The sequence below is a fragment of the Quercus robur genome, chromosome 2 (genome assembly GCF_932294415.1).
Source record: "Quercus robur chromosome 2, dhQueRobu3.1, whole genome shotgun sequence".
NCBI lineage: Eukaryota > Viridiplantae > Streptophyta > Magnoliopsida > Fagales > Fagaceae > Quercus > Quercus robur.
In genome coordinates this window covers 33,104,507-33,161,711 of record NC_065535.1, presented here as the reverse complement: position 1 = coordinate 33,161,711, position 57,205 = coordinate 33,104,507, and the positions used below count along the sequence as shown (strand labels likewise).

General features: G+C 35.2%; 3 protein-coding genes and 1 non-coding gene across 4 annotated transcripts; 3 read left to right on the top strand and 1 right to left on the bottom strand.

The window, feature by feature from the left end:
- Positions 1-19,472: 19,472 nt before the first annotated feature.
- Positions 19,473-19,580, top strand: LOC126716217 (small nucleolar RNA Z279/snoR105/snoR108). The gene has a single exon (XR_007652035.1). It is a non-coding gene; the product is annotated as a small nucleolar RNA Z279/snoR105/snoR108 (small nucleolar RNA).
- Positions 19,581-23,291: 3,711 nt separating this feature from the next.
- On the bottom strand, positions 23,292-30,186 carry LOC126713410 (calcium-dependent protein kinase 1-like). Its single transcript, XM_050413163.1, has 8 exons — positions 29,356-30,186; positions 27,762-27,905; positions 27,322-27,474; positions 26,234-26,349; positions 25,679-25,846; positions 24,542-24,669; positions 24,328-24,427; positions 23,292-23,862 (listed from the first exon to the last, which is right to left on the bottom strand). Exons 1-8 carry the CDS (start codon positions 30,038-30,040, stop codon positions 23,779-23,781), a joined length of 1,578 nt encoding a protein of 525 aa, XP_050269120.1. The 5' UTR covers positions 30,041-30,186; the 3' UTR covers positions 23,292-23,778.
- Positions 30,187-30,957: 771 nt separating this feature from the next.
- Positions 30,958-32,371, top strand: LOC126713409 (uncharacterized). Its single transcript, XM_050413162.1, has 2 exons — positions 30,958-31,381; positions 32,159-32,371. The coding sequence occupies exons 1-2, from the start codon at positions 31,047-31,049 to the stop codon at positions 32,298-32,300; spliced, it is 477 nt and encodes a 158-aa protein (XP_050269119.1). The 5' UTR covers positions 30,958-31,046; the 3' UTR covers positions 32,301-32,371.
- A 399-nt stretch (positions 32,372-32,770) lies between these two features.
- On the top strand, positions 32,771-34,855 carry LOC126713408 (zinc finger BED domain-containing protein RICESLEEPER 1-like). The gene is made up of 3 exons (XM_050413161.1): positions 32,771-34,296; positions 34,399-34,495; positions 34,609-34,855. The coding sequence occupies exons 1-2, from the start codon at positions 33,546-33,548 to the stop codon at positions 34,482-34,484; spliced, it is 837 nt and encodes a 278-aa protein (XP_050269118.1). The 5' UTR covers positions 32,771-33,545; the 3' UTR covers positions 34,485-34,495; positions 34,609-34,855.
- The last annotated feature ends 22,350 nt before the right edge of the window (positions 34,856-57,205 follow it).

The window sequence follows — 57,205 nt, the reverse complement described above, 5'->3', positions numbered from 1 at the left end:
AACCCGAAGAAACCTGACCGAATCGAGATATGACCAAGTCTCAGTCTCACGATCTTCTCTTCGCCGATGTCTACCCTCCACCGATGCCGCTCATCGTCAATCTCTGCCTCTTCGTCGTTGATCTGTGCTCTTCGTCATCGACGTTCGCTCTTCGTCCTCAACGTCCCTAGCTCGCCTTCGCCTCCATCTCTCAGATTCGTCTTCGCCTCTTTGAAATTTTCATCTCTTAGGTTTGGTTATCTATGATATTGTTTTTGTTCTTTGGATTTGTGGATCTGTTCTTTGGGTTAGTAGATCTTCTCTTTGGGTTTGTAGATCTGTTGATTTTGTTCTTCAAGAATCGAAGTTCAGTGTTTGATCTCTGTATTTCGGTCGAAATCAAAGCCGACCGCCGCCCACCCGAGCCCGATCCGACTCGACCGGTGGCTTTTGGCGGTCGGCGGCGGGTCTGGAACTTCTCCACCCGTTCAGATCAGGCCAGTTGCGGGTTGGGCACAAACCCGACCCGGACCAACCCGTGGACAGCCCTAGGTTCAACAATGGAAGATATAGAACAGCAAAAGGTTTTATAGGAAGAAGAGAGGGAATGATATGAAAGGTAAGAAGACAAGGGGTGAGAAGTACCTGATTGGAGAACAAAAGCAGTGGGAGATGAAACAACCATGTTACAATGGTAATCTTGAAGATAGGTAGGCCTTTTATGAGCTTTGGTGGACTGTCTAATGGGAATAGGATCAACAAGAGGCTCTAGAGGCTTAACAGGAACATCATGCAGAAAATCATCATCAAGCTCATGATGGATTTGAAGAATGGTGTCTTCTAGATTAGAAGAAACAGAAGTTGGAATAGTAGAATGAGAAGAAGGAGAAATAATATCATCAAAGGGAAGAGAAGAAGTACAAGGCAAAGGAACATAAGATTCAATAGGTGGAGTGGAATTAGAAATGGAAGTTTTGTAAGGAAAAATAGATTCATGAAAGGTGACATCCCTTGAAATGAGGATAGAATGAGAAGACAAATCAAAAACTTTTTACCTTCTAGACCTAGGATCAAACTTAGTTCTAGTTACTGCAATAGTGGATGCAAAACACTCACAACCAATGACCCCTAAATGGTCATACTAATGTGGTTTTTGAAACAAGAGTTCAAAAGGAGTCTTATTATTCAATAAGGGAGATGGTAACCTATTAATCAAATAGGCTGCAGTTAAAACACACTCCCCCCAAAATTGAATACGAACATTGGACTGAAATTGCAAAGCCCTAGCAATAGAAAGGAGATGTTGATGCTTTCTCTCCACAATAGAATTCTGTTATGGAGTGTACACACATGTTTGTTGATGTATGATACCATTAGAGCTAAAGAAGTTAGGCATAAGAAACTCTAAAGCATTGTCAGTCCTGATTTGTTTGATTTTGACATTAAATTGAGTGGTAACCATGGCATGAAAAGAAATAATAAGAGATTGAACAGCATACTTGGTTTTCATCAAATAAACCCAAGTTGCTCTAGTGGCATCATCAACAATGGTCAAAAAATATTTGCAACCATCTAAGGTAGGTGTGGAGTAAGGTCCCCAAACATCCATATGTAAAAGATCAAAAGCTGAACTACTCATGTGATTATTAAAAGGAAATGGCAAACATTTTTGTTCAGAAGACATACATCACAAGTATTATTACATGAATTCTGTAAGAAAGGAAAAACATGGGACAAAGATTGTAATCTATAATTTGAGGGGTGACCTAATCTATAGTGCCAAAGAGATGAAAGATTACAATTAGAAGTAGTAGCAGCTAAAACAAAATTGAAAGCTAAATTAAGCTTGTGGATGGTCAAAAAGTCAGCTAGAGTAGTTGGAGATGTCTACTGAAGATTACCAGATTGTAACAAGTATAATCCATCAACTTGTTGACCCACTCCAATCGTTCTCCAAGAGGCAAGATCCTAAGCAAAACAAAGAGTAGAGAGAAAAAGGCAGCAAGCTTGTGTTTTAATAAGGGTAAAGGTGTTGATAGATAAAAGATTAAAGGTAAAGGGAGGCACACACAAAACATTAGTAAGAGTGAGAGATGATGAAAAAACAATAGTGCCCATGTGTGACTAAAGCAGTTTCCCCATTAGGCAGTTCAACAATGGCATTAGTAATAGAGTAATAGCAGATAACACACTCACTGAACACATAATGTGGTCAGTAGCTCCAATATTTATGACCCAAGTATCTAAATTAAAAGCTCTTTTATTCACTACCTTGGCAGAGAAAACAGAATGAGAAAAGTTGATACATGTCATGGTGTTAGAAGACACTACATTGGTTACATTTGTTAGAGGTGTTTCTCTTCCTTGTACTGTAGAAACAAGTGGAGAAGAAGGAGCAATCAAAGCAAGAAGCTACTGACATTGCTCAAGAGTAAAAACTGAGTTGCCAGTGCTTGTTGCCTGTGTATGAGGGACGCAGACCAAATGAGCCATTGCAGTCTTATTCTTGAACTTGAACCCAGGTGGGAAACCATGTAACCTATAACATTTATCTGTTGTGTGACCACTTTTTTCACAATGAGTACAAACTGGTTTCTCTTTACCCTTACCACTAGGACCATTACCAGCAAGATTATTACCAAGATTTGCATTGACACTTGGCATCTTAGCAACTAGAGCAGTAGAATCAACCATAACAATAGTTGGATTGGTGACTGATCTTTGTGTTTCTTCTTGAATTAACAAAGAGTAAACCTTACTAAGGGATGGAATTGGATCCATAAGCAAAACTTGGGTCCTGATTTGGGAGAATGATTCATTCAATCCCATTAAGAATTTCATTACTGACTCTCTTGCTTGCAAATCATTAAGTCGTTAGTTTATATTACATATACATTTGCCACAAGTGCAAGAAGGAAAAGGACTTAGATTCTGTAATTAATCCCAAAGTGCCTTTAATTGAGTAAAGAAATCTGTGATAGTCACCTCACCTTGATGAAGCTCAGAATACTCCTTTTGAAGATTGAAGACCCTTGGTCCATTTGTTTGAGCAAACCTATTCCTCAGATCATTCTAAATCTCTAAAGTAGTGTCTTCATAAATAATGCTTGATTGAAGCTTAGGTGAGACTAAATTGGTTAACCAAGTGCCAACCATGTTGTCACATCTGATCCAAGCTTGCACAGCTGAGGGAGAAAACACTAATGGCGAAGAGAGCGTAAGTGTACCATCAATGAAACCCAATTTATTCTTGGTAAGCAAAGCTTTCCTCACAGCTCGAGCTCATGCTGAGTAGTTTTCTCCTCTAGTCAGGGCAAGAACTATGCTTGGACTCTCTACGTGGTGCAAGAATAGGGGATCATCTATTGGTGAATCCTGCGAAGAAGAAGCAGGCACACTCTCTGATGTAGAGCCACACTCTCTGATGTAGAGCCATTTGTAGTAGCAGTGGAAACTATTATTAACAAGAAGAAAAGAGTTTTCTTAGGAAGAAGATAAAAATTTTCTCGAGAAAATTGTGAGAAAGTGCAAAACCCTAAGAAAAATTGGGAAATTGCTCTGATACCATATCAGAAAACAGGGAAAAGAACTTCCTCAATTGTATATTCAACCAAAAGAAAAATGTACACATTAAATACAATCAGAGTAGCTTAAGAATTGACTAACAACTCTACACCTGTGAATCCACATAGTAACTACTATTCTCACGTGTCTTAACTAACTTCTAGAACTGATAAATACACACTAAAACTACATACAACTTTAACATCTTAAGCTACTTGTTGTTTAACTCTTGCTTGTCTTTTCTTTCTTCAATTCTGCAGTTTTGCCTTGTTGCTGATTCTGTCAAGCCTTTATGCTTCTCATGCTCACCATGCTTTACATTCTGATAAGACAGAGAGTTAACATGAGCAGTCGAGACCAACTGCCAGGGAACAACAATAATCCTGACCAAAGCGAGATAAAGAAACTCAAACAAATCAATGAGAAACAAGAAAAGCGAATCCAAGCACTAGAAGCAAAAGCTCTTCAGCTCACCAACTTATACTTTGTGTTCCAAGGCGTCATTCTCTCAACAAGTGCCACAGCCAGGTCTATCAAATGTCATCATTGGTGGATTCCCTTTGTCCTCTCCTTGCTTGCCGCCATTCCCAACCTCTTTGCATTTTACTTCACTATCGAAAAAATTTTGAGTTGCATAGAACATTTTGACCAAAACTTGGTAGACCTTGATGTCGTGAGATCAAATGAAGGGGTGACGATGGCTGAAGTCGTACAAGTCCCGCCTGGAGGGCAGCTTAACCGAGAAGGAGTTCAACTATTCAGAGCCAAGCCAGACCCGTGTAAAAAGTGGTGGCGCCGGGTTTTGGCTTATGCAAGCATTGGCTTGTCTTTAGGCTTCAGTGGAGTTGTGCTTTATGGTTGCCATGCACTTCTTTGTTAAAAGAGGAGCAATGAATGATTAATGTTAAATATATGCTTCAACTTTGTTAGTACTGAATACGGAATTTGGTGACAAACAAAAGAATGTATTAAGGTCTATATGGTACTCCTTTTCGGCTATTGCTTTCCATCTTTCTAAATAATGTTGCTATTTTCACATTTCTTTGTAACTGTAATAAAGGATTTTCTATTGAAGTTATGTAGCAAAGGTTATGCGTGGCTTCTTCAATCTAGCGTTGAAATTTACCACTAGGCTGCTCCTACAAGAATTTTGGTCTTTTGCGACCAATGTTTTAGCGACGACCAAAAAGTCGTCACTATTAGGCATACATTAGCGATGAAAATATATGGTCATCGCTAATGAGTGTATTGTAGCAACGACACTAAGGTAGTCACTAATAAGTCATCGCTAACGCCATGGAGGGAATTTTATTTACTTTTGGAAAAATGGAGGGAAACTTTTAGCAATGACAATAAATTTTGTTGTGACGACATTTATGTCGCTAAAATAAGGTTTATTTTAATGACAACATCTATCATTGCTAATAATCATCTTTAGTGACGACCTTATATTTCGTCACAGATATGTGGCCAAAAATATATAGTAAATATACTATATATATGCTTTATTTATTAGTGATGACACATTGGTGGTCGCTATTAGAATGCTATTAGCGATGACATAACATGTCGTCGCAAATATATCTACCCAAATATAATGGAGGGTAAAATTTTCACTCTCAAAAAGTGGTGGGAATTATTGGAGGGAAGCAGATTTTATATTAGCAATGAATTAGGTCGTCGCTATAAGGGATCTTTTAATGAAGACAAAGATTGTCGTCACTAATATGTGGCCAAAACAATTTTGATATAATATGATTTTTTTTTTATCAAATCCTCCAAATGCTTTTTAAAATATTAAAAATGACATAAATTCCTTTAAAATGTTTGAAATGATTAAAATACCATTAACCTCATCAAAATGAACAAAATACCCCTAAACTTATATAATGACCAAAATAAACTTGAAGCCTCCAAAGTAATTTAAAACTTTCAAATCCATTCAAAAAAAAAAAAAAAAAGAAGAAGAAAATATGAGACAACGGAGGGCTTGTTGCTTCAATATACTCTCAAATCATAATGTTACCCATTTGAAACTTGAAATCGATCAAATAATAAAAATAGAGAAAGTTCTGATTCCACTCAAAATACTGACTAATTCTCATAGTTATCAAAATGTGAATCGTATCGGGAATCAATTTTTTATTTTTCTGTATCATGTGTCATAAGAAAGGTATTAGTCAATATTTACCAAACTAATAAATTCATTATAAATATATGAAAGGTATATTCATTATAAATTCACAATATATTCAACTAACCAATTCAGTCATCAATTATGTAATGATATTTACCAAAAGTAAGTAAATAAATCAAATTAAAATATATTTATAACATACATATTCAAATTAATTAAAATAATACGTGATATATGAGCCAAAATAATAAATTATTTCATCATTTTGCCTAATCAATTTTATCTAAGTCAATGTTAACAAAATGTTCATCATCTTTCGAAATTATTTCTTTATTAACATTTTCTAACAACTATTCCAATACCCAATAATCCACTGAAAACCTTCCTACTAAACCTAATTTCACAAAGTCTAGTGGTCTCGAGATCATCTATTAAGTTTGATCGGGTTTGACCAAATTTAACTAAACTTTAACTGTGCCTTTCTCTAAATCTTACAGTTTGATTGTGACCATAATTTACTAAATTAACATTTCATTACACTCTTCAAGTCCAACGGTTAGATTTCAAATTTAAATATGGCGTGAGATGGATTTGTGTTGTGTATCTATATGGCTATGTTCTCTTAATTTGACCATTGAATTGGTCTCAAATTTCACCAACACCAATATGTCACCATACCCTTCAATCCTAATGATCAAGATTTGAATATAAATTTCACCAAGTCCAATGATCAAAGGACCATCTATTAAGTTTAATTGGGTTTGACCAACTTTAACTAAACTTTGACCGCCTCTTTCTCTAAATCCAGCCATTTAATTGTGAATATAATTTACTAGAATTAATCTTTCATTACAATCTTCAAATCCAACGGTTAGATTTCAAATTTAAGGATGACGCGTGATGGATATATGTTGTGTACCTGTATAATTATATTCTCTCAATCTGACTATCAAATTGTTCTCAAATTTCACCAACACCAATATGTCACCATACTATTCAATCCTAATGATCAAGTTTTGAATATGAATTTCACCAAGTCCAGTGGTCTCGGGACCATCTATTAAGTTTGACCGGGTTTGACCAACTTTAACTAAACTTTGACCGCATATTTCTCTAAATCCAACCGTTTGATTGTGACCATAATTTACTAGAATTAACCTTTCATTGCACTCTTTGAATCCAACAATTAGATTTGAAATCTAAGGATGGCACGTGATGGACATGTGTTGTGTACCTGTATAGCTACGTTCTCTCAATCTGACCATCTAATTGTTCTCAAATTTCACCAATTCAATATGTCACCATACTATTCAATCCCAATGATCAAGATTCGAATATGAATTTCAATAAGTCCAGTTGTCTCAGGACCATCTATTAAGTTTGATCGGGTTTGACCAACTTTAACTAAACTTTGACCACACATTTCTCTAAATCCAACCGTTTGATTGTGACCATAATTTACTAAAATTAACCTTTCATTGCACTCTTCGAATCCAACAGTTAGATTTGAAATCTAAGGATGACACGTGATGGATATATGTTGTGTACCTGTATGACTATGTTCTCTCAATCTGACTATTAAATTATTCTCAAATTTCACCAACACCAATATGTCACCATACTATTCAATCCTAATGATCAATATTCGAATATGAATTTCACTAAGTCCAGTAGTCTTGAGACCATCTAATAAGTTTGACCGGGTTTGACCAACTTTAACTAAACTTTGACCACACATTTCTCTAAATCCAATCGTTTGATTGTGACCATAATTTACTAGAATTAACCTTTCATTGCACTCTTCGAATCTAACGGTTAGATTTCAAATCTAAGAATGGCATGTGATGGATATATGTTGTGTACGTGTATGACTATGTTCTCTCAATCTGACCATCCAATTGTTCTCAAATTTCATCAACACCAATATGTCACCATACTCTTCAATCCTAATAATCAAGATTCGAATATGAATTTCACCAAGTCCAGTGGTCTTGGGACCATCTATTAAGTTTGATCGGGTTTGACAAACTTTAACTAAACTTTGACCACGCCTTTCTTTAAATCCTACCGTTTGATTGTGACCATAATTTACTAAAATTAACATTTCATTGCACTCTTCATGATTAAGTTTCACTTAAAATATATGTGAGTTGCTTTTCATGTATTGCATTTTTCTCTTAGCATTTGAAAGTACACTTGTACTGCAAACCTGTGGTATAAAGTAAACCATGAACCTGCCCCTAATCTTTCCAACGAAGAATATTCACCCCGCCCTGCCTTCCCTTAATGTAGCATTTTGAATAGTAAAGTTAAAAATTAGAACCTTCTTGAATTAATCTTTTTGGAGGGAAAAAATGAATCATTTAAAAAAAGAAAAGAAAATCTGAGTATATTTTTAGCTTTTGAGGTATATTTTTGACCATTTATCATTTTCACTTTATTGTTAAATTCCCAAAGTGGGACTCTCAATTTGGAGAGGGAGTATAAAAATCTGCATAGACCCATTATCTCATTTTTCTAAAAATTAAAATCTTTTTAAGTTAATGCTTGAGATAGTTTTTTTGTGGAAGGGTCAGAGGTAACCCATGTGCTTAATTTTATACACCTTTTGGTTATAACTCTTTATCTTATACTTGTTTTGAAGGTTATGTTGAAAGTACCAGTGGTGGTTCGTCTTGAAGGCACAAACGTGATCTGAAAAAAGCACGACTTCACTCTTTTGTTCAACTTGTAAGTCCAAGGCGTTTACCAGACACTATGTGAAAGAAACAAAGTTTTTATTTTTATTTTTTATAGAAGAAGAAACTAAACTCAAAGTCTGACACTTCAACTTTGGGGAGTGTCAAAGTTCACATCTTTCCTGGTTGTGTTAAATTGAGGCACTTTTGATGATCTCTCTTCATTTTACCTTCTGGTATTCCTTAATTTTGGTAAACAAGTTGTGGGTATCTTTGAAAATCAGCAACTATTTCATGGTTTAGTTGTGGGTCTCTGTGTCTTAGAGTTTCATGGGTTTTGAATGATTTTTGGAGTTTTTGTGTGTTTTGGGTGTAACTGATTGGTGAATTGTAAAAAGGGTCTTAATTTAATTTGAGTTATGGAGTACTTTTTAAAAGGAGGCTAGTTTGGAAATACTGAGAAAATTGGATATGGAATTTTAGCGGTTACTTTTCTTTTCTTTTTCTTCTTTGTCTTGTTCCTTGTTGGCTCTTGTTTTGTGTTTTGTTCATTGCAACAAGTTTTAGCTTGATTGCATATCTTCATGAGGAATTCGTTATCATTTGATTAGTATTTGAGTGAATAGATTGGAGCTTTTATTATGTATGTGATATTAAACTTGGGTATTATTTTCCCTTATTAGTAGTTATTGATTGAGCAGTTGTTATGCTTCTATGAGTATTTGTGATTGAAATTTTTTTATGTGCATAGGATTGTGCTTTGTTATTACCCAACAGGTACCCATGTAAAATTTAGAATGTAAATTTTAGAGAAAAATTTAAAAAAAAATGTAAAATATTATTAGCGACGACAATGTCATCGCTAATATTTTATCATATCATTAGTAACGACAAACAATATCATCGCTAATATGCAATTTTTAGTGATGACATGTTTGTCGTCACTTATATATCGTTATCTGTGACGACAACAAGCGTTGTCGCTAGTAATAATATATCAATGACCACAAACATGTCATCATTAATAATAATCTACTAGCGACGAAGAAAAAATTTGTCACTACTAATGAGATAGTAGCGACGACATTTCGTCTTGGGATCTCGAGTTATTTATGACTATTAGCGACAACTTTGTTGTCGTTAATAGTATTGTATTTGCGACGACATTAATATCATCGCTAAAAAACTTTTTTGTAACCAAATTCGTTTAACGAAAGTTAGCGACGACATTTTTCGTCGCCAATATAATTAGCAACGATATTTAAAGCATTAGCAACGACTATATGCCGTTGCTAAAGACCAAATATCTTGTAGTGATCAGCATGTATATGAATGAAATAATATGCAAGGTTCAGTTTAGATACCGGATTTGGGATCCTTAGACTTGAGTTTTTTTTACCCTTAAATGCTTATTGAACTCGTAATATTTAAAGGGTTAATACACTGACAAAACTCTAAAAGACCTTAAATTAAATAGAACGTTGAAGAATAGTAGGTTGAAATTTAACTGACAGTGAACTTCTATCTATTTTTGTTTTACAACTTAGGGATAATAAGTTTGATAAACTTGATACGAATGTAACCAACTACTTACCTCGGCCAAACCCCTCCACACGCAACTCAACATGAACATGTTCAGAATGATCAAGCTGGACTATAGCTTGGCAAGGCTTGAGGTCGGTCAACCTAAACAGGGGTGTTAAAAAGACAAGCCCAATACTCTTTGAACTTATAGCCTACTCTTTTACTCACATATGATTTTAGTACCATATAAAAAGCCATAATTTTTACCACAACCATCTTATAAAGTAGATTGTGATTAGCTGATTGTCACTTTTACATAGACTCATTATTTTTTCTCCACTATTCACACCCTGCTACATCACAGTTGTGGCAAAAAGTTGTGAAAATTTTTGTGGTATTGACTTTCTCTTTTCTTATACATTACTCATATATGTCTGTCTATATAAAAGTAGTTTTTTTTACAGTTTTAGGCATGGTTCAATATACGTAGAGTTTTTTCTCAAATATTCTAATAGTGGGAGTTATATATATATATATATATATATATATATATATATATATATATATATATATGTGGGGCCCAAAATCTGTGGTCCCAGCCCACCTTGTATTAAGGGCCCGAAGCCCAGGCCGAGGAGCCCTACTACCAAGAACGTATGATGAAAGTCCTTTAAAGGCCCAAGGATGTGGCCGAGGACGACCTCACGCTCAACACCTCACAAAACGCCTGAAGTAAAGGACAAACTCAGTATAAAAGCATTACAGGGGAGAAAGCTGCCCACACCATAATGTGGAGCCCAACACCTGGAAAGCCCATACTCCAGACCCTGCTATTCAACTCTCCCCAACCACCCCCAACCACTCTGACGCATGGATTGATAGAACGAGTACTTACCCCCCAAAAAAAGGAAAAACTGACACGTAGGTGAAGAATGAGAAGTAAATACTAGTATAAAAGGGAAAGAGAGCTGAGACAAGAAGGGGGGGGGGGGGGATCCTACAAAAAGGGGAAGAATGGTGAGAATGAGATGCTCCTCGGACTAAGTCCGAGGAGTCAAACCTTTCAAACTACATTGATGTAAGGCTTATCTATACAGGCCAAACCTACCTTCGTATGGGCTTCCATGAAAATCATGACCAAACCGCCGCCCAACGACCAAGGTCCAGCCTTTCTATCCCACTCTCTACGAATTATATTGTTCGGGCCTTTTTACATACGAGTCCAACGTCATTCTTGGGTTGTTAAAAATTGTGTCCCTACAATTGGCGTCGTCTGTGGGAAGGCTTGCGCGTTGGCGCAGGTGGCGGTAGGGTAAAGTCTCTATAAAGCAGAGGTCCGTGAAGTTTCCTCTGTTTCCAGCGACATGCAGTTGTTGCTTCGACATAAACTCCCGCTAGGGGCTACGCCTTGCAGTGCCAATGGCACAGGCAGCTCTAGGGGCTTCCAAAATCAAGCTAACTCTCCCCACCTTGGTCGAGGGGCTAACCTTCGAAAAATAAATAAATAAATAAATAAATAAAACACACACAAGTTTTGGACAGAACCAAGACCTTGTATGGTCCTCGGACTCAAGCCTATGGGGAAACCAACTACTTAAAAGAAAAAATACAAGTTTTGGACAGAACCAAGGCCTTGCATGGTCCTCGGACTCAAGCCTATGGGGAAACCAACTACTTAGAAGAAAAACTACAAGTTTTGGACAGAACCAAGGCCTTGCATGGTCCTCGGACCCAAGCCTATGGGGAAACCAACTACTTACAAGAAAAAATACAAGTTTTGGACAGAACCAAGGCCTTGTATGGTCCTCGGACTCAAGCCTATGGGGAAACCAACTACTTACAAGAAAAAATACAAGTTTTGGACAGAACCAATGCCCTGTATGGTCCTCGGACTCAAGCCTATGGGGAAACCAACTACTTACAAGAAAAAATACAAGTTTTGGACAGAACCAATGCCTTGTATGGTCCTCGGACTCAAGCCTATGGGGAAACCAACTACTTAAAAGAAAAAATATAAGTTTTGGATAGAACCAAGGCCTTGCATGGTCCTCGGACTCAAGCCTATGGGGAAACCAACTACTTAGAAGAAAAACTACAAGTTTTGGACAGAATCAAGGCCTTGTATGGTCCTCGGACTCAAGCCTATGGGGAAACCAACTACTTAAAAGAAAAAATACAAGTTTTGGACAGAACCAAGGCCTTGCATGGTCCTCGGACTCAAGCCTATGGGGAAGTCAACTACCTAGAAGAGGCAACACGGGGTTTGGACACAACCTGGACGTTATATGGTCCTTAGAATCTACCCTAGGGAAGAGTTCCCCATTGATAGTTGGGCTAATCCCTAAACTGCATGGATTCCCCAGTCTACCCTCGGATCCTCAACAACAAGGGGATTGATGCAATACAGGGCAATATGTTGTCAAAAACACAGTTAAAGTCCCTCACAGCTCGGCTACTCTCTCGGATGAATTATTTAGAGTTTATCGTTCTCGGACGATTGCCTTGCACGCATTACGAAGCGCTCAGCCGTTATCTCGGTTAGTTTCAGGAGTTTAATTTACTGGGAATTACCATCACTATACTTGATAATGTCAATAAGTTCAAATTAGTAGGAATTTGTTTCAAAGTTTTTCCTGCCCTAAGCATCATTAAAGGAAAATGCACATTTAATATTCATGCACAAAGTAGTTGTTACAGAAAAGAAAAGTATTTAAGAGCAAGAAATTCCATTTCTTATTAAGACAAAGGAACAGTACAGTGTACAATGAAAGAGCTTAAATAAGCTCATACTGAAACTAACTACACAAGCGAAAAGAAAAGATACAAGGGAATGAAGAAAAAGCCGAAGAAGAGATGCAGAGAAGAGACGTGCTGCCGCTCCAAAATTTCCTCTAAGGAAGCCATTCCTCAATACTTTTACATGCCTATAACTCAGGCAGCAAAAGAGCCCAACTGGGGGCTTGCACCGTTGAAGAAAAGGTGCAGAGAGCCCGGCTCCGGGCTAGCGCTGCTGAAGAAAAGGTGCAGGGAACCCATCTTGCGGCTAGCACCGTTGAAGAAAAGGTGCTGGGAGCTGGAAGTTGATGAGCCTCCACGTAATCACGCCTGCGATAAAGCAGACGACGCTAATGGCGGAAAACCTTGCTTCTGACGCACCAAGAATCTGGTGCGACCAGTACCTGCTTCGGATTTTGACTGAAAGAGGGAGAAATACCATTTCCCCCTTGTCAAAACGGAGGAATGTTTTGAATCTGTGCCTCCCTTGTCCGGACCACATCACCTTGAGTCTCGGAAGGATTCGGTGCCTCTGAAGCGGATGAAGACCCTTCATCCCCACCCACGCCTCAAACATATTGCTCTGAGGCAGAATGGCACTGGAAATGGAGAGCGTGGGTATGACGAAAGGGTTATGATTCTGAAGGAAGCAGAAGGGTTTATATGCAAGGGGAGTGACTCCCTATCCTATTTATACAGAGAGCAAACCGGTGGCATTTAATCCATGCAAGTTTCCAAGGAATGCTACGGACAAGGCAGACTTGGCTCAATTTCCAACCTCATCCGCAACCGTAGGATCTGAAGATCCTCGTGAAGGCGCGCCTCGAATACTGGACCATCAAAGGACTCCGCGTGAGTGAATAAAGCAATGCCTCTTAATTTGACACGTCTCACATGTAAGTGGGAAAACCCAAATATTAGTAGAAGTGCAGAATTTGAGTAAGCCATGATGTGGGCCCTATCTCACCAAAACCCTCCTCCCCAACAACAAGGCCGGGCAGTAGGATTTTGAGGGGCTATTGTGGGGCCCAAAATCTGTGGTCCCAGCCCACCTTGTATTAAGGGCCCGAAGCCCAGGCAGAGGAGCCCTACTACCAAGGACGTATGATGAAAGTCCTTTAAAGGCCCAAGGATGTGGCCGAGGACGACCTCACGCTCAACACCTCACAAAACGCCTGAAGTAAAGGAAAAACTCAGTATAAAAGCATTACAGGGGAGAAAGCTGCCCACACCATAATGTGGAGCCCAGCACCTGGCAAGCCCATACTCCAGACCCTGCTATTCAACTCTCCCCAACCACCCCCAACCACTCTGACGCATGGATTGATAGGACGAGTACTTACCCCAAAAAAAAAAGAAAAACTAACACGTAGGTGAAGAACGGGAAGTAAATACTAGTATAAAAGGGAAAGAGAGCTGAGACAATAAGGGGGGGGGGGGATCCTACAAAAAGGGGAAGAATGGTGAGAATGAGATGCTCCTCGGACTAAGTCCGAGGAGTCAAACCTTTCAAACTACATTGATGTAAGGCTTATCTATACAGGCCAAACCTACTTTCGTATGGGCTTCCATGAAAATTATGACCAAATCGCCGCCCAACGACCAAGGTCCAGCCTTTCTATCCCACTCTCTACGAATTATATTGTTCGGGCCTTTTTACATACGAGTCCAACGTCATTCTTGGGTCGTTAAAAATTGTGTCCCTACAATATATATATATATATATATATATATATATATATATATATATATATATATTATACCTCACAATTATTATACAACACGAATTCAGGATAACAATCATTCATAATGTGCTTCATTAATATGAACCAAATTCCATGTTGCGATCAAGATACACACTAATTATCAAAGAATAATCAACATCTTTGCAAGTATTCATTGTCTACATCAGACTTACAATCAAATGTTTCATCAAACTTATATTCTAAGAAGAAAAAATTCTTAAACAAATTTTAGTTTATATGTGCCAATGCGGGATTCCTCCTTCATCTAGAGTTTCATATGCAAGACGTACGGTTGTCCACATGCTTTAAGAAAAGAAAGCTTTAAATTAAAATTATTAAAATCAAGGAATTAATAATTTTCTATTTTAGAAAATCTGAAAACTTAGAAATAAAATTCTTCCTATGACAAGTTTGTTTCCTATGTCATGTTACTATTGGCATTGTTTTATTTATTTTTTGTTTTCCCTCTATTTTCTTCCATTCATACTGTGGAATTTGAAGACTCTCTCAACTTGTGCCAGCCTGGTGAACAAGTCGCTATGCATGCCCAACCAGTTGCTAAGTAATTTTAATGTCGACGTCCATTAGTTTAGTCTAGCCATGCATCATGGTGTTCACTTATCCAAAAAAACAAAAACAATAATGAACTTTTGCATACTTAGGCTGTGTTGACCTTTGAATTAGTCACAACGATAACGAGGTTCATGTTTGCTTCCCACGACTTGGCTAGGTCAATCTATGAATATCTAGTTTTGCTGTTTGCTACTAGGAAAATTGCAGGAAGGAGTTTTAGTAAAAACCAAACATTTAATAATGGCTAAATTTGTAGAGATCTAGATACACAATGTGGTTTCGTGGTATTGCCAAGTTATTTTCTCATAAGAAAAACCTAGGAAGGGGTGTGCATATGAACATGTTCTTGAAGATGCTATCAAAATGATAACGATGGAAAGAATTCAAGCATGTTAGAAGACAAGAAAACAATGTAGCACTAGACCATGCATGCTCTAGCTCACCAAACTCAGCACATTGAGAGTGCCACTAGTGCAAGGTTTTCAGACCCGGACCGTTCATTGAACCGTAAAAGAGAGAGGTTCAAGGTTTTTGAGGTCCAACCGAGGTCGAACCGGGGTCGAACCGTGATGACGTCATAATTAATTTAATAATTATTTTAATATAAATAAATATATTAAATTAGTATAAATAGAAAATTTAACTAAAATAATCCAATTAAATATAAATATCTATATTTCAAATATAGATTTTCATACCATAACTTTTACAATACAAATAAGAAATATCAAATTATAAGCAAATTTAAATATAATATCTATCTATTTATTTATTTATATATTGATTAGTTAAACTTGTAATAATAATAATAATAATTATATAAGAATTAGAAAGACACTAAAAAAAAATAAAATAAATTATTTAATAATTTTAAATTGAAATAATTATTTAATAAATATTATATACTTAATTGTAAATATCAATTAAAATTAGAGCAATAATAGTACTATAACATTTTATATAAATTTTGTCACAATTTGCCACGTGACGAGATATGAGTGGTAGAAATGTAGAACCATAATTTTTTTTTCATTATTTACACTTTGCCATGTGTCAAATTATAGCAAAAAATTGTGTAAAATATTGTGATGCTACATTACTCTTCAAAGAATAATGTTAAAGATACAAATTATTTTATTAAAAATTTTACAAACTATTGATGTGTTGAGTGATTATTAGTAAATAAAAATATGATATTAATGATGAGTCTAGATGAAACCCAATAATAATCAGTGTAAGAGCAATACCCCTCTTAAAAATATTTAAAATATTTAATACACCAAACAATGCATGTCACATCATGCTGGGAAGCTGAAAAAAAAATCTGAATCTAATGGCTGAAATTTGTTTGCTTTTATTAAAAAAATTAAAACTATTCATCAATCCAATGCTAGCCACGTGAGAGAATGCTTGTCACACTCACATCATGCTGGCAGCTGAAAAAAATCTCAATCTAATGGTTGAAAATCTTTTGCTTTTATTAAAAATATAAAACCTTTCATCATTCCAATGCATGTCACGTGAGAGACCTAGGAATTCAAAACACAAAAAGGAGTAACAAAGTAACACAACAAAGAAAGAAAACACATTACAGAGGGATCTCCATCAACGGAAAAAAAAAAAAAAAAAAGAGAGAAGAAGAAAGAGGGATCTCCATCAACGGAAAAAAAAAAAGAGAGAAGAAGAAGCAGTAGCAGCAGACGACGAAGGTGTGATCGGCGACTGTGTTGACAATCTACTGGCTGCTGCTTCAACTGGGCGCAGACCCTATTTCGTTGTGTTCTTCTTCTTCCTTTTTTTTTTTTTTTTTTTGAGGAACTTGTCTTCTTCTTCTCTGGTTTTTTTTTTTTTCCTTATAAATCTCTTTGTTCAAGATCTGAAATTATCAAATCTCCTTTCGATCTTTGTTCTTCTTCGTGCTCTTTCATTTCTTCTAGATCTGATCCTAACTTCATACCGGTGTATTGGCCAAAATTCACCGGAAAAGCTGAAACAAGAAGAAACCGTTCGGACCTCAAAAACCGGTGACGGTTCACAAAACCGGACGATCGGACCGCGGTCCGTGCGGGTCCCTGCTTTTTTGGCATGGAACGGTTCTTCACCCTAAACAGACCGTAAAGCTCAACGGTTCGAGGTTTTTCCGGTCGGACCGTACGGTCCGGTCCGGATTTCAAAACCTTGCACTAGTGTGGCTTGAGGAAATCCTACAGTGCATTGTAAAATTAACATAATTCACAGAATCACATTGATATTACTGACCTCATGAAATAAAACTCTTGCTTCCCAGGTTCTTAAAAAAAAATGGTGATTTCACTCAAGGTTATTTTACATCCAAAAATTATCTCTCTTTTAATTTTAATTTTTTGGAATAATTACATAATAATTAAATTATAATGTTCGACATTAAGTCTTAGAACCCGCAAAAGTTTGATTGAATAATCACATAAAGGGTTTTCTAGTGTGAAATTGAGTTTTAAATTACAGTGGAAATCCTCAGTAAGTCTCTATTATCTAAAATTAAGAGAAACCCACAAAAGTTACATTTAAAACTTAATTTCACACCTAGAAAACCCTTTCTGTGAAGTGTAAGAGTATTTTAGTACAAAAAAATTCATGAAAAAAATAATATGTTCGTTAAATTGTATTCATCATCTATTAAGATTATCTTATCATTTTACGATTTTTTGGTGTAAAGATTCACATGAAAGAATTTTCAGGCTCTATTTGGTAAGAATGATATAAAAGTAAGAGGATAGAAAGAAAAAAAAATTATTATTTTGTGCTTGGTCGGATAGAAAGCAAAGAAACACTTAGAAAATGAGTGTCACTTTTCTTTGTTTAATAGAGAATATTATAATTACTATCATATCAATTTGTATAAGAAATAAACATTCATAGGTATATTTCACTTGTTCATTAATTATTTTGTGATATTTCTTTGAAAACTCATATTTTTTATTTAAATTATATTATTATCTCCAATAAATTAATCACCTATTTATATGATTTAAATTTTCAGTTTAATTGCACTTCCTAATTCATGATTAATAATATAGCAAGTATTCCTTTCTCAAAAAAAAAAAAAAAAAGTGTTAAGCTGCAGCCAAAAAAAAAAAAATCCAATAGTAGAAGAAATATAATTAACTATGTAGGGCAGAAGACTTTTATATCCTCCTTGGTGCATATTGCAATTTCTGCTCACTTTTCCACCCATGTTTGGTGGAATGAATGAGTCAGTACTGTAGGCCCGTATGAATGAGGACACTCAACTCCATATCTCCCATTTCCTTCGAATTTTCCAATATTCCATACCATAGAATATCCCATTCCATGACGACTTTTGCACCTTCTCACTTCCACCCTTCCCATTTTCTATGACACCAATAAAGTTAACACATATTTTCAGAGTTTTAACTTATAACGTCCGCTCCAAATAATATTTTTTTATCATCAAATTTGACATCAATCAATTTTTGGTGTATGTAGATATTGAACATCAGATTTTTTATTCAATTATCAGAAACTTTACTAATTTAGCTAACTGAAACTCACTTCTTTATTTTATTTACATACACAATAATCAAGGATTCAAATTGTAGCAATGCCAACCATGTCTAAAATTTTTCAAAATTGATCAACTTAGTCCATAATTATTGTAAAAGAGATGAGAAAAATGAATAATGGTTTAGGGATCAATTTGGTCAATTTTGAAAAATTTTCAACTTAGTTGGTATTAGCCCAAACGTCAAGGGTACCGGTGTTAATTGTATTTTAATTTTTTTGTTTTTACCCTTACAACCTGTGCCCCATTGTGGACCATTGTGGCACATTTGGTCAGTTTGCCCCTTTTATTTTATTTTTTTCTTTTCTCTTTAGTTTTCCTTCCATCCTAGTTCCTAGTTGAGATCATAGTGAATGATTTGTGTTTTTAATTTTCTTTTTATGGCATATTTTCAAACTTATAATTTTGAAGTTACGAAGATTTTTGAGGCCAGAATAATGATTGAGATAAATATTCTTCACTTATATTTTTGACATTTATTTTGATGATCACCTTATAATTGAGAGTTCTAGATATGAACCAGAATTTCAATAAAGAACGATAGGTATCTCATAAAGGATTTAAGCATATTTTGTCCTTAAAATTATATTGTTAATTTCTTGTTAGAGGACTTAATCTTCCAGTAGTTTAGTCCTCTACCTTTTCTTGAGTCCCAGTATTTTATTTAGTATATATATGATTGTGGCATTGATGCTTCAATGAACACGAAAGTCACGGTTGTATTTACAGATGGTTGAACTAGTCTTGAGCTCACAATCTGGATGAGGATGATGGATTGATTCATTTGATGGGGCTGTTTTAGAGGGACTAAAAGAGAGGAATTTGTTAGGTAATCTAATCCCACATCGAAAGCTAATATTGGAATGTGTGGAAATCGCTTCTTTAAGAAAGAAAATTGAACAAATATGCAAACCATGATCCTTCAGGCAGTTAACGGGATGTGATGAGTGGTTGGCTCCCGCAATACAAAAATGCGAGATGGGTATCCTCCCCAAAGCCTGGTTACGACAAACGGGCACTCTAATCTTAACCAATCTGATCCCAACTTCAAAATAAATCAAAGTTTTTGAATCAGTGTTAAAATGGTGTAAATTTTATGAAGTTACACACAACGCAGAGTCGTTTCTATTTTTTGAGTTTCAACATGGTGTCTGATGTGTTTGAACTCATATGAAGTTACTTAAAGCATGATGTAACAATATGGAGTTGCATAAAGCATAGTTTTACCCTATAGCTAACTACATAAAGCAAAGTTTTGTCTTTTAGCTTAAAAACCATTATGGTGGAAATCCTCAATAAATCTCAATTAACTTTTTTTTTAAATAAACTTAAGAGAACCGCCCCCACCCACCCCCCTCCCCCCCCCCCCCCCCCCCCCCCCCCCAAAAAAAAAAAAAAAAAAAAAAACCCATTATTGTGTGAAGTTCTAAGAGTATTGCAGTACAAAAAAATTATATGTTCATTAAATTAAATTGTAGGCAAAAATGCACTTTTGGTTTGGTCCTTACATTTTGGGTTGATTCTTGATTTGGTCTCTAAGTTGATTTCGCTCCTAGGTCAATCCCTAATTTCAAAAAAATCATTTTTATTTTGGTCCCTGCTGTCAAGCCAGTAACAGAAAAATCGTGGCAAACGGAATACACTGTCTACATAGTAAATACTGACGTGGCTAATAAAATAATATTAAAAAAATTTATTTGTCATTTTTTAAATGCCATATTAGCACTTAAAATGCCACATCAATATTTAAATTAATAAAAAAATAAATTTGAAAAAAACCTTAAATCTAATTTAATTAAAATTATTTCTTAAAAAAACAAAAATCATTATCTATTTAATTCTTATTCTTTTTTTTTCTTTAAAGTGTAAGTCATCAGATTTTTTTAAAAACCCTAACCAACTTTATCTATCTCTAATTCTCTCTCTCCCCCTTTCCCTTTCTCTCTTTAGCCTCCATGGACGGAATCTCCCTCTGATCTCAAAATTCTCTCCCCCGTAGCTCCATGGTCGGAGCTCACAAGGTTGGCCTTCTTCTCCACCACACACCGCCAATCTAACCTAAGCTTTCTCTAGTCTAAAAATCTCATCTCTGCTCAAAACCTTACACCTTATCTCAACCAACGGTGAGCAAATCAAGGGTTGATCTTTGAGGTTTTGATTATGGAGACCATGGGGTCTTGATGCGGAGAAAATAATAGGAAAATTTTGGAGTCTTGTCGGTGGGTGTTGTGAAAAACAGATTGGTGGTCAATGGCTGTGGTGTTGTGAACTCCAAGCGATGGTGATTGTGAATTGGTTTGGTTTAGTTGGTTGTGGTGGGTTTGTTGGTGTGGGTCGATTGGTTTGTTTGTTTTTGGTCTTCCTTTGGTCAGTTGTGATGGAGATCAAGGCACCGCTTCGAAGGATCTCGTTCAAGTACCAATTGGGCCGGTTACGAGAGCACAAGCAAAGAAGTTCAAGGATGTACTTAACGGACTCATCCAAGAGTTATGGGCTCAAGAAAATTCGTGGAGGCCCATTGAGCATGATCCACGTGGGCAACAAAAAATCGTCACCTTGATTCAAGTTCTAGAAGGATCCGATCCAGGCTAAGAATTGGCATGAAATATTTTGGGTCTATGTGAAAAAAGTTATTCTAGGTTTAGGTGATTTATTTCCTTGTTTTTAGGTGCATTTAATGCTTTTTAGGTCAAACTTTATTCCTAATATGGTTAGATATCAATTAGGAGTTATTTTAGAATATATTTTCTTGTCTGTCAAGTTTTAAGGAGTCCTTAAATAGTCATCTAAGTCTGTAAACGTTTTTCAGACATTATTGATAAAACTTGTGAGGTTTATTCTCTTTGGTTCTTTGAAGAACTACTCGAACTTATCGGGAATTCCCATGGCGTTCATCTCGACTTATCAAACGGAGTTTCCACCACCGTTTGTGGCGTCTTCCTTATAGCGAGGTTTTTGTTTGTCATAAACAACGGGTCGAGGTCTCCCATTTGAATCTGTCTATAGAACAATCTTGGGTTCCCTTTCATTGTTGGGTCTCGTTATTCTTGACGGGTTGGGTCTTGTTATTCTTGACGGGGTTCACATCAAGTTAGGTCCATTGATGATTTTGGCTTTGGTTGATGATAGTGGGTTTTCTCTAAGATTGGTGGCTGTGGCGTTGTGAACCCCAAGCAGTGGTGGTTGTTGATTGGTTTGGATTCGTTGGTTGTGGTGGGTTTGATGATTTTTCTAGGTTGGAGGTTTGATGATTTTTTTGGGTTCGTTTTTTAATGTGGATTTGATGATTTTTTTCATGTTGGAGATTTCGGTGGAGGATAGAGCTTTTGTATGAATTTTTGCATGTTTATTTGATAAGAAAATACAAGAAAAGAAAAGAAAAGAAAATCTTAGATTATTTTAATTTTCTAGGCAACCCGAAGAACATGAAGAACATGTTACCCTTGTTCTTCCAAAAATAATGAAAAGAAAAAAAAATTTCAACGTTTGTTTTTCTTTTTTTAATATTATTAAATTATTTATTTTAATTTTCTGACCTGAATTTTTTATTAATTTAAATGCTGACGTGGCATTTAAAAATGACAAATAATTTTTTTTAATATTATTTTATTAGCCACGTCAGCATTTATTGTGCACGTAGTGTATTCCGTTTGCCACCTCAGATTTTTCTGTTAGGGATCAAAATAAAAATGATTTTTTGAAATTAGGGACTGATCTAGGAGTGAAATCAATTTAGGAACCAAATCGAGAATCGACCCAAAATGTAGGGACCAAAAGTGCATTTTCGCCTAAATTGTATTTATCTATAAGGATTTTTCTGGTCTTTTGGAGATTTTTATGGTGTAAAGATTCCAATAAAAGAATTTTTAGGCTCTATTTGGTAAGATGATATAAAAATAGGATGGTAAGATGATATAAAAAGTAGGAGGAAACAAAATATAGAAATTATTAAAAAGTAAGATAAAGGAAAAAAAATATTATTATTTTCTATGATAGGTGTTTGGTCAGATAGATAGAATTAAAGAAAAATATAGAAAATGAGTGTTATTTTTCTTTGTTTTATATTGTTATGCCAAAAATTTTGTAGTTCACCTAGTTTAAATTTTTATATAATTTAAAATTTCAATTTATTTTCACATTCCTTCAACTAGATGTAGATTGAGAACCTTCTAACCATATTTTGATAACAAAAAAAAAAAAATTATATAAATTTTTCATTGTTAAGGTGCAACATTTTTTTTTTTTTTTTTTTTAAGTTCAAAAAGCAGAAGAAATTTGATTAACCATGTGGGGAACAATACAAATATCCTCCTTTGGTGCATATTGCAATCTCACTTTTCCACCCATATTTGGGGGAACGAAGGTCAGTAGGCCCATCTGAATAAGGACGTACACTCAACTCCATACCTCTCATTTCCTTCGACTTATCCACTTTACCAAGCCATAGAATATCCCACTCCATTACCACTTTTGCACCTTCTCACTTCCATCCCTATTTTCTATGATGCAAAAATGGTTTACATCGATTTTCCTCATTTTACCAAACATAGAATAATCGTACAATGATAAAGAGTCGGATATGTAGGGATGATTTTATGCTCAGTACTCTCTATTTCGGCTTTTTAATGGCTTTTGAAGAGCCAAATATGAATGCTCTTAACTCCGTTTCCCCTTGATTTGAAGGATTCTACACCAAATCAACCACTAAAATTGCAATTACAAGAACTATTGAGAACTGATCTGCAAAAAGTATATGCACAAATGTGATAAAGATATTACCCAACAGTCCAAACTCTGTTTAGGCAACATCTCCAATAATATATAAATCGCATCAATCACGTTCCTGTAATTTCACACTTCACTACTACAGGACAAATGGTTAATTTTTCAGAAATAAGTATGAAAACAGCACTGGTACTCATTTTTCTCCTCTCTTCCTTTTCCTCATGGGCACGTGAGTTCTTGATTTTGTATTTACCAACACATTCAAGCGTCTAATGGGTGAAGAAATCTCAGATCAAACAGTTAAACTATCCCACAAATTGACAGCAATCTAGCCCATATCTTCCAGTGAAGAGTAGCCACAAGCAATACATTATCAATTTCAGATAGCAAGGGCTTTGTTGCAATCTGAGGTGGCCATATTGAGATTAAACATGTGATCTGAATCGTAACACAACCCATATAAATTAACAAACAGTTCAGCCAAGAGTGGTTGATCCCGGCAAAATCCTGTTGGGTTCATTTACGTCGTCTGTTTGTGACCAACTCTGGATTGCCTTTCCTCATCATGGCTACAAACTCATCATAATTAATTCTTCCATCCTGCAATACAATTTCGGTGTTGCGAACTATTAGTCATCAAGAACTATGGACTTCCACAGTTTGTTGGGACAGAATATAAAGTCGTGAAAGCAGTTTGGAGAAGTAATATTGGGCTGTTACGAAATTAAATGGGTTTAGAGAGTCACAGGATTTGTTTTTGTGGCAAAGAATTTTATCTTCTTGTGCTATAAAAATTTAAAATCTCCTATCGATGCATTGCTTTTAAAAAGCATAATCATTAACGTAAAATATCAAGTGTTTTCTGGATTAAAATTAACAGCCATGATTACACTTGTCAGAACACATCAGAAGTCAAAGGGCATATATTTGCTCTTTCAGGATACACACTCCATTAATCAAATTGCTTATCTTTATTTTCATCCATGCACATATGTTATTCTCCAATGTCTGATTATATTTGATACAATGAAAAATGATAGAATAAAGAAGAAAGAAGAAACATACGTTGTCTGTGTCAACTTCTGCAATGATCTCCTTAATCGTTTTCTCATCTCCCATATTATACTTCTTAAGCGCAGACTCTAACTCTTCCATTGTAATGTACCTAAAATTAGAAGCAAGGAACAGAAAACCAAGATGAAATACCTATGCTGACGTCAAAATAAGGAATGAGAAACTGTGGTAAGTACATTAGAGATAAGAATAAAAGGATGATTACCCGCTCCTGTCCTTGTCAAAATACTCGAAAGCTTTGTATAAATGTTCCTCTTTTTCCACTCTATTCATGTGCATGGTAGCTGTTATAAACTCAAGGTAATCAATTGTCCCATTTCCATCCACATCAGCCTGAGAAAGCAATAATGCACTTTATATTAGTAGAACTAGAACTAGAAACTCGTTCATCAAGATGAGATTTCCACATGCATTTCATATATTTAAGGCAGACATATAAAACAGCTCTTAAAAATGAAAATATAATGATACAATCAATAGCCATTTCCACATCTTGTATGCAGGTTCATAAATGGTCACAATTATGGCATACATGAAATGAATATATTTTCAGCAGTATTGTGTGATCAAATATGCCAGTGAATCAAGAATCATGCCCCTGAAAATGAAGATAACTACAACTAGGATGCAAAAGCTGGATGAGATGCAATGGCACGGACAAAAAAGGATATACATTTCATTTGTGGAAATCAAGACAAAGCACTAATGGAGAATTTTATATATATAAGTAAAGCACTAAGGGAAAAATATAAATTTAACTTTAATGGTTTAGCCATGAAATGGACACCAAAATCGATAAAGAGGTGATTCATCTACTTGAAGGTACCAGAAATGTAGAAGAAATGCCAAATGGATATAGATCCAATCATCCAAGCTATAAGAAAAAAAATAAAATACCCTAGGATTCAACAAAATATTCTGACACACAATTGTATAAAAATTGAATACAGTAGCAAGCCTAAGTATTTGGTTAAGGCCTTTATGAGTTAACCATACTCTGAATTATACACAAAACTTTTCATCTGTTGTCACTAAAAATGGACATAGAATGCATAATGATGTCATCCAACAAAATATATTTCTCCATCTTATGAATTAAGTAAATTTTTAATCCTACTAGTTTCCAGATTCTGTGCAAAGATGCCAGGAGCCAAGAATGTCATCCTCATCAGTGGCCAAAAAGTTGAAAATTTTGGACTTAATATTAATTGATAAAAGGCTAAGGCTCTAAGAGCACGATAACGGCCATCCAAACATTCACAGTAATTTTATAGGAATGAGGGTAAATAATTAAAGGTGCCATTAAGCTCAAGCAGAAAATAAAAGAGACCAGAGATATTACCGCTTCCATCAACTGCTTCACTTCAGACTCAGAAAGCTTGGTACCCAGTTTTGGAAGACCAGCTTTCAACTCTTCATAAGTGATTGTTCCACTGTTATCTGTATCCATAGATTTAAACATTTCCTTCAATCCCATAATTTCTTCTTCAGAAAGATTTTCTGCAATTACCTGTAGAAAACAAAGAAATTTTCAGACCATGAAAGACTGGATGATGATGTCTTCTTTTTCTTTTTTTTCTTTTTTTTTTTGGGGGGGGGGGGGGGGGGGGGGGGGGGGGGGTGTTGCATTGGGGGTACTCTTCCACTCTGATCAGTTGGAAGTAGAAATGCTCATGCCACGGGAGATGTTCACATGCAGTTTGACCGTTTGAGAAAGTACATTTTTCTTGTTCATAAATATATTGTCCAGTTAGGTTTTTGAGGGGAAAAAATATATATTTTTCTTTGGGGAAGATGAAGTAGTACTTTCCTATCAAAAAGATGTTATGGATGACTGTTTTCTTTATGAGTAAAAATTACCAATGACTGTAAAGATCATGTTAAAAGATATTCTCACCTTTAGAGCTACTTTTTTGAGCTTGTTCATTGCCCTGAATTGTTTCATTCTAGTTAAAACGGCAATATCAAGAGGCTTATCAGATGCATCCCCATCTACTCTCATCCATGGATGATCTGCATTGCATTTTCAGTGTGTGAGAATCATCTCTAATTTATAGAATGCAAGAAATTCTTAGCATATCTTTAAGTAGGACATATAGAGCAACAAGCCAGGAAACACAAATGCAATAATGCTTTTCTCTCTTTCTTCCCCTTCTGTTGGCTAGGAAAATGCTTGCATGTACTTCTAAGGGGATACACAACTTGATATAGTCTTAGAATTTGAGAAGACACCATCAGTGTTAGTAAAAGTGCCGGGCGCACTTAAGTGCAAGGGCCTCCTAGAGCCTAGGAGCAAAGTGCAAGTGCACAGCTGATTGAAGTGAAGCACACATTTTTTAAAAAATAATTTGATAATTTTTAAATAATTATTAATGGGTAATACAACAATCAAGTGATCGAAAAATCATATAAATTGAAATAAAACATTTTATATAATTCATATAACATTTATATAAGCCCATCCTTTTGCAATTTTCCCCCAAAAATTGCAAGTCAAGTCATTTTAATTTTTTGGATAAGCTAGATATGAGCACTTCCGTCAATATCCTTTCATGAATCTCCGGTAGCCATAACGTGCTATGACTAATTACTAATATTAGTTAATAATTAAACCACTTAATAAGTATAAGAAAATAAGAATTAGTCAATATATATGATCAATGGTGGACTGAGGAGTGATTGTGGTCCCAAATGGGTCTTATACAAGTGTATAGCAGCACTCCATTAATTGAATTTATATACCAAAGCAATGGTATATATCAATAGTGTTAAGATCCTGTGGCTACAATTTTTTTTTTTTTTTTTTTTTGAAAAATATAAAAAGCGTGCTTCAAAAAGTGCAAAAAGGTGCACTTCTCTTTAGAGGTGAAAAGAGCTTGAGCTTTGGTGCTTCGCCCTTAAGCGCGCTTTTACCAACATTGCACACTATATTTCCTTTCCCAACCCTAATTCATGTCTAGACAATCTTTTACAATTAAAACTTACTAAGAACTTCAACTGCTGAAAGCCGCTCTTTAGGATCAGCTCGTAACATTTTCTTCACAAGATCTTTGGCACTACTCGATATGGAAGGCCAAGGTTCAGATGAGAAATCAATATGTCCTCGAAGAATAGCATCAAAGATACCTTGTTCATTCTCTGCACATGCAAGAAAAAGTAAAGTGAGAATGCACCGTTGACTGCCTCCAAGAACTGTTTACAAACTGATCTGCAAATGGGTATTAAAACTGAAATCATCATTACAAATTCACAACAAAGGTTTTTGTTTTGGTGGGGACCATACACAATCATCTGTGCTGAATATTGGCTTATCATTCATTATCTATTAGTTTGGTCATGTTACACCACACAAATGGAATTTGAAACTCAAAGCATAAAATCCATCTTGTTTTGGGTTTGTTACTCATTATGGACAAAAACCATACCTCCCCAGAAAGGTGGGATTCCACTAAGCAGAATGTATAGTATCACTCCAGCACTCCAAATATCAGCTTCAGCTCCATAATTCCGGCGCAACACCTCAGGTGCTACATAGTATGCACTTCCAACCAGATCTTTAAATACATTTCCTGCACTCACACACGCATAAACAGTGAAGCTCTGATCCATCAACATAAGCCTCAAAATAAACTTCAACAGAAAATCCTGTAATGACCAAAGCTTCATAGCACATGCTTTCAAATCATGTGAGTGAATACTAAAACAGAAAAACTATAATGACCAATGCAAACAACTAAATTTTTTACTAAACTACATTGTTGGCCCTTGAAGTTTGGGAATGTTATCATTTTGACCCTTTACATTTCAAAATTTTCATTTTGGCCATTCATGTTTGATTCCAGTTTCATATTGGCACTTCCATCCATTATGTTAGTAATTTGACTGCTAAGTGCCAAATAAGTTGCGTCTATTAAAGCCATGTCAACCATATAATGCCAATTGTCACCTGATTACTAACAGAAATGGATGGCAAGGCCAAAATGAAAATGGAAGTGGACGGAAATGCCAAACTTTAAGGACCAAAAGTGTACTTTAGTCTGAATTTTATCTTGCAGATTTGTATCCTAAGTGTACACAATTAGATTGACAGAACCAAACATGTAAGGAATTAAAATGCATCAAAATTGTTGTCATTTGCAATTATTTGAACAAGGTAAAGCCATGAAGATTTCCCCTCCAATAAGCATAGCTCTTACTATCTTAGTTCTCCACCTCAAGGCATAACCACAATTACTCCACTCACATCCTATTGAATTATAATAAACCATCAATCCTATGACATGTCATCACTATAACCATAGCGACCTCCATTGCATTGTAGCTGTCAATCCCAAACTTCTTGGTTTTATATTGCTATTCATCCCCAAAGACCAAAACTAATTGGGAATGGTAAATGGTTAAAGATTCGATATGTGGGATCCAAAATTGAGTGAAGACAGGTTTCAAACTCAGTTCCACCTGCTCCAATACTGAGATGAACTACCACTTGACGCTTAAATAAAAAAACCTAACATGCTCAATTCTTTTTTTTCTTTTTCTTTTTTATAGGTAAGACAATTTTATTCACAAAAAACTATTTCATGCAAGAAGATTGAAGAAGCCAAAAAACATATGTACAGAAAGCAAAAGAGACACATTTTCTCAATTTTCTTAGTCCCAAAGAATCCAATATACAATACTAAAAACCCAGAAACCCTTCCCATATCTAATGAGACACATTTTTTCAATAAACACAACCAAACATTTTTCAACGACTCTTACTCATTATTCACAAATTCAATAAGGAAAGATCACCCATACTGAACTGAACTTAGTCTAGTATTCGTTGTTTTCAAAATTCACAACAAATTCCAATATCCAATTCCTAAACTCATAAAAACCTCAATTTCAGATTCTCAAACATTTTCTCAGCAACCAAACTGATCATAACTGCCAAACCAAAACAAACTCTCTCTCTCTCTCTCTCTCTCAGACATTTCTCCCGCATTTTCTCAGCAACCAAAAAAAAAAAAAACTCACCTGGCTTGAAAAACACGGAGAGACCAAAATCCGTAGCCTTAAGAGGCGAATCCTCATCTTTACTGAGCAACAAAAAATTCTCAGGCTTCAAGTCTCTATGCATCACTCCCATCGAATGACAGTTATGCACAACAGTCACGATCTGCCTACAAAGCCCGGCCGCCGCTCGCTCCGAATAATGCCCCTTCGCAATAATCCGATCAAAAAGCTCTCCACCGGCACACAGCTCCATCACCAAATTCACCGAGTGCCGATCCTCATACGCGCCTTTAAGCTCCACAATGTTACGGTGCCCAGTGAGATGGTGCATGATCTGAACCTCGCGCTTCACGTCTTCGATGTCGTCTTTGTTGATTAGCTTCCGAGTCGCGATTGACTTGCACGCGAATTTCTCGCCGGTGTCCTTGTGGGTGACCAAGTAGGTCACGCCGAATTGGCCTCGGCCGAGCTCGCGGCCGAATGTGTATGAAGACCGTACATCCTCCATGGGCCGGCCCAAAACCCGGCCCAGTATTGGGGGAGTTTGGGAGGTGGTGGTGGTGGGTGGGATGATGTTGATGTTGATGTTGCTGTTGGCGGCGGCGTTTTGGGCCCGGTGGTGGGTTGGGCCGTCGTGGTCGGTGGTGGTGGTGGTGTCAGTGGGGAGTTGGGATTGGGCGGAGGGGTAGCCACTGCAGTTACCCATATTTTGTGTGTTTTGGTCAATGGGAGGGAGACTATTGAGTTGAAGTGAAAGAGCTGTGTCTGTGAGAGTTTTGTGTTGACATTCGTGTGTGTCTGTGTGTGATGGGTTGCCGAATGTGCAGGCTGTAGACGTGGGTCCTGTCTGAATGGTTGCTTTGCTTTAAATGACTTAAATGGGCATTGTCAGGGCGTTTAATAATGCTGTTTCTGCTTTACCAACCAGGGAACCAATTGTTAAATTTTTCAACGATTTTGTCAAAGAAATGTTTATTAAGCTACCGGATTTTGAGATTTTCACACCAACAAATTGGATTGTTATTTGGAGTAGGGCTGTCCAGCGGTTCTTTGACCCGTCCAAACCGACCGGGTCCGACCGACCCGCATCCCAACGGGTGAACCCGATACCTGTAGTGAGTCGGATTCGGGTGTATTTCTTTCAAAACCCGAATAATCGGGTCGGGTAGCGGTTTAAGGAAGAAAAAACCCGCACTACCCGACCCGACCGATATTTAAAAAAAAAAAAAAAAAAAGGTAATTCAACACTCAACTTACCCGTGAAGACTGAGTCACTAAAGGGTGCTGTCCAGGACTGAAATGAGGGGACTGATTGGACTTAAAGCAATTAGTTTTTTTTTTTGTTTTACACGCTAAGCTCAAATCAGCCTACTTGCTCCTAAGATTTTTACACACTAAGCAATCATGGTCGTCCGATTTGAACGTGATCAACGGTTAAAGCACTCAGTTTTTTTTTTGTTTTACACGCTAAGTCCAAACTTCAAATCAGCCTACTTGCTCCTAATATTTTTACACACAAAGCAATCATGGCTGTCCGATTTGAGCGTGATCAACGGTCTTGATCCTTCTGAAGATCAACAAAATCATTCCAAGTTCCCAACGCACAAAAGAAAATCCCACAAAATCTCTCTTCATCTTCAGACTCTAGGTGCAGAACGGCGAACCCTCACCTCACCTCAAATCATAGTCAAAAATTTCCACTTCCCCAAGCCATGGCCGGTTACCCTCCCTCAGCCTCAAGAGACCCTCAACCCTCATCTCTTTCTCTTTTAAATAGATATAATTTTTCTCTCTGTTCCACTTTTCTCTGCTCTCTAGTCTCAAGGGCTGATTCAAAATCCCTCTTTTATTTTGGAACACTTGACTTCAATCCAACTCTCCAAGTCTCCAACGAACCAAACACCAAACCTTGCTGGTTCATCTTCACACGTATCCCCGCTGAGCAGAGGATCAGAGTGTTGTCGCTGGTCTGTCGCACCAAGGGCACCGTCCGCCGCCTCTCAGCCTTCAAGCACGGCGACCGCGGTTTCGCTTTCCTCGTCAACAGGTTCGTGTCGCTCAAACAAATCTGTTCTTTCTCTTTTTTATTAGTTATTTAGATTCTTCAGTTCTGATTGTTTTTTAAAGCTTTTAAGATTATTTGATTGCCTTATTGTATAAAGAATGGTGAGGATTTAACGAATAATACAGACACCAAACAAAGTTTGTAACTTTTTGAAGTAAAAAAATATTTGAGGTGACGGATTGTGATTAGTGCTCAAGCACCTCCTTTCCATGTAAGAACACTGTGATGTTGACGAAGTTTGTTCAAAAACCATTGGCTATGTGTAACTAAAAAAAAAAAAAAAAAAAAAAAAAAAAAAAAAAAAAGAAAAAAAAGAAAAAGAGAGAACTAAAGACAATGAGAGTCTTAGATCACTTCAACTGAAGTTGTGTCTATGATCTGGTTTTATAAAAATAAAAAAATAAAAAATAATAAAAAAAGATTTGGGAAAATGTATTGGGCCTCTATGTTTTGAACAAGGACAATTTCTTTCACATGCTTATAGTTATATCAGTTCTTAGTTTTGTCTTGACTCTTAAACAATGCATACTTGCAATTTAAATGAAATCATGAAGTGCCATGTAATTTACCTTGATACAGAACACTGAGTGTTAAATGAAATCAGTACTAGTGAAGTAAATTCTTATGCATAATGATATTTCTTATTTTACAAAGCTCCAATGTATGTGATTTTGCTGTTTAAGAGGTCAACTACAATGATCTTTCTTAGTATTAGTTTTTTTATGGTTGTTTGTTTATGCTTAAATTTGATGTCTTTAGGTCATGGAACCCTCTACTGATGCCCCCCCTTCCCAAACAACACCCGCTGCCCAAGCTGGACCTGCTGTCCAAGCTGAACCTGTTCCCACTCCAACAAATGCTGAGGCACTTCTACCTAGACCTAGTGATAAAACCAAAGTGAGTGAGATAGCTGCTGATTGTGGTAATAATAAGAAAAAGTCTAGTGCCTGGGATCATTTTGAAAAAATAAAAATGAGTGAGGGTCAATTTAAGGCTGTTTGCCATTATTGCCAAAAAACTTACCGTGCTAATAGTAAGGGTCATGGTACTACTAATTTATTGAATCATACACCAAACTGTGTTAAGAACCCTAATAGAGCTTCACTTAAAGGGCAACAAACCTTAGCATTTGAACCCAAAATGAATGGGGAGGAAGGGTTTAAGCTTGTACCAACAGCCTTTACTGTTGAGGCTTCTAGGAAGGCACTCGCAGAAATGATTATAATAGACGAGTTTCCTTTTAGGTTTGTTGAAGGGTATGGGTTTCAAAAATATTCAACAACCTTACAACCTAAGTCGCAAATTAGGGATATCCCATCTCGTCAAACTGTGGCTAGAGATGCGATTAGCATTTATGGTGTTGAAAGAGAGAAACTAAGGGAAGCCTTGAAAGGTCGTAGGGTGTGCCTTACTACGGACACATGGACTAGTATTCAAAATCTAAATTATATGTCCCTCACAGGTCATTTTATTGATGATGATTGGAACTTGCATAAGAGAATTTTGAATTTTTGTCAAGTGGAAGACCATAGGGGGGAGACTGTAGGTAGAAAGATTGAGATGTGTCTCCGTGAGTGGGGCGTTGATGGCATATTCACCTTGACAGTGGATAATGCTTCCTCTAATGGTGCTACCATTAAATTTTTACAGACAGTAACTAAGGATTGGAAGGGGACTATTTTAGAACATGAGTTCTTGCACATGAGGTGTTGTGCACATATCTTAAATCTGATTGTGGGAGATGGTATGAAAGAAATTGATCCGTCCATTGCTAGGGTGTGTGAAGCAGTGAGGTATGTGAAGTCCTCACCAAATAGAAATCAAACTTTTAGGAGTATTATGGAGAGATTAGGTATTGAATCCAAATGTTTACTAAGTCTTGATGTACCAACTAGGTGGAACTCTACCTATCTCATATTAGATACTGCTGAAAAATTTGAGAAAGTGTTCCTAAGAATGGACTTTTGAGGATGATAGCTATTCTTCATACTTTTTGAACAAGGAAAATAGTGGTGGTTTGGGATCTCCTTGTGGGGTTAATTTTTAAAATTGTAGGACATTTGTGGGTTTCTTGAAACTTTTTTACAATGCAACTAAAAAGTTCTCCGGTTCATTGTATGTGACTTCAAATACCTTCTTTGATGAGATGTTTGTGATTCAAAAAAATATTGCTCATTTAATTAAATCTCAAAATCATCTCTTGAAAAACATGGCAACTAAAATGGAAGCTAAGTTTGAAAAGTACTGGGGGAAAGGGGATAAAATTAATAAGCTTTTGTATGTGGCTGTGGTGCTTGATCCAAGGAAGAAAATGAGGTTTTTGAAGTTTTCTTTTTTTGAAATTTATGGGGATGAAGTGGCTAATGAGATGGTTGACTTGGTGGGGAATTTTATGGCTAGGTTGTATGATGATTACTCTAGGGTTGATTCACCAAATGTGGTGGTACCAAGTGAGAATGAGAGGACACACATTGAAGGTGATACAGTTGGTTGTAGTGATCTGTATGCAATGGTTAATTCACGATATGAGCGGTTTTTAGAGGTTGAGAAGTCTATAGGGTGTAGCAATGAGATGGAAAAATATTTGGCTGAAAATTGTGAGAGTAGAAGGGATGTGAAATTTGAGATTTTGGGGTGGTGGAAAGCCAATTCAGATAGGTACCCAGTGCTGTCCAAAATGGCTAGGGATGTGCTGGCTGTACCTGTTTCTACGGTTGCTTCTGAATCAGCTTTTAGTACCGGAGGGCGCATACTTGATCCATTTCGAAGTTCACTCTCCCCTCTCATGGTTCAAAATCTTATTTGTGCTCAAAACTGGCTGCAAGCCCATGTCCCAATTTCTTTTCGCAAGTCAAAGGACGAGATGGAGGCCTTGGAGGATGAATTTCATGAATTAGGTAATATGTTTAACTTCCAATCTTCTTGTTTACTAAGTGTTATTAAATGTGTCATATACTTGAGCAAAATTTAATCTATTGTCTCAATTTTTTCTTTTCTAGTTTTAAATCAAACAACAACAGCAGCAAGTTCTAGTTCCTGTTCAAACAAAGGTGGTACTCGTACCACAGTCAATATTGATGAATGATCACTGATTGGGTATGTTTCTGCCTTTATAATTTTTGTTCATATTGGTGTCCCTTTTGGTTATTCTGTAGCTATTATTCTGTCTTTATATAGTATTGATAAATATTTTTCCCCTTGTATTGTAGGAGGATGGAAGGTCGCCTTTTGTATAGGAGGCAGTTTTTTTGGATATATTTTGAAGCTTTTTTGGACAGATGTGTAGCTTTTCTAATTATAATTATACATGAACTCTTGTCTTGCTTAGAGGAAGGAAAACTTAGCATCTGTGTAGGCTTTCCTCTCTATAAGTTATGGACATGTTAACTATAGAAAATAGAGTAGTTCTTTACTGCCTTAGGAAAGCTATTTTTTGGAAATACTTAATAGTATTTCATAGTTGTAACTTATTATATATACTGCTGGGAACTGCCTACTGCTTTGGTAGTTTATTGCCTTGTGCAGTAACTGCCTTCTCTGCTGCCTCTATGGCTTTATATATCAAATTATGAAGATGTATTTTTAGTAGTGCTTGTAGCCTATGTGGTTCTGGAAATTTGTTTGATGTGTGGAATGGTTGGTAGGTACTAGGTATGTTTTCACCTTGACAGATTGATGAATGTGGAAACAAAATGGTACTACCTAGGCCTTAAGGCTTAGGCAATTTGGAAAATATTTGTTATAAATTTATAATGTGTGGTGTGGATGATGAAAAGGTGGTAACAAAAATGGTAATTGTGTTTTATTGATGAATGTGGAAACAAAATGGTACTGCCCAGGCCTCAAGGCTTAGGCAATTTGGAAAATATTTGTTATAATGTGTGGATGATGAACAGGTGGTAACAAAATGATAATTGTGTATTTGTGTTTTTATCTATTTGATTAATGCCTAGGTTTTACATTCTATTGATATTTAACAGGTATCCAGATTTTACTTTGAATTCATACTCAATGAAGGCCCATTTTACATACTTTGAATTCATACTTTGAATTGATAATGTATTGATATTTTACATTCTGGGAAGTATGAATTTGGAGTTTTGGACAAATTATAGTAGAGTTGAAGGCCCATTTTAAAAGAAATTTAGTAAAAAACAGGCCCAATCTGATATGTTAAGATTCAAAAACTATTAATTCCTTGAAAAGTCCAATAATTTCGGCCAAAAGGCCCAAAAAAATTAAATTCAATAAAATTTACAGAAAAGGCCCAATAAGAGGTCCAACCCGTTCAAACCGATGATCCGACCCGGCGGGTTTAACCCATATTACAAATGATTGCGGGTCCTTTTTTCAGTGACCCGACCCAATCGGATCGAGTGCGGGTTGGGCCCAAACCCGGGCTGACTCGACCCGTGGACAGCCCTAATTAGGAGTGTCAATGTTCAACCTAATCCACAAAATATGACATGAATCCGACACGGGTTTTTGTGGGTTAGGGTTAGATCATAATGGGTTTGGATCATAAATGGGTCGATCCGAAAGCGACACGATAAGAAACATGTCATTAGTGAGTCAACCCATGTAACCCAAAATAGACACGTTTAACACGTCAATTTATTTGTATCAACCTGAAATTACTCATTTAACACAACCCATTTAACTCGTATAACAAATAAATATTTATTTTATTTTAGATTTGTCAAATACCTTTTATATCCAACATATATTTTAAATTTAAAAAGAAAAATGAGTAATTACAAAAACTTACAAGGGATATAATTAGAAATTGAAACTTTACAAATCCTAGATCTCTAATCCCTACAAACCCTAAATCTCTAAACCTTCTTACAAATATCTAATTTTAATTTTTTTTTTCAACTGTACTACTCACTCTACCATATGATAGACTCACGTCCAATTCTCAAATTCAAAGTCTCAAACCGATTATTGCTCTCTCTCTCTCTCTCTCTCTCTCTCTCTCTCTCTCTCTCTCTCTCATGTCTTTATTGAGTTTTAGAATTAAAAAAAAAAAAACCGTTTTCTTGGTGTTTCAAAATTTTGCAGTAATTTTTTCTGCATAATGTTTTTGTTCTATAAACTTTAGACCCATGTGCCGTTATTAATATATAAGATATATTAATTGTTGATTAAGGCCACGGTTGTAGCTTTTGTCTTGTGCCATGTGTTTTTTTTGGTGTTTGTATTAGTGTTGGACATCGTTTGCATGTCTTGCAAGTGGGTTTATTAAGACAATTTATAAACTAGATCTGATTGGTATTGCTTTTAAAACTATTGAGGCATGATCATGTTTTGTAACTACTAATACTTAGATATTTTTTTTGGCATAGAACTTGCACAAATGAAATTGAATGAGCTTGTCGAAGATGTTATGAATTTGGACATCAACAAAGAATCTATGGATGATAATCGTAGTCATAATCAGGATTAGTCTACTATTTATTCCAATTCTTTCAATATTGATACTTAGCATTTGGCGAGTTCCAAGGATATTTCATTTTTGTTAAACTATGTTATTTTGAATTTTGGATTGAAATGTGTGCACTTCTTTTAGAGTGTAAATAACTTATTTTTAGATGAATGTTATATTTTTGTTGAACTATATTATTTTGAATTTGGATTAAAGACTTGAAGTGTATGCACTGCTTTTGAGATGTAAAAAAAATTATTTCTAGATGGATGTTATATTTAATATTATGTAGGTTGAAATGGGTTGTGTTACATTCGTGTCAACCTAACACAACTCGTTTATTAAGCATGTCAAATGGGTTGGGTCAGGTTAACCCGCCTTATTAACGGTTCGGGTTAGGGTTGAAAGATCATGACACGATTATTAAATGGATTGGGTTAGGGTTGAGCCATTTAGTCGAATACCTCTACCTTGACATGACACGAACCCGACACGCTAACCCGAATTGACACCCCTAATTGTTATCAGTGGAAAACAAATAATTTTAAGGCATATTTGGTATATGGTAATAGACGCTGTAATATAATAGTTATTCCTATAGTTTAGTTATTCTTTAGTTTGATTATGTTTTTATAAGGAATAATCATTACTTATGAATAGCTATTCTTCAAAATGAGGAATAACTATTTCTCTTTAAAAGGATGTATTAGTCATTCCTTAGTAAATGCAATAATTTCGAAACTTAATATATTTCCAAATAAAAAAACTTTCCATCTACATCTAACAATTATAAAAATAAAAAATCATAAAAAAATAGCACATATCTCTCTTAAATTTAAAAATAACAATTTTTAAGGAGATATAATTGTATGAGTAAAAAATTTCCTAAAATAAATGTTAAATTTCATTCTAATATTATAACTCACAACCAAATTAATGAATATGTTTAGTTATTACATTACAATACATTTTATTCCTAGTAATAAAGATTACAATTCTTGTCGTGATCCTCATTCAATGTACCAAACGTATCCTTAATGTTACGTTCAAATTAAAACTAGTTAATTCGTAAACATTAGTTGATACACATATTATATTATATATATATATATATTGATAGTTGGGGCAAAGAAATTTGAACCATGGATGTCTCTATTGGAAACATCTAAATGTGCAGATTAAGGTACAAGTCACATTTTAAAAATACAAAAGTTAGGTTAGGATTGTCCATGGGTCAGGTTTGTGTCCAACTCGCAACTGACCCAATTAGATCAAGTGGGGAGTTTCAAACCCGCAACTGACCTGTAAGACTATCGAGGTTGGCGATTTAAGTGAATATCGGGTAGCAGTTGGTTTTGGGTAAAGCCGAAAATCGCCAAAAATTGGCAAAATCTCTTCATATTTGGCAAGATCTTGCAACATCCATCCAAGATCTGAAGAGACCTAGCCAAATGTGACAGAGATCTCATCGAATTTGGAGAGATTTTCACCAAATCATGCGAAGAACTTGTCGGATCTGGTGTATCTCTGCAAGATCTAGTTGGAAAAGTTGCCAAATCTAGCTGGAAAAGTCGTTGGAAAGCTTAAAAATCGTTGAACTTGATGTTTTTTTCGGTGGAGTTGTGTTTCACTAGTTTTGGAGTATGACAACCTGCCAGTGTCAGGTTTTTTAAGGTCGAGACCCATGTCCAATCGTCGAAGCAATCGGGTCGAGTACAATCAGGTTGGGTGGGTGGGTTGGTCACCCGTTGATTAGGTCATGCCATAATTGCCATTGGACATTAATATTTTGGTGCATATGTGCATGATTGTCATGCTTTTTTTTTGAGGTTCTTCTATCCTACCAAATAACGATGGCCATAAAAATTTGTAGGTGTTTTCCACAAAATTAGAATAAATGCGGGTGATCAACCTTATTGTAATGTATAAAAGTATAATACTTCCTCCATTCACTACAAAAAATGCGGGTTTTCCTCGCAGTTTCTACAATTGCTGCTATAGATCATTTATTGCAGCGCTATTCCAAATTGTTAGATATATATATATATATATATATTTTAAGCGAAACTACACTATTGGCTCCTGAAGTTTACCCTGCGTGCGTAATTAGTCCCTCAAGTTTGAAACGAGCACAATTAGTCCCTTAAGTTTTAAAATTGAGTTGTATTGGTTCTTTTACTAACTGCTGTTAACGGTGTTACTTACGTGACTAACAGAAAAATGACTAGACATTTTTTTAAATGATATGGCATGTTTTTAATTAAAAATTAAAAAAAAAAAGTTTCCTAGAAATTGAAAAATCATATTAACTGGATTAAAAACAAATCTGATATTTATTTAAAAAAAACACGACAGAGAGATGGGGAAGCGAGAGACTGACAACTGCAAAAGAACTCAAATGGAATTTCCATCACAAGCTCTTTTTTTATAATTAAAAAAATAAAATCTGGAAAACCACTCCACTAACTAATTGTCCATCTCCCCCACCACAAATTCGTTGGGCTTGTGTGTTATCATTTTAGCCAAGACTTACTCCTAAGTGATTTTACTTTTGTTTTCGCAACTTTCATTACAAGGAGAATCCTAACATTGAATCACAGAGCTACACCACCAAAATCCAAAGAGATTTTTAAGAAAAAGAAAACAAAGATTTATTTTCTCATTCTATCTCAGTCCGTCTCCTTGTCTCTGTTGCTCTCAGATCCTTCTCTTCAATCTCAGATCCTTTTCTTCAATCTGATATTCCGGCTAGCCAAAATGATGCAGCCGGAGCAAATCCTTCGCCTACAATGCTCAAAAACTCAGCGGAACCGCCGGAGCAACATCCTTCGACCCTTGTGCTGGAGCAACATCCTTTGCCATTGCCCTCATCCCCTGCGCCGCCTTCCTCCTCGACCTCAGCAGAACCGTCAGCCTCATGGTCTCCTACATCCTCGATTCCCTCAACTTCAAACCCACCGCCTTCTTTGATGGTTTTGATGATTTTGGGGGTTTTGATGGTTTTTATTCTTTGTTTGATCTGCGGGTTAAGGGAGAGTTTGATGATGGTGCTTGATGATCTGGGTTTTGATTTGTGGCTGATGATGGTGCACGGTTTGTAGTGGCTATGCTTGATGATGGTGGATTGATCGTTGATAGGAATTTAAAATATCAGATTTGTTTTTGATCTGGTCAATATCATCTAACGTGGAAGCTTTTTTCTTTTTTTAATTTTTAATTAAAAACATGCCACATCATTTAAAAAAATGCTAAGTTATTGTCCCGTTAGCCACGTAAGTAATACCGTTAACAGAAGTTAGTAAAATGACCAATATAACTCAGTTTTAAAACTTAAGGGACTAATTGTGCTCGCTTTAAACTTGAGGGACTAATTGCGTACGTAGGGTAAACTTTAGGGACCAATAATGTAGTTTCGCTTATTTTTTATTTTTAAAAATGTTCTAAGTCCCACTTGAATTGGAAAATTGCAAAAGCTAATAAAATAGGATATTGCTAGTGCCTAAGAGCACTAGCATTGGGGTGTAAAAACTCTCCGGTTGCTATATCAACTTCCTTAAAATCATTCCACATCCGGGTATGTAAATCCAATTTTTTTTTGCATCCTAACTACAGTGCAACCTTAGGGTTCGTTTGGTATGCTGTAATAGCTCCTGTAATGGAGTAGTTATTCATAGATTAGTTATTACATTGGAATGACTATTCTTTAAATTGAAGAATAGCTATTCCTCTTTAAAATGGATGTAATATCTATTCCTTAGTATATATAATAGGTTTTAAAATTAATATATTTCCAAAAATATAAAGTTTCCTTATACATCATCTTTTACAAGCTTTCCATATGTAATAACCAAATATATAAATAGTAATAGTTATTCCATTACAATGTCTTCTATTCTTAATAATAAAGATTACTATTCCTAATATAATTTAGCAACCGTAACCTTGCTGTTAAGGAGGAAGTAAAGAAAATATATATTTTTAATTTTAAACACTCTCTCTCTTCCTCACTTCAGACTCCTCTCTCTTTTTTTTCTTTTTTCTCATCTCTTTCTCTCACGCTTTCTCCTCTCTTCCTCTCATGATGAAGACTCTCTCTCTCTCTCTTAAGACGGCTTTGGCTAGGTGGACTTCAGATCGACATGGGGTCATGGTGCCGTGGGTGGTCCTGGGTTCGTGGGGCCATGGGTAGCAACTCGCCATGGGTCTTGGGTTTGATAGGTACGGGTTTTGTGGAGGCGTTGGGTTTGTTGTGGTGTTGCAGCGGCGATATCGGTTTCACTGTAGAGCTAGGTTCATCTGATTTGGGTCAAAGGTATGGGTTTCACGGTGGTTTGTGTTTGAATTTGAGTTTTGGTTGGGTTTAGATTTGGTTGTTGGCGGCGCTGGGTTTGTTGTGGTGGTGCGACGGTGGCATCGTGGTGGGTTTGGTGGTTTTGGGTTCATCTGATTTGGGTTTTTTTTGTTATTTTTGGGTGATTTTAGTATGTGTCTATGTTTATTTTGGGTTTGGATGCTTTGTTGAGGTTGGGTATGGATGGATTTGGTTTCTGGGCTTGTTGATTTTGGTATGGATTGGTTTGTTGCTGGAAGCACGGAGAGGAGAGCAAGACTATGGTAAGCAGTAGCATAATGGAAAAAGAAAAAAATAGAGATAAAGGAAGAGAGAGAAAGAATAAAAAATAGATAAAGGAGAAATGAGAATTGGTTTGTTTACATTATTTGTGAATATAATTTATATTATTTTAATGAATTGTATGTAAAAATAAAAATTAAAATATTGACTGAGTTATAAAATGAGATGGTAAAATAAATAAAATAGATTTTTAAGGTATAAAATAGAACTTATTTTATTTTTAAGGTATAAAATAGAACTTTTTTTAGCATCCGGATGCTAGTTCCCTTAAGAGCATTAGCATTTTCCAATGCTAATGCTATTCTATTTTACAATTCTAAAAACCACTTTATCATTTATACCATTTTATTTTACAATACCTCCACATCCCAAATTTCTATTTTTATTAAAATATTATCTTTTAATCTTTCTTTATTATTTTTTTTCTAACCGAAACTTTTGTTTTCCTAGGCTTTCCAACAGTCTTTTTTTTCCTCTATTTCTCCCTCAACACCGGTTCAACACACAAAGCCTTCCTCTCTTTCTCCCTGAACACCTGTGTGACACACACAGACCCATCAGAACAAAAACCCAGAAAAACCCAAGCCACCACTGCCCACTGCTCACCAAAATCCCACCAGAACAAAAACCCATATTAAAAATAAAAAAAACCCAGCGTCACAACAGAAGAAAAAAAAAAAAAAAAAAAAAAAAAAAAAAAAAAAAAAACCCATCGGAAACCCAGAATAACCAGCCACTTCAGCGACAACCCAACCACAACAAAGCCACACACACACAAACCATCAACAGAGCCACACACAAACACACACACAAACTATCAGACCAGTTGGAGCCAACAACGGCCACCACACCCACCACCCAAGCCACCGATCAGCAAACCCAAGCCACCGATCAACAAACCCATGCCGCCGATTTGAAACCCAGGCCGTCGAAAATACCCAAAAATCATCACCGGAGCTACCGATGATCAACCCAAACGATCCACCCACCGATCCACCATTTCAAACCCACCGATCCAAACCCACCATCAACCGATCCCAGCCCAACGATCCAAACCCAGCTCGCCGATCCACGCTGATCCAACCTCCAACCTCAAAAATCCAAAACCCAGCACCGGTGCAATGAGAGAAGCCGTGCGATGAGAGATGAAAGAGTGGCCGTGTGAGATGGGTGAGAAATTTCGGAGATGGGTGAGAAATTTTGGCGATGAAGTTTGAGAGAGGAGAGAGCAGGTGGAGAAAGAGAAGGAAGAGTGAGAAGAGCACAGAAAAATGAGAGGGATGAGAGAGAAAATCTGGGGTAAATAGGAGAATAAAATATTATTATTATTTTTGCAATTCGTGAACAGTACAATTCTATGTTTAGAATTGTATTGTAGCAGTATTGCAAAAAAATTTGCAATACTGTTGTTTGACATTCACTGATGCAGGAGGTTTTTAGCTTTAAAATGTCAAATTCCTCTTAGATATGACATTAGCATTCCCCAATACTAATGCTCTAAGGGCAACTGTTTTAAAGTGGAATTCTTAACGTGGAATTCTTAATGCATTAAGTTAAAAAGGGTCCATTTTTTTTAACTTTTATTATTTTTGTTACTTCGAAATGTAGATGAGACTCATTTTATTCTCTGGGGTTGTCCTTAAAGCCCGTCGGCATATTCCATAAAAAATATAGTCTTTAAATAGAAAGTAGATCAACTTTTTATAAAATTCAGTAGACAATATTATAATTTTTTTTTTTATAAGCATTATAAAATTTATTTAAATAGATGAGGCACCTTTTAACATGACCATAACCATATCATTTTAATTTGAAAGTTCACAATTCCATTTATCACTTAAACCAACAATTTCTCGTCAAGGAAGGTTGAAGTAAAAGTAGTTCTAAGATTAAATTATTCCACAACTATTTTGTCATAATTTTGATATGACAGACTACGAGTAATTAATTATCACTTACATATAAACTCACTATTTTTTATTCATTAACCAAACTCCACCACATAACAGTTGTGAAAAAATTTGTGGTCTTAAGCTAGCTTTTTGTCAAAGCAATTCTAAAGTTGCCAACTTGCCATAAATAACCATGAGAAGACAACTTAATAGTTATAACTTATAAACACAATTCATTGTTCATTTTTCTGGTTTTTTTTTTTTAGTAGTTTGACTGATGTAAAAGGTTACAATTATTATGGGTCCTTGACTTCTATCAGATGTAAAATGTCATAGAAATCAATGATCTTTTAAAAAGAGTTCAACTTAAAATAATGAATGACTAATAAAATACTGAAACTCACGAAGACACATGGTAATGAGTCTGATGACGTTATAGAAGTTAGTGCACTGTAGTTTCCTGTTTTTTTTTTTTTTTTTGTTCATAGTTTCCTGTTGTCTTCAGTTACATGGAAGAGAGAGAGGTGGTAAATATTTGAGAAAGTATCCCATCTGACACTATTCAAGTCAGCAGTTTTTTTATTTTTTTTAAGAATACTAAATATTTTAAGGTTGTTTGGTGAGACTATCCACTAAAAATTGGACATGTGTAGCAAAATAAAAATACCATAATACCCTTAACATTTTCAATAACCCGCCATTTTTCCCATTTTTTTTCACTAAAACATCAAACGGTTTTCTGTTTTTTCAATATTCAGAAACACAACTCTCTCAAAAACAAGAACTACACTCTCTAACACCTCTAGCCACCGATGGAAAATCACATCTGCTGTTGCTGGCAATCTCGCTCCACCTAGAAAAGTTCCGACAACTGCTCTAGCCTGACGGCAACAACGTGAAACACCAGAGTAGAGGTTTTTGCGATTGAATGGCGGTGGACCAACTGTTTCAACCACCCACCTTACCTCTATTTCAAAATCCACACAAAAGAAATTGCGATTAGATATGGTGAGGATATTTTGAAGTCACATTTTTGGTTTTTTTGTTATTGTGTTGTATCATTTCTTTGCCAAAGTTCATCCACTTCTTTTATTTGTAGCTTTATTTTATTTTATTTTTCAATTCGTCAAATGACCTCCTAAAAGGAACCTAGTTCCTTCATTTCTAATTTGGGCCTTATTGAACCAATAGTAAGTACGTTACGTGACTATTCCATTTTTTATTCATTTTGAAAAATTTCATTGGTTGTTTTTTAATTTCTATATTGTTGCTATGCAGGACCTTTGTTTTTAATTGGAGGATTTGATTTTTGATCAATAGGTATGAATTACTAATTTTTAACAATTCATTCTCATTTGTAATATAAGTTTTGATGAAATATTACATTAAAAAAAAAAGTATTTGAGGAAATATAGTAAATACTCTGTTAGTATTTGAGTTAGGTAGAAATTATAATATTTTGATTATGGGTATGATGCCCAATTGAGTGTGTTGTGTGTATATGGCTGAGATACAGGAGCATTGCTCCCTTCCATTTGTTTGGGCATCATAGTATTTACTATGTGTTGTGTGTTGTGTGTTTACTATCTATGATTTCAACAGAGTATATAAACATTAGTATATGTGTGTTTACTATCTCTGTGTGTTTATGGCTGAGATACAGAAGCATTAGTATATGTTTTTTTTTTTCTTTTAATTTTTTAAAAGCTCCCCTTTGTCTTTTCTAATTGTTTCTATGCAATGCTTATATTTTTTTTCTTGTTTGCGTTAAACTAATGCAATGAGTTTCAAAGAAATGTTATTGATGTGGCTGAGAACAATGATGGAGAAAAAAATGAGAATGTCATTGATGTGAATGGAGGCAATGATGAATGAGAAAATATTAAGAATGTAACTTTTGTTAAAAGTGGTGAAATCAAAATGGGAATGCAAGTGAGTTCCGAAGAAGAAGCATATAACATGTATAATGAATACGCATTAAAGAAGGGGTTTAGCATTTGAAAAGCAGCTAGACGAACAGTCAATGGTGTTGTTAGGCATAGAGAATTTGTGTGTTCTAAACAAGGTTTTAAAGAATTTGAAGACCCTTTTGATGTGAAAAAATACAATCATTTAGAGACAAGGACATGTTGTTTTGCTAGGATTCGATTTGATGTGAAGAATGATATTTGGACTGTGTCACATTTCAACAATATACATACTCATGAATTTGCAAGTTCTGAAGAAAGGTGTAATTTGCAATCAGGTAGAAAGGTGCATAGTAGACATGGGAATATACTTAGCAATATGGTTGGTGTGGGTATAAAGCAATAAAGTCATACTCCTTTTTAGCAAAGGAAGTTGGTGGCGCAAATAATCTTGGGTTCTTAAGGCGAGATTGTCACAACTTCTTGCAGACGGTAAGAAAAGAAATAATTGAAGCTAGAGATGGGCAAAGTATCATTAATCATTTCAAAAAAAATGCAAAGTGAAGATCCATTGTTCTTCTATTCAATGCAAGTAGATCAAGATAATAGAATGTCAAATTTCTTTTGGAGAGATAGTAGGTCAAAATTAGATTACGACTCTTTTGGATATGTTATTTTTTATACTACATATTGAACCAATAAGTATAACTTAATTTGTGCACAATTTGAGGGGATTAACCATCACTGGAACAATATTTTATTTGGTTGTGCATTTCTAGTAAATGAGACTATTGAGTCATTTATTTGGTTGTTTGAGACTTTTTTGACTGCGATGGGAGGTAAACAACCAATATCCATTTTTACAGATCAAGACCAAGCAATGGCAAATGCAATTAAGGAGGTTTTCCCTAAGTCCCGACATCAACTTGTTTATGGCCTATTAGTCAAAACGCCAAAAAAAAAAAAAAAAAAAAAAAAAACTTTCTAGACTTTATAGCAATCATGATTTCCATGAAAGTTTCAATAAATGCTTATATAGAAATATGAAGGTAATGGAGTTTAAGGCAACTTGGAGTGCAATGATTGAGAAGCATAAGCAACAAAATAATGATTGGCTTAATAGGTTATACCATGTTCGAGAAAAGTGGTGTCCAAGTTTTAATGTAGACTTCTTTTCAATAAAGATGAAGTCCATAAAACGAAGTGAGAGCACAAATAGTGTTTTTCATAAAACCATAAAAACTTCCTTGCTGCTTATTCAAGTTATTGAATTTTATGAGGAAAAAGTGGCACAAATGTGTCAAGAAGAAACAAATGAAAATTTCCGTTGCAAGAATGTTGTACCTACAAAAGTTAATAGGTATGGAGGTATGTTGAAGCATGCTGCTAATATTTATAATCTTGTTTTGTTTAAAATGTTTGAAAATGTGTTCTCTTTAGGTACATGATTGAGTTGTGTTGAAACTAACCATCATGATGATGAATTTACTTTTTCACTAGTTGGTGGTGATAGTAACAGGGTGCATAATGTGCATTTTAACCAATCTAATTTGACTATTGTTGTGATTGCAAGTTATTTGAGACTTTGGGCTTGTTATGTTGCCATGCTTTGAAGGTGTTTCTTGTGAATAATGTAAACATGATACCAGACAAATATATATCAAGTAGATGGAGAAGAGATGCAAAGAAGAGGTTGACTTTTGCTAATTCATGTCAATTAAATGAGAAATCTACTCATGCATTGCGAATGAGTGAGTTAAGTCATATGGGGTATAATATTTTTGATAAAGTTGCTTCCTATAATAAGGTGACCAAATTTATCAAAAAGAAGTTGAGTGAAGTGACATGGGAGGCTGAATAGATGATTATGGCTATGAATATGATAGAAAATGTTGGTAAAGAAATTCATCAAGAAGATCTTACAAATAATGATGTTTTACAAATTTGCTTAGTTGGTGATAAATCAATTCTTGATCCACCACATGTGAGAACGAAGGGAGTAACCAACAAAAGAATAAAATTTCTGTTGGAAAAGGGGGAAAAAGAAGAAGTTAAAAGTGCAACCACTTCTCAAGTTCCACAAGCTAGTTCTATGATGCATTCTATTAATTCAAATATTGGTTTCCTTAGTTTTATCAATTAATTTTAATTTTGTTTGAGAATCTGCAGCCTTGTTTTTTCCACCTGAGATGTGTTGTGATTACCCTATGTTTAGCACTACAAGAATGTTTCAAGAAAGTTTCTTTTTTGCCACAATTGAATCAAGTACTTTCTATAACTAAAGTTCATCATATTCTTTTATTTATTATTATTTTTAATTATGATATTTTTTATGTAGAACTCTAACACATCAAAGGATGACACAAGACTTTGAAGAATCTTGGATAGCTTTTATGACAACTTTTTGGACAGTTTTTTGTGAAGCATATTGGATAGTTTTTTTTTTTTAAGACAAACAACTTTTTGAATGGCTTTATGCACAGCTTATAGCTGCTTTTTGGATGGCTTTATGCACAGCTTGTAGTCGCTTTTTGGATAGCTTTATGTACAGCTTCTAGCCGCTTTATCATTATGCACAATTTGTAATAGCATTTTGGACAATATTTGTAGTTGACTTATGAAATTATTCCAACTTATAGTTGTTAACTATACACTTATCATATATGTGAGAATGAATATTTCTTTCACTACAGTCTTTATGGTTTTATGGTTTAATTTGGCACTTTCTTTTCCTTTATGTGTAATTTGATTGTAGCAATTTTTCAAATAGTATTTAAGCATTTGTAATGGACTTGTGAACTATTCAAATAACTTAAAGGTTTAGCAATCAAAGTTCACAAGTTTTAGTTATAACAAATCATTCTCAAAAATTTATTTAGCATTTCCTTGAATACTGATACTTATTGGTTGCCAAAACAGGATATATGAACAAAAGAATTTTAGTTATAACTACATTCTAGGTTTAAGATCATTTTTCAATTCATGTTTTTATCTTCATTGTCATTTTCGACGCTTTAATATGGTCAAATTTACATCCTTACACAAATATATTAGTGTCAATTGTATTCATATGCCTCTTTAAAATATAAAGAGGTGAAAATTGCTAAAGACAAAGGCCACAATTCATTCTACATTATAAAAATCCAGTATAAGAAGTTAGAACATTTAAAGTATAGACATCTCAAGTTATATTGCTCAAAAGCTGTTAAATTTATTCATTACAAAATCCATTTGGCAGGATGTATTACATATGAGAAGCCATTTCACAAGTCTATACATGAATAACCATTCTATGCTATAATAACAAATCATTTGCTAACTCAAAAAAAGGGGAAAAAAAATCATTTACAAAAGATTTGCTCTAACAAATCTAAAAGGGAAAAATTTTCCCAACAATTTCCTTCTTAATGTCTTCAAGCTATGTTAAACAAATAGACTTTAAACAATGATAGCTTCTGAGCAACTAGAGCTTTAGACTTAGTCCATAAAATTGTAGTTTTACCAATAGTGTTGTCACAACATACAAGTCCATGTTTGAAGCTAGATGCTGATCTTGCAAGTATCCTACACAATAGTAGACAACATCAAAAGTTTAGCAACCAAAACATAGAAATTTTCAGAATCCAAAAATTCAAAACTATAAAGGTTGGGAAAAGAAAAGACTTTAGTGAGGTTAGTTAGAGCAAAAATAAATCATGCTAAACTTCAACCATGATTCCAAGATTAAGTTCTTTCTATTAAGCTTAAGAGAGTACACACTGGTTCAACCCAAAATTGAAGGAAGCAATTAAAGGTGATATTTATGTCTATAGTTTAGGATTAAAGGGTGATATATATGTATATAACCAATCAATTATAAGGTGGCAATTCAGAGGCACCAAAGGCAAGCAATGGAAAACCAAATCCAAATCCTCCACGTCTAAATCCAAAAGCCCCTTTGAGATCTGCTACCCCAAGTCAAAGACCAACCATTTCATCAACTCGATCAACAAAAACCACTAGAAACACCAATTGTAAACCAAAAACTAGCCACCAATATTAGTAGTAATAAGCAAACAAATGCAACTACCACTCCATCAAAATTTACAAATCAAAGGAAAATTCATACTAATAATCCAGTTCAACAAAATCCAGAACCCAGTCCAAAACCAAGGAAGCAATCATGTTCACCAAGTGTGACGAGGGGTCCAAAAGCAAAATTCAAGCAAGAGAATACAAAATCAAATTTTATACCACATTCCCTTTTCTCTTTATTATGAGTGTGAAATTTGAATGAATTTGTAAGTAAAACAACTTTGTGTTTCCCTTAAATTTTACGACATAGCAAAAGCCAGACATAATATTGTAACCCAAATAACATCAAATGCCCACCAGTCATCGCCTCCGGCATTCACCAACCCAAACTCACAAAATCCAGAAAAAAGAAGAAGAAAGAGTTGCCTCCAGCAACCCGCTTGTCCTTGGTCATCGACACATGCACACCCAACTTAGGTTTCATACCCATTATCAAAAAACTTAAAAATTTCAACAATACTTTACTCAAAATCACGAAATGAAGTGAATTGAAAAGAGATGGGATCAAATTACCTTTAGGTGAGCAAATCTGAGAAAAAACTTGTCAGAATCGTTAGAGACCTTAGTATTTGTAAAATGGCAGAGTATAGGTGGAGAAGATATAGGTTCATTTCGCGGTCGTCAAATCATCACCATCTAGTGGATTACCATCGGCTGGAATTGGAAGAGACAGAGAATGAAATTTGAATTTTGAAAAACTCAGGATAAATAAAACTTAAAAGAGCTAGCTGGGCTATTAAAATTTGTGATGGTATTATGACTTTAAGGTGTTACACGTGTCCTATTTTGATTGGAAAGGCTCACCAAATAAGTTGCTGACATGGAGAGAATGATACTTTCTCAGTAATGTTTAGGTGAAGATTGACTGAGGGGAGTTTCCACATAAGATCGGTGCACTATTTCTATTTGCCTCTATATTCACAATTGAGTTTTGTTTTTATTTGCTTTTCTTACGCTTTGTTTGTTTCAATGTAAAATATTTGTAAAGGTAAAATATTTTCATTTTACAGTGTTTGGCAGTGTATATGAAAATGTTGTGTAAAATATTTTCTAATGTTTGGCACAATGTAAAATGGAAAAAAAAAAAGGTAAAAATTTAAAACATTTTTTTTTATTAACTTCCAAAAAATACATAGAGACAGGCAAATGGCTAAAAAGGTTAAAACTACTTATACTAGTTCAAAATAATGAATATACATTGATCATGATTGTTTAAGGGATACTATGATAAATTGCACCGAGATATCATCAATGGTTAAAAAGGTTAATCTACTTATAGTACCACTTCTTTTAGCTTTAGTTGAAGCTTGTAAATCATCTTGTAAACTTCTTTTGTTATAGAAAGCTGTGCAGAGAAAGTGTGTAATTAGCTAGTGCACAAAATTTTGTGCAATAAGCAATTGATCAAAACAAGGAGACAAGCACACAATTATATTCAGCATATCACTGATTAACCTTTCAAAAAAATTATTTCAAAAATAATATAGTTACAAATTTTCCAATTTAACTGAGAAACTAAAATAAAAATAAAACTACCAAAAAGTTAAAAACTCTTGAGCCAAAAAAAAAAAAAAAATCCTAGAATTCCCCGACCTCTGCTAAAATTCCCACCACTAAAGTTTCCACGGCCCCTAAAGCTATCATTTTGATAACCAGCCCGTCTTGAAAATCTCCCTCTGTCATTGTTAGCTGCAAGAAACAGCAGACCATGAATTCCAACCATATGAAAAAAAAATAGCACAAAGGTAGCCATGGCCCATCCAACAGGCACTCAAAGACTCCAAACTCTCATCACATAAAATAACCGAATCCATGAGACAAAAACACATAAGTTATTTCACAACATTAAGTTAACATGTGTACCACACATATCCACAAAGTACGAAAAGTTAATCATGACAGCCATACAAAAAATAGAGGATGAAGTTTTGTGTGTCCTTGCTTGGTGAAAAATGTGAGAATGAAGCTTAGACTGTACAATGGTAGTTTAGACAGGTAAGTTACTGTCGATTAAAAGGTTAATCCCCAATATACAAGATAACAACAAATTAGGTGGCGAAGAATATAAAACAGAAAAGTTAATACCTCAATTTCACTTTGCATTAAACTGGCAGATTCAAATTCCACAAAACCAAAACATGTCCCTTGTTGCTGGATAGAAGATAGCAAAATAAAAAACATGTGAACATCATTATAAAAAAGAAATCTAAATGGAGTTAACCAATGGATTAACTCAAATCCACCTGATTGATATGACCTGTTTTGGATTATTTTAGCTAATGCTTTGGTTGGTATAAAATATAAACAACAGCCTTTAATCCAAGGAACAAAGTGCAAACATGGCCTCTCAAAGGGAATCAAACATTGAATTCATATCAGATCTACTATTTCAAATTCTAACAAGGAATCTTGGACCTCAAACATATATCATAAACTAGTATACAATAAGTTCATCACAAATTATCATACTGCCTGCACACACACAATTTGCATTATCTCAGATAATGTTTTCAATCTTTCCAACCTATATTGATGTTTGTGATGACACAACCTATGCATGGCGTGCTAAGTCCCACAAGACTAGAGCAATAGTTGCTATTATTCCTACAACAGCTGGAATTTACCCAGGAGTGAACAATGGTGCTGTCATATTCATTATTTTGATATAGTCAATAGTTTTCACACCCTTGTGCATACATTCTGGAAAATAAATAAAACTACACAAAAATAATTGACCAAGATAAGAACTATTAGTATTTTTTACATAAACTGATTAACATGATTATGATCTCATATACAAATATAAAGTGCTTTGGGCCATTAGTTAAACATGGTTGTGGGGAATTGTTTTAAACAATCATCGAGTCCTTGTGTCCCACAATTCTAATCAGCATTTTTTTGCTTATGTTGAAGTCACAGCTCCCAATGAGAATAGGCCAAGTATACGAGAACTCCTATCAATACATATACACTACATTGTGAGACAAAGTGCAAACACGACCTCAAAGGGAATCAAGCATTGAATTCATATCAGATCTGCTACTTCAAATTCTAACAAGGAATCTTGGATCTCAAACATATATCATAATTCATAAACTAGTATACAATAAGTTCATCACAAATTATCATAATGCCATACATAAATAAACCCCCCCCCCCCCAAAAAAACCCCAGATTTGAAAATCATAAACCCTAACTCATATCAAACAACCAATGTCAAAATCATCAAAAAAATAAATAAATCTCACACAACCAAATCAACACCGAAAAACCCATATGAAAAATGATAAGAACTAAATATGTGTAAAAAATTATGATTCATCAAAAATAAAACCTGAAACTTTGAGTTGTTTTTCTAGCAAGGAGTAGAAATCGAAACAAAGAAAAACCAAAGAAGGGTTAGAGATGAAGAAAAATGAAAAGAAAATGAGAAATCTAATCTAAAAGGCAGAAAAGTACCTGGTTTTGCCGGCAATGGACAGCGCCGGTGGAAGCTGTAGTTGGCCGGTGGTGCCTTGGACCTTGGAGCCGGAGATTGGAGGGAGAGGGGACCAGAGGTGGCTGGGTTTTTTGGAGAGAAATTTGAGAGGGTGGCTGGATTTTTTTGGAGAGATATACGAGAGGGAGAGTTTTAGCGCGAAAGTAATTGCGGGAGTGATAAGTATCGGGGTGCGAGGGATTGAGCAAATGTAAAATGTTTTCCCAAACTTTAAGGCTATATTTGGCAATATATAAAATGTTTTTCGAATGTAAATTTTACGGGAGTGATAAGTATTGGGTGCAAGGGATTGAGCAAATATAAAATGTTTTCCCAAACTTTAAGGCTACATTTGGTAATATGTAAAATGTTTTTCGAGTGTAAAAATTGAAAATATTTTACGAAAATGAAAATATTTTCAATTATTTGTTTGTGTTTTGGAAAATTTGTTGGAAAAGTATTTTTAGTGTTTGGTATTGTATGTAAAAACCTATTTTCATAAAACCCAACAACCACAATCACCCCCATAAAGCCAGCCACCACCAGCCACTACAAACCCAACCACCACATAACCAATTAATCTGAAAAATTATAATCAAAATCAAAACCCATTAATCTTAAAATCAATATCAAAACCATCTACCAAAACCCATAATCCACCACCATTGAAACCCACAAACCACCCTAGCCAACGATCCACCACCCCTAGTCGACCACCATCAATGCTTAAACTCACCCCTAACCCACCACCACTAAAACCCATGAATCACCCCAACTACCAATCCTCCAAAACCCAAGCAAAAATGTTATTTTACAATATATATATATATAAAAAAAAAAAAAAAAAAAAAAAAAGCAGCGACAGCGTGGGTGGAAGAAGGATGGGCTTGATGAGTGAAAGAGAGGACGAAGGTGAAGTAGATGACAAACTACCTTCATTGATAGAGGGGCTTGCAGGTACGATGGTGAGGCCGAGGGTCAGGGACTAGGATGTGGTGAAATTGGGGTGGGTTTAGTTGTGTTCATCAGAGATGGGTTTGAGCACGACGGAGGAGCTGAGGCAACACGATCAGATCGGCGACGAGTTTGAGTGGTTCGATCAGACCAACAATGGATTTGAGTGGCGCGATCTGATTGGCGATGGGTTTGGGTGGATCGAAGGCTGGACTACCATTGCTCTCTCTCTTTCTCTCTCATCTTTTCTGTTTTCAGTCTGTAAAATTCTATTTGAAGGTAATTTGTATGTGTAAATTATTTTACACTTGAAGCCCTCTTATTTTATAGTCAAATGATTTAATTTTCCCTTTGACCAAATTTTTTGAGCATCCCAAACAATAAGCACGGTGTAAAATATTTTCCCAACTTCCTTTACAGCTGAATCAAATGCAGCCTAAGTGTAAAATATTTTACATAAATTTGCTTAGGTTGATTTCATTGACTGAAAATATTTTACTTTTAACCACATATTTTACTGCAAAACAAACATTGTAAAATTGGAAAATATTTTACATTGAAACAAACAGAGCATTAATGTCGTTGTTTAGATCCTACTGACTTTGGAATCTAGGATAGTTTGAATATGTCTGGCTATAAAGTATTTAAATAAAAATATTTTTTTGTTTAGAGCTTTGTAATTGACAAAGCTATCTAACATTCAAATCTCCCTTCTCTAATTATCATAAAAAGATTTATGAGCTTTTTATTTTTTTCATAATTTCTAAAACTGATTTTTCAAGCCTTTTATCCCTAAAAAAAAGGGAAAAGAAAAAACACTAGATAATTCCATTAGATTGTAACAAGGACACAAGCCAATGTGATATATTTTTCTTATTCTACTGAATTTAAATTCAATTATTCGATCAATAAAGTGATGTTCAATCATGGCTTTCTTATTTTTCTAATCTTAATAAAATAAGTAGCAACTTCGTACAAAACTCTCAATCTAGAAGGTTAAGTATCATTAGTTGAATTGGACATTTTAACAGAAAATTAACAGGAGCCATAGGCACATATTCAATTCAACCGAGGTCGCGATTTTTCACACCAGCAATTATGGGAGGTTATCATGGTAGGCCTAGACGCGCGGTATCATTTTATTTAGGTAAGGCTTGATGTGTAGAGCCACAGAGCTAGTGGTGACGACATCGGTTGCTGGGTGAAAACATAGCCAGAAATTAAGTAATGGTGTTATTATTATTTGATTCAATAAATTTTTCAATGAATTGAGTAGTTTTGAACAGCTCTGATTGACTAGCTTGGTGTTTGATAATTGAAACAACCAACGTTGTAATTGCAATACGTCTTTTTTTTTTTTGGTTGGAATGAGGACATGGGGTCATCGAGATGGTGGATGGAGCTTAAAGAGCAAATCTAATATGAGGAATTGGTTGTTGAAATTTCTTTGTGTATATATCTTGTATCCATACCAAGAAATTGGTAAATAATGAAAATGTAAATCCCATATTTAAATTAAAAAAAAAATTATTGTGAAATTATCAATTCATCACCCCAAACACAAGGTAAGATATTATAAGATTCCTATAATCGGGTAGAAACTCCAAAGAATTTATTTCCAGGAAAAGAAAGAGAAGCATGGAATGTATTGATTACAATGTCGTTGCATTATCTACAAGTAAATATCAAACCATGCATAGGTTATTAAATCCAAATGAATTTGGCTGGTTTAGTGGATTTCAGTATTTTTTTTATTTATTTTTTGGGTAGAAAATCAGGATCTTAGTAACTCAATCGCACTTGCGGCTAGCTCTTTCAAAAGCCTTGTAAGTTGTAACTTAACTGACACCTACATTTAGAGTTCACATCTCTCCATTCACAATTATTGATGTAAAAAAAAAAAAAAAAAAAAAAAAAAAAAAAAAAAAAAAGCACTTTTGGGAAATGATATATATGAGTGATCTTACTTTGGAGGTAAAAGAATGAAAAGAGAATAAAATTAGGAAAAAGAGTTTTAGTAATTTTCTTGAGCGAAGCCACAATGCACACACAAGTGCCATTTGGGAAACCCAATGCCTAGAACGGTAGAGAGTTAGAGTATGGTGATATCAAATGCTGCTTGAACGAGAACATGAAGCTTAATCAAGTGAGACAGTTACATAATCTACTATTTTTGCTAAGTTCTGCCAAAAAACAGAAGAGGGATATAAGTCTTTTTTTTAGTCTCTAATGGCTAGAAATAACCAAATCACGTTTTTGAGAGCTTGTATCAACCAAAATGACTTTTCATTATGATAGGCCAAAAACGTATTGACCTCTTGTGCTAAATTAATTAATTAATTAGCCAAATTTATTAATTAATCAAATTAACATGCAAAGCGTGGTAGTATAAAAAAATCACCAATTAAACTAAGTATGCAGCGGAAAATAAATTGACATAGTGATTTGTTTACGAATGGGGAAAACCTACATGGCAAAAACCTCACCGAGTGATTTTAAGGTCACCACTTCTAAAAATCCACTATTATCAAAACAAGCGGTTACAAGTAAATGAATCTCAGTACCTTATACCAACCTACAGTTGAACCCTTATCCCAATACCCAATTGGACTTGTTTTGTAATGACAATCTCTCCTTTTAATGCATGGCTCCTAGTATGTGACTAACCAATTACGCGGATCCCAGTATGAGACTTCAATCACCAACTAGAGAAGGTTGTTGGCTGCAAAGCTCTTCTGTTCATTACTCGATAAAGATCATGAAATTGTTTGGTCACAAAACCCTATGGTGTACAAAACACATTAGCTTCTTGAAGAGAATGAAGAACTAGGGCAAATTAGGTTTCCAGTTACATTTTTCTTCACACTTGTGCAATTGTGCTCTTGTGCAACTTCTGTAACCTTTTTCGGTCCTTAAAATAATCCATATATATGTTTAGAGTTGTGAAAAAAGAAAACCCAAACATACATTCACGAATTGGATGAAAAACAGTCCTAGAAAACTGAGTTTCATAAACCTCGATAGATAGCCATCTATCGAGCTAGCTGTCGAGGCACAAGTTTCACAGCTTTTTAAACTTCGATAGATACTAATTGTCGAGTTTTAAAATCCTGCACTTTCTGACTTTTCTTGGACAGACTTGCATGGCTTTAACACTTGAACTTGAAACCTTGTTTCTTGAAGCATTAAACATATCCTAGATCTACCTAATTACAAGTAAGGTGCGTTTTGTCAAAAGATTAGCCAATAATATAAAATAGTGACATATATTCCTAACATTTTAATCACATATGTCCTAACACATTAGTGTCATTCCAAAAGTAACTCTTCATTGGGGGGGGGGGGGGTGAGCGTTTGCCCCTAATTTACAAACTATGAAGCAAAATACCCATATTTTGAAATTATTTAGTAAAATGTCTATGTTTTTTAAACTTGATTTT

Excerpts from the sequence above, each read along its gene's own strand:
- LOC126713410 (XM_050413163.1), bottom strand. The coding sequence starts at position 30,040 with ATGGGTAACTGCAGTGGCTACCCCTCCGCCCAATCCCAACTCCCCACT. Across the intron at positions 26,350-27,321 it reads TTCAGCAGTTGAAGTTCTTA|ATCATCCATGGATGAGAGTA; the intron begins GTAAGTTTTAAT and ends AATGCAATGCAG. Across the intron at positions 24,428-24,541 it reads TTTGACAAGGACAGGAGCGG|GTACATTACAATGGAAGAGT; the intron begins GTAATCATCCTT and ends TTCTAATTTTAG.
- LOC126713409 (XM_050413162.1), top strand. The coding sequence starts at position 31,047 with ATGGCCGGTTACCCTCCCTCAGCCTCAAGAGACCCTCAACCCTCATCT. Across the intron at positions 31,382-32,158 it reads TTCGCTTTCCTCGTCAACAG|GTCATGGAACCCTCTACTGA; the intron begins GTTCGTGTCGCT and ends TGATGTCTTTAG.
- LOC126713408 (XM_050413161.1), top strand. The coding sequence starts at position 33,546 with ATGTTTGTGATTCAAAAAAATATTGCTCATTTAATTAAATCTCAAAAT. Across the intron at positions 34,297-34,398 it reads GGATGAATTTCATGAATTAG|TTTTAAATCAAACAACAACA; the intron begins GTAATATGTTTA and ends TTTCTTTTCTAG.